We start from the raw sequence: 60,948 nt of genomic DNA on the forward strand, positions 1-60,948 counted from the left end.
ATGAAGCTTCTGACTTCAGAACAGATATCTAACTGGAACCAGAAACATTTGTTATCAAATCAGCTTTATCAGCTGTAATGTGTGAAAAAAAACACATAAACGGCATTGAACTGAAGTCATTTGTTTATAAACAATTTTATTTTGTATTTATTTTATTTTTGAATAATTGTTTACAAGTTCCATTTTGTCATTAAAAATTAAATGTTTAAAATTTAAACACAGTCTTAGTCTAAACTTTTCAAACATATATAAACTTAAACTCTGTTTTAGCAAAGTAAGTCATTTGACTTTAACGTAATCATTTTCGAGTAAAACAAGAAATTTTTTATAACAAAAATTTTAATACTTTTCATTTTAGTGCATTATATTTCGATATTAAAATGTGCATTGATTTTTCGAAAATTGAGGTTAAACAATAACATGCTATAGGTTGAAGAAAACTTTATTTATCATTACTCAAGAGTTTTTTTCTGAGCTTTAATGTTTTTTTATATTCAAATAGAACATTTCTAAACGTTAAGCTTAATTATTGAATAAAGGTGTGGTGTTTTTTATTTGCATATATGAACAGTTTAATTAAATTTTAATGCTGCCAACTTACTAAAATTTATATCGTTAGATATCAATCAATAAAGTTTTAGTGTCTTAAAGTTAAAATAACTTTTTGTTAAGGAACTTGAAAAATTATAATGCTTTACTATTACTTTTATCTATTATAATTATCAGAAATATTTTAGTGTATAAATTTATGTTATGAGTTAAAAAAGTTAAAACATAAAAACAAAACACAGTCACAACATTTCACTATTTTATTATCATTTTTTTCTAAATGTGAGAAAGTTATTTTGCCGCTTCAGAGCTTATTATGCTTGATGTTTTAAGAGATATAGATACTTTTGGTTTGGTGATAGAATTATGTTATTATATAAATTTTATACATAGTTGTTTATAACAGTTTAGTTAGAAGTTTAATAGGGCTAAAACTTAAAAAAAAAAACATTATGATTATTTTGTTAGTATTGAACTTATGAAAGGTTTATTTATCACTACTAACAGATATAGCATGTAATGTACCACTTTAAAATAATTGTGTAAGCAAATTTAATTTCAAACTAAAGCTTTTTGTATAATTTGAAAACGTTGCATCTAAGATTTAGAAAAAAAAAATCGAATTTTATAGTATCTTAGTAAATAGTTTGTACTATTTTGTTTAGCTATATTTTAAAACATTATCATAAACTTAGCAAAACGCATATACACATCACTTGAAGTAAATTCTTTTGTGTGTTTAAATAATTAATAAAAACTATTATTTTAACTCTGTAAAAACCAGTATACTTTTTTTTTTCAATAAAAAAACGTGTATTACATTAAAAAAAAAATGAACACATTTATGACAACCATTTTAAACTTTAAAATCAACGTATTTTTAGTAATATATGTAAGATTTACGTTTACACACAGACTTATATGCCTGGAAGTTAAAACCAGAAATGTGTAATTACAAATTGAAAAACAAAAACAACACAGTAATTTTGTTAATAATGTTTTCTAAATATTTTTAATCAGTAACAATTTATTTTTAAATGTTAACACAACTCTTTTAAAAGTTTTTTTTTAAGTTATATCAAAGCTTAAAACTTTGTAACATGTACTCCTAAACAAATTTGAAAAATTAAAACATAAGTGATGTACTTGAACTTTCAACATTTCAGTACTTTTCACACAGCTAATATAAAGCAGACGATTTTGGTCAAAAGTACAGACTTTAGACAATCAAAAAAATTTTTTTAATTTTAAAAATATAAAAAAACGTTGGTTTATTTAGTCATACAAAGAATCACTAAGCATATCTGTTTTTTTTTTCTTGCAATCAGCAAAGTTAAATGTTAACACTATTTTTTTAAATTATTACGAATTACGTTTTCTTTGTATCCAACATTCATTAAACTTTTAAGCTTCAACGTACTACTATAGATAGTCATCTACAAAATAAATATAAACAAATATTTTCTTGGAATATTGTGTGGTAAGTGTATACAAAAATTTATTGTAATATATTCACTTAAAAAATATAAGTCTTTTTTTGTAACAAATACATAACTTTATAAATAAAACTCTACACTAGAATTTTGAAGAATATATATTAATTGATTAAAAAAAATTAATAATGTAAGGCAGTTTTTAGTATTTGAATATTAAGTAAAATAGTTAATTGATGATAATTGAGTTATTTTCACTAGTTATTTTTTGTTTCCCTTTAAAATAAAAATAAGAAAACTTTTGTTAAGTGTTTAGAAACTTGTTATACTTAGTTTTTTTATATCTAAGTATTTATAGTTTCATAACATGTTTTTTCATTGATTTTACTTAGTTAGTTCATCGGTTTTAAACGTACGTTTTTTTAGACTCAAAAATGTCAAGCACAGTTAAATTTTTATTTCTTTTGTTAAAAGTAAACAGAACATGAAACCTTAAGATACATTTTGAACACGCAAACTAACGAAACTAATATGAACTTGTTTTATTTGTAAAGAACGCTTAACTTGTCAAGTAACTCTTAAAGCTCAAAAAGCTTTTAAGCTCAAAAAAGCTTCAAAAGTGCTTCTAACGTTGCAAGCGAAGCGTTTGATTGATATTGCATTGAAAATGTTCGAAAAAATCTCCTTGCTAAAAGCGAGCGTGTTGAAGAAATACAAAAGTAACAACAAGTCCTGTTGGGCTGAGGTTTATACCAGAATAAGTAGAAGCTGCCAAAAACCTCTTAACATTGACCGCCAGTTTTTACAACATGTTTGTTTTGAATGAAGTAAATGTTTAATAGGTGGTCGGTGTTATAATCTGTAATTTTAGTTTTCAACAACAAAACTTCCAACTTATCATTAATATTTAAAAAAGCTACCTGACAGGTTTTTTAATATTTTAAGGCTTAGTAAAATTTGGCACGCGCTAACTAAGAACAAAAAAGGTATTTAAATATTGTAAATTGTAAATTTTAGTTTAATGTTTCAAAAAATTTTGTTTTCTAATTTTCGTAATTAAAATTATCAAATCTGAAACTATTTTTGTTTTGTGCTACAACTTTTGCACAAAGTCTTTATAAATTAAGTATGATTTACTTATTGCTTTTAATACAAATTAGGGAAGTTTATTTGTTGTTACAACTATTATAAAAATCTGTTTATTTAACTAAATGTTTTGTATTTGATAAAAAAAAAGTTAATAAATCTTATACATAAAGTTCATCTATTTAAATCAAAAAATTTAGTAATAAAACTAAAATTTAAAATCAAAAATTAAAAAAGTTTAGTCACTAATTCAGTATAGTATATTTGTTTTTTGATTAACTACTACACTACCTAAAAATAAGCTGCTAAGTTTAAATTATTTACATACTTATTTTTATAGTTTTTAAAATCCGATTTATATTAACTTAAGTAGTTAAGTCTATATAATATAAATACTTAAAATTGTAAAAGCTAGATTTTTTTTTCTAAAAGCAGTTAACTAAGAATACTTTAAAAGCTGTTAACTTAAACTAGGAGCATAATTATTTGAACTGAGTGCATAATAAAAATATTGTAATAAATTTCTAATATAACTCATATCTTACGAAAATTCTCTGAATACCGGAAAAGTTTATCATTTAAAGTTTGAACATAAAATTTCGCTTAAAGTTAAAAATCAGTAAGTATTATGTTTAAAGAGAATGTGAAACAAAATTTTAGTATAATAACAGGAAGCATTAGTATCTTGATGCAAATCTGTTTAATTTGCATAACAATGATTTATCACCATAAGTTGCTAATTAACTTTAAGGTTATCAATAATACTGTGGGCTTTTCTTTACAAGTATAATTGAGAATTGTTTCAAAGTATCAATCAGAAGAAAAATCATAGAGTTGATATTTAAATTTTTTTGCACGTTAGTTAAAGTTAAAGATAAGTCCGTGGATTAAAAACAATTAAATCATTTATAGTGATACCGATCAAAGAAGTTTATAACAAGTTAGAATTAAAAAAAAAAAGTTAAGCTCAAATAAAACTCAATATAGTTAAATTTTTACAAAAGAAAAGATTTGTTTATTTATTTTATTAAATAAAAAAATCAGGAATCTCTTCTCTAATAAATGTAAATTGAAACAGATTAGATACATTGATGTAAAATTTTCCTTGTTAAATTAATTCTTTTCACAAAAAAACCGTACTATTCTTTAAATTGTACACAATACTTTTAATTGTCATTTTTTTAAATAATAAATGATGCTTTAAATTTTTATTACCTAAAGTTAGGCTAGCGTTTTTGTTTTTAAGTGATTTTTTGTTAAACATTTTTTGTTTGTTATAACTAGTAACTCATAAAAAAACAAAATTATTAGAAACTTTTAAATCTCAAAAAAATTATTTAGAAAATAAAAAGTTAATAAACAACTTAATGGAGCTTTTGCAAAAGTTAGAAATATTTCACTTGTCGTTTATAGTTAATAAAATGAATGTTTGAAGCAGACTAATTGTGATTAATGCAAGTTTTACTAAAGTTAAAGAAATACTGTCAAGTACATTTAAAGTTTTCTTGAAATTTTTTGATAGAAAACTACCTCAAATTAAAATAACATTCGAACCGTTTAGCTAAACAAGAAATCTAGCAAGTTAAGCAATTATAGCAAAGCTCAAAAAAAATCAAATAGCTAGAATTTTATTCAGCAAAAATACAGAAGTTTGCTTTCGCTCGATTATCTTAAACATTGCAATTATCAATATGAAATCGACATAGTTTTCCAACTGTAGTGTATGTAATGTTTTCAAGATGCTCACTTAGACGTTCAATTAGTTTTTAGTGTCAATTTTTACGCCAAATTCTTTCCATTTTAATGCATTTAAATTTAACGATCTCGTAAACTTTAAATTCGGCAGCATCTTGCCACTTGGTCAGTTTTTGTTGCTATAGTAACGAGCTTGCAATTAACTTCCAAGCTTGCCTGCTTACAGTGGGACCCATACATTAAAATATTCTTAAAGGTTATCTATGAATTTATGAACCTAAAAACAACTGATCGCCGATAAATAATAAGATTACCTTAATTGCTATTACTTATGAAGGATTGAGGGTTTTCGTGGCCCTAGAATATTTCAAAATTTGAATAAAATTTTATAATGAATTAAGTAAACTATTTTAAGAAGTTTTCAATACAAAGTTTGACTTCAAACTTGTTTGAATATTTTCATTAAATACTATAAGCTGACAAATTAAGATTATTAGCAGGACAAGTTTCAAATAAAAAGTTTGTTTTTTGGTAATATAATATTCTTTATTCAACTATCGCGCCTTTATTTTTCGTCACTACTAAGATTATGAATGTTTTTATAAAAATAAAGTAGCTTTTTAATGAAACAAGAATTACCACAGTTTGCCTTGGATTCAGTAATTATGAGCCCGCAAAACGCGCAAGCAGGCTACATTAATGCACTTGATTACTTTCGAGTCGTTGTTGTTTGGTGATATGTTGCTAAGCAACCGCGATGCTTGCTAGTTGCCATGCTTACTCGCACTTGCGGCTGTCACCATGAAGTTTTGCTTGCTAATGGAACTATTTTCCATTTTTACAATCTTAATCAAGCTTGGTTCTTTTATTTATCAGCAAAAATTTATTAATTATTATATAGTATCATCCTATTGTATCTTATTATGTACGAATAATGTACGGTTTTAATTTTTCTAGCAAAAACTTGATGTCTGCATAAGTTAATTTTTAAAATAAGCTGTATAACTTTTGTTTTTTTAAATAAAAAACTAATGTAGAACTTTAGCTTCTTTTGTAGGATTATTTCTTTAAGTTTATGCTTTTTTAATGTCTATAATAATATTAGTTTTTGTTAAATGTAAGCTTTTTTCAACTAATTCTTAGTAAAAAAGTAACATAAACAGAAGATAAATTAAGATATTTCTTACATAAAGTATATGATAGTAACACAGCTACAGTAATTTGAGTTATTCTTAAATTTACAGACTTAGACGAATTAATTTTTGTAATGATAAGTTAAAGAAATTTTTATTCAAAGAATGTTTAGAGACAAACTTGTGCTCAGACATCTAATAATCTTTTCAATAAAGTCTTAAGTATAAATGCTCTAAATTATTTTGTTTAGGTTTCAAAACCTTTTGTTTGTACAAATGAAAATTGTCTTACGTATAGATAAAATAAAAGCTTTATATTTTTCTTATTGCTACCTTGTACTTTAACATTATATATTTTTATTGAGTTCTTTAAATTCAAACAAATAAGCGTTTTTTTTTTGATTTACTTGTGTTTAAGATATTAACTTCTTGTTAAAAGATGTGAAAAACTGTAATTAAACTTTTAATGGTTAACAAAATTAAACTAATAGTCATAGTATTACAAATTATTGATTCACAAGTATATTAATAAGTGAAAATACGTTAAACAAACTTTCTTTTAAATATTGTTAAAAATATCGTTTGTAAAAGTTTAACATTTTAAAGCTTCCTGCCTGTGACGTGACGTTGACTTGAAACTTGTGTTGTTTTGTCTTACATTTGTGATTATGGAAATACTTGTTTGTACAGTCGTGTCAAGTGGTAGTTTGTTGGTTTTATTTCACCTCCCTTGTCCTTGGACTAACAACCACGAATGAACTGTCTGAAAGTTTTCTTAACAAAATTCTGTTCATCGTGCAATGAAAATTGTTTACTACACTTTTAAAATATTTACTGAAATGACATTAGTAGACAAGTTTGCTTAAACCTGCTCAACTGATTTATAAATCAAGTTGATACGAGTTTAGTTATCAGTACTTTTCTATCAGCATAATTTAAAATGTTTTTTAGAACTTTAAAAAAGTTGTTTGTTGATTTAACTAACTTATAACAAACTTCGCTTCGAAGTTTAGCTTTATTAAACTCTTGTTATATTGATAGGTTGTAATATACACTTTAAATAGAACTTTGACTTAAAAATTAAAAAAAAACAAATGTAAAACGTTTTTAAAAATGTTTTTTAATCATACTTCTCTGTACTTTACAAAGTACATTAATTGATTAGTAAGTATGTATATATAGTCCTGGACAAGACCTTAAACTGTATCCAAGTAGTGTACGACTCGGTAACAGAAATGTTTTTTAATACACTATGACTAGGTCATTGGACCAAACATTTTTGAGTTGTTTTTTTTTCATTCCAGAAAATATTAATTTCTTTGCATGTTTTTATGTTACAACCATTAAAAGTAATATATATATATAGTTACAGTATACATATATACTTTAAACTTTTGTTTTTTTATTTTGATGTATAACTTTTAATGGGTAAAACAGGTTTTAAATTGTAGTTAAATTTTACTATTCAAACTTAGGTCATAACTTGAAAATATAGTTTTTTAAGTTTAAAACTGTAGTTCACATCTATTATCATTGTTAAAATTCTCAACTTCCTCTAAAATTAATATTTTCATATTTTTTAAAAAAATTTTAGTTTAAAATATTTATTTTAATTTATACTAATGAAAGAACTAAAAAATTATTATTACTCTTAGTTGATATCAAGTAAGTTTATTTATTTTAGCTGTTAACAAAGCTATGTTTGTTTTTCTTAAAATAGAAAAATGTGAAATTCATACTTATTTTAGAAACAAATTTATTTTAATTTTTGATGTAAATTATTGAAAAGTTAAATACTTTCTTGTTTAGTATAGATATATATAAAGAAATATATAACATACTTACGAAATATTAAAAAATATATTTACACATTGTGATATAATTTTGATTTTGTGCAACCGAAGCTAAAAAGTTTTTAAGGACTATTAGTTTGGGTTTTTTGCAGCCTACTTCACAAAATTTTTTATTTATAAACAATTTTTGTTTCCTAAAAAAGTTTTATTTTGTGCTTCTTTCGCAATGGGGCTGCGCTTTTGCTTTAGCCACAAATTTAAAACTTTTAATCAATATTTTCATATCATCTGCTTAATTGAACTTATACTTCAATTGTGGCACATTTGGTCTAAAATATTCTGCCCTCTTGTGAGCAAATTAAATGAAGTTAATAATTAATAGCTATAATATTTGATTTTAGTTTATAATCTAGACTTTTTTTGTACTGTAGCAAACAAATTAAAACTTCTAACAATCAAGTAAACAATTTTTCAAAAGTCTGACACCAAACATAAGTTTTTGTTTCTATAAAAAAATTTAACTATATAATTTACTTCAAGCTAAACCACCACAACATACTTTGTCTTTATTAAAGGTTAATGCTAAATGATAAAATGTTGTTATTTGGATCTGATATATGTTACTCTTGAACAATAAGAACTTGGTAATAAATGTATCATTTTGTAAGTTGATATTTTTGTAATTATTGTTAGTAGTTAATTAATTCAGTTAGATTTCTTATAAATAAGTAATTAAAATAACTTATTAAATTTATTTTCAAAAATAGTCTGTAATAATTATGAAAGATATCTGACAATACTTAAAGTTTTCAGTCAAACAAAACTGTTTTTAGCCCTTCATATAATAAAACTTCTAAAGGCTTATACAATTAAAATTTTGCTAAACAGCAACAAACATTGTAGTTGAGAAGACTGAAACTAGAAGTTTAATAACAGAAACTTATAACTTGAAACATTTGAAACTTAAAGTATTAAAAAACTTTAGGTTAAAAAATTATAATATGAACAGTTTTTAAACACCAAAACAAGTTTGTTAATCGAAAAAAATGTTTCTGATATAACTATGACGTCACAGCCGCATTAGTAGTCTACTTCTAATTATGACGTCTCACACGGGGGCAAAGAAAGTTTGGCGCCAGCGACCGATAACGAATCTTTTTCTTGATCCTTTTTATTCTATCGCACCATCAGTCTTCGGAGCAGCACGGCAGCAGAGTCTTGAGAGACATGAGAGAAATTCTAAAAATTTAAAGTGGGTGCCAAAAGTATTTTAGTAATTTTAGATTCTTTAAAAAAGAACAGTTAATAAATACTAATATTTTAGCATCTAGTCGTTTCAATCAATAGAAGTTTAAAAAAAAATTGTGTTATAATAATAAACATTAAAAAAAATTATTAGATTACATACAATACACGATAAATAACTTCACTACATTGAAGTTGTACAGACATTTTCTTAATATTAAATGTGGCTGTAATAGTCATAACTTAAAATAATTATAACAACACTAGTATAAACAATTAATATTTATGTTGCCTAATAAAAATGTAAGAGCTAATAATTGTTATATTGTATTGAAATCCTCAACTTATAAATAAGATACCAAATATTCTTGATAAAGGTAAGCCAATAAAATTTACGTTTAACAAATTCTTTAAGATCATAGATAAAATGTTTGAATAACTAATTTCTTAAAAAGTGTTTTGTAGTAAGTATTTTAAAATTTAACATTTAACCACTGAAAAAATTTTAATTGAAAATTCAAAAGATTTTACCTTAAATAAAGTTTACTACTTTAAATTCACATCTGCTTTAATTAAAAAACAAATTCACGAAGTTCACTACTATCGATTACGGCGGGAAAAATATACCGAATTCATAAACAAAATTAAGTTTTTTCTTCGCACGATGTTATAAACTTTCGGCTTTATTATTTCCTCGAAAATATTCTAAATCAATTTTATTTTCTATCAGAGTCTATTCTAAATAATATATAATAATATGGTTTACTTTTACTTGTCTCTACGAAAGCTTTCTGCGCTGACAGCAAAGTAATTTTTTTCTAAAATTTCAAAAACATATTAGATATCAATGTCGTTTGTGTAGCGCATTTTACGGCAACCGAATCAAGAGTGTTTTAGCTGGTAGAAAATAAACAAGTTTTAAACAGTTTTAAGCTTAAGATTGACATCTTGCTTTGAACATGAAAAATGTGAAAATATTAAAGTATCAAGTTTCTAATCGAAAATCTCGAGCAACTGTCAACTAAAGCATCTGTTGTGATATCAATCATCAGAGATGAATTTTGTCTTATTTTTCTTTGCTTATTCTATTATCAAAAAATATTAAAATTACCAGCTGTCACTTCAAAGGTAATTTTTTAAAACGTATTTATACGCAATTTTTTCTATCATTCCTTCTTTTTTTGGTTTTTAAAGTACAAATGGTTTATTTATTTCGCAATTACAGCAAATCGTAAATCACGTTTTATGTTTAACCTGTTCATTAAATTTCCGTTTGTGAAGTTGTAACTTTTCTTTTTTTTATTCTAGTTGATATTTAAACCTTCAACCATTTTTTAGGTAGCTCCAATTTCAAAGTGCCGTACACAAACACATCAACAAATAATTTTACGAAAGTCTTTCACGTTCACAGTTTATCTTATCACTTGCTGATCGCTCAACTTTCTGACGAAGCACGATCAGCAGGCACGAAGTTTTGACGATCAACTGTGAAGAAAAGACAGCTACTGAAGAAGCTGAAATAAGCTGCTATGTGGCTGTCAGCGAAATTTTTTGAAAATTAAACCGAAAATAAGCGATATAAACGTGGCTTGCTGTCAGCAACTGTGAAGTATTAAAATTGCATTTTAAGTTTCAGTTACTTATATAAATTTCGTAAGATTGTTTTTTATGCAACAGTGAAATGTTTTTAAGTTTTAAAAGTCTTTTAGGAATATAAAGACAAAATTTTACGAAATCCAAAGTGCTTTAGTCAGTAAAGCAAAATTGTTAAAGAAGTTTCATTAGGAAATTAACGATCTACTGTAGATTTTGAAGATTTAAATTAAGTATAAAAAGCGATAAAAAAAAGTTTTTCAACTTAATATTAAAGTTTTAAAACGTTTTAGCTGTTATACTAAATAATTTCAAGTCTTTAGCTAACAATTTTCTATTCTACATTTTTAAGCATAGATTAGCTTAAGCATCGTTCGATTTCTTACTTTTGTTTTATATATTTAGTATTTTATTATGTTAAATGTAGCTGTATTATAGAAAACAATTTACATATGTATTACAATAAATGCATACTATTTTCAATTCTGTTAACTAAAAAAAATATAACAGTTTTTTTTTGTTTAAATGTTCAGGAAATCAATTTAATAAGTATGAAATTTTTATTTTGTTTGTGTTATTAAGTTAAGATAACGTCTTTATTAAATTTTACTCAATAAAATATAATTTTGATTAAGTCATATTTTTAAAATAAAGTTTATTCAAACAGCAATTATAAAAAAATACTAAAATATTGTACAAAATGTTTTAACAGACAATGCTTTACAAAACACAACGTTTTTTTCTGTCTTACAAATAAAACATGTTTACTTTAAAGAATTTTCTATTTTTGTTTTATTCATAAACTGCAGGGTGTATCAAACATTTATAGTTTTAATTGTTTATCTTTGACGTAAATTGTTATTCTGCACAAAAATTTACTAAACACTTAAAATTATCGTTAATATTTCTCAATCTTAGTTTATTAGACAAACAGGTTTATACGTAAACCAGGGTCATACAACTGTTAGTTAATTTATTATAATATTTTTAAGCACTATTCTCTAACAGAGCAAGGTTAAATAAGATGAATAAAAAACATATTTTTCATAGACGCTATTCATTAGCCGATTAGTAAAAACAAGTAAAACAGAGCTTATTGTTTTAAAAAAAAAGTTAGTTCTTGACACAGCAAGTTTGTAAAGCAAAAGTATAGTTAGTTAAATTATTTTCAGAAAACTATTTAGTATTATAACTAATCTTAAAGTGTATATAATCAGCAGTACATATTAACAGCTTTAGAGGACGTATAATAATTTTTCAGCACTATATATTAAGAAGCTGAATAGTGAAATATATTTATTTAGTAAAAAAATCATGAACTTAGCTCTGTATAAAGATTTTTTTAAATGTATTTTCAACACTTAATATTCAATTATATACTAATAACTTTCAGTTTATAGGTTCTCAAGTATAGAAGTTTTATAAACTCAATAATATATCTAAATCAATATAAACTTATTTTGAAAAAAAGAGCTACAAATTAAACAGTGTAAAAATAGTTTTCCATTACCTTAATATTTTGAAAAATTACTATAATTAGAAATATTATCAACACTTTAATGACAAACTTTTGTCAAAATCAATGCAAGTTTATCTAGATTAAATCAAGTTTGACAATTTTTGTCAAAATTTAAAAATTAATGATTTTTAATTAGTAGTATTTGATCTTTTTGTCAAGTTTTAAAGAAAAAAGCAGATTAGTTTAACTTATTGTATAAAGACAATGATTTTGTTTTTCATGATTTTTTTTTCACAAGTTTATAATTTTTTATGAATATTAATTATATAAGTATAAAGAAACTGTTTTTTTATTTAGTTTTTTTTGATATAAACTTACGTTATATTTTAAATAAATAAAATTAAAAATACATAACTTTTTTTTTGAAGTTAACTTAAACATTATTTTGGAAAAAAAAACGTTATGGAATCAAAACTTCTGTATTTATATTATACTATTATACTAATATGAGGAACAAACAAAACTTTTTTTTTGCAAGTTTTTTAAAAACAAACTTAAAAAACTTTCTAAAAACTCAGTATCACAATCAACTTGAAAACTGTTTACGATTATCAAACTTCTTGTAAAGCTAATGCATTTAAAACACTGTATAAATATTACACTACGTATTTATATTTTTCTACGCAGACAAGTAATGTCGCCATCAACTTAAATATTGATTCAAAATAGATAAGATCCATGCAGACGCCATCACAACCACATCAGATTATTTACGACCCCAACTTTCTTCCCTTTTACACTTATTTTCGCCAACAACCTCCTAAAAACGTCGTCTTTTACAATGATTAATTCCGAATTCATCCCTTTTCTTATAAAAACGGAAGTTGTTATTGTGATTTGGTACCTGCGTTAGTATATGCAGCTATAAAAAAAAATCTTTTATTAAAAAGTTTGCAGAAAATTATTTAAAGATAAGTATTTTTTGTTGTGTCTGATGCTTATTAATAAAAGTGAGTCAAATGAAAACTTATAGTTTTTTATTATAAAAATACTACTTAAAATTAATTTCTTAACTACGATTTTCTCTAGAGGTAATTTATACATACTTCATAAGATTTGTCGGCAAACTACAACTAAATACTTCAGCCCGTGATGCGGTTTTAACCTAAAATCATACATGTTAAAAAGTTATAGAAAGCTTTTGTTCTATGTTTTAATTTGTATGTATTTTAATGAAAATACGAACTTTAAATGTATTTAGGCTTGTACACTGCATTTTTTTAAATACGACAATGTTTAGCAAATATAAACTAAGCTAAAATTTTTTCTCTTAAAACTTTGTTTATGTAAAAAAAATATTTCTTTATAAATGAAAATATAATAAAAGTTTAAATCAAAACAATCATACTTTTAAGACCAACAATTTTATACACGTATTTATTTTTTAAAAGTTATATATATAAACAGTTGTTAATTAATTTAACTTTGTAGTATTGTGTTTTAAAACGGTATAGTGTCATTTAGAAAATATACGATTTGTAAATTTAGTTTTTTAAAGAATAAAACTTTGATTTTACTTTCTTAAAATTAATTTTAAATACGATACAGACACTATTTTAACTACCAGAAATAAGAAAAGTGTGAAGTTAAGTGTTTTATAACAAAAACAAGTTTACACAGCACTAAAGTGAAAGTGTTTTTATTCAGTCCAGCTGTTAAAATCGTTGTTTGCAGTGAACCAGTAGAAAAACTTATGCCAACAAAAATCTATTAAAAAATCAAAGTACGTTGTATTTGCAGAATGTACCTTTTTGGTTACTAGGACAAACTTAATATTTATACTCCAAGTAATTTAAAGATTAATTTCTTGATAAAACACTTTTAGTATGTTAATATTTAGTTGCACCAAATCTTTTTTTTTTCGTAACTATGAAAAGTATTATGAATTTTGTATTTATTATGTATAAAAACATTTGATATCAATCAAGAAAAAATTTGATAAAAGCAAAGATTAAATTCATGTGTTTTTAGCTTAAGTTTGTAACAAAAGATTAAGTAGTCAAATTTCGTTTCGTATTTTTTTTTTCATAACATAACTGTTATATAAAGTTGAAATGGATCTATTTTGTATATAAGGATATGAAATAACAGCTAATATTATAAATAAAAATAATAATCAATGTCAAACTTAAAATAACTATAATCTAAATTTGTCAATACCAAAAAAAAATAAAAATTTTATAAAAAAAAAGATTTTTTTCATTAACTTTTTTATCGTTTGCTAAACGTATTTTTCAATGTAAGTTTTTGTAAAACCTAAACTTTATTAACATTACAACAAAAAAGATAACTTTTTTATTTATTGTTCTAAACATGACAAAAGATAATGTTGTTTTTATCTATTTAACTTTTTTGTTTTAATATTAACTGAAAAATGCTGCAACATAACAAATATATACAAAGTATATACCAAAAAAGGTTAGTTTTAAGCTTCTGTAACTTTTAAAGAGATATTCGCATTTTCTTCTAAACTGTTAAAAAGCCGATTTTAATTTAATCAATGTTTTATTTTTAAAGTGAAACTTTGATATTAATCTTTTTAAGCACTATCTTAAATGCCTTATTTGAACACTATCGTTTTAATAAAATTTTAAAGTATTTATACACATTTTGATTGTAACATTTTATTTGTTACAAAGAAAACGTAACAAAATTTGGTAATTTGTTTTTTAAACACACACACACTTTTATATATTTATGTTTTTGTATCATTAATTTCACTAGAAATTTTATTAAGAAAAATTAGGAAAAAATGGACTTATACTAGTTAGTAATATTTTGTAACAAAAACTCAAGTTTTGTACAAAGTTTTAGAATCAAATTAAAAAGTATTTTTAAGGGCTTGCTACAAGTTTTAAAGTTGATTTGACTTATTACTTTTGTGAAAAGATTCTTGATGACTGATTTTTGTTTATGTTAACGTTTTTTTGATACTGAACAGAAGTATTATTACGTGCAATTTTGTTTCTACTAATAATGCTCGATTTGTCAACAAATAAAAGATAAAAAATGTTGAAACTACTTATTTATGATGTGACTTATGTTAAATAAACAGTCGTTTAAACGTTTTGTGTGATAGTTTTTAAAATGTTAATATAAATGAACCAATTACATTTAAAAAACCTAAAGTTATTTACAATAATTTTTTTCATAATTTATATACTGAAATAATAGTTACAAATAACCTAAGTTATTATCAATAAATTTAAACCAAAACTAATAACTTTTAGTTTTAAATTTGAATCATAGTAAAAAAAAAAAAAAATTCTTATTAGTAAAAAAACATAAGTTGTAGTACTTTCAAACAAACTAAAAATAAATGAGAAATTTTAAAACTATCAAAAAAAAATTTAATTTTAAATTTGATTGAATCGTAAAAAAGTAAAAAAAAATAAATGCTTCAATTTTAAAAACTGGCTTGAATATTAGAAATAAGAATAAAAGTGATTCTGGTTTAAATCCTATTTATTGGCAAAGCAATGAATAATTTGCGATGTTAAATTGGTTTTAAAGTAGTCTGTCATGAATTTCTGTAAAAGATAAATTAATCACAATTACTATTTTCATCTTTTAAACCAGTAAAATATTCAACATAAAGCTACTTTCAATAGCAACAAGCTTTTTTTAATGACAATTCAAGTTTACATAGCGCTTAAGATAAAGTATAGATGTATTTTAGCATTAATTAAATTAAATTTTTATACAAAATTAAAAAAGGTTTGTCTGAGCAGAAGTTATTACTTGTAAGATTACTATTTATTATTTTTTATAACTTAGAAACCAAAAATAAAATTATTAAAATTGTTGTGAATAATTAAGTTGTTTTAAGTTCTTAAACTGTAATTTTCCATAGTATGTTTCAATATTCTGTATTTAGTTGATTGATAAAAATTATCAGAAAATTTGTGTAAGACTATTATTCAGTTTAAAGACTTACTTTAAGTTTTAGTGACCTTGTGGGCTACTACAAATTAAAACTTATAAAAAACAGAGCTACTCTATCGTACAAACTTTTTTGAAACTTTTACAAACATATAACTGTTCAGTGTTCATTTGAGTAAGAAAATATTGAAAAACAGCGACTACGGATTCCCACCTCGATACATACGCTAGTTGCAAAGATGAGTAATAAACGTCACAGTGGAGTCATGAAACATTCATGTCATGCTACAAGCGAGCAAGAGAAAACTCAATACACCGAAAAGACTCATTTTTGTCACATTTTTATTATTCCACCTAGCACGCAGGTTTTTGGAAAGCGATATAGATTTGGGCTTTACACCGTATTTTTTTGTGTTTAAGTTCTGAAAAGATGTTGTTTATACGTAGTTTTTGTTCTTTTTAAACACTTTATTATAGACAAACTTTAGGTAATTTTAAAGTTCCTACAAATATAAAATGTTATAGTCTTTGACTTTAAAACTTGTGCTTGTTTTTAATACTTTTAACTTTGTACTGTTTTATGTTTTTGAAACCCACTTTCTACTATCTTTAACCAATTTTAGGTAACTTATAATTTTTTTGATTACTTTGAACGAATAAAAGGGTTAGGCGTTACACCTCTGCATCCATTGTTTAAATGCAGCTTAAGCTGTCAACAAAGGGACTCGAGCAATAGTTGAAATATCATAGGAATATAAAAAAAGGAGTCAAGCTTTTTTTTTCATCAGTATCAATGAAAAAATAAAACCCTGCACAGCTGGTTTAAGGTTCATCTTTCAATTTTATTAAGTATTCACATAATGCTTTCGCAGCTGTGGTTTAGTTCAACGCGTTACAGTACAGAAAAAAAAAATTTAGGCGTATTGATTTCATTGATTTCCACACAAATGGATTGACAACAAGACTCTTGCTGTACGCTGCTGTTTTTTAATTTTTTGCAATACGTGCTAAATTGATATCTGTCAGCATTAAAAACATAAGTTGATTAAACACTTTCAATACATGCAGGTGATAATTGCAAACAAAAAAGTGAGGCTGCCAAAAACTTGCTTTTATTTTTATGTTTATTAGTAAATTAAAACAAGTTAGTTTTTAAAGTACTTTATTTTCGGATGAAGTTGTAGTTTTTCAACAAAAAAGTTGACATATAAAAACATACATTAAAACAAGTTAAAAAAAATAGGCAAAAACCTAATGTAAATTATCAAACCACTCATTAGTTTCAACAGAGTTTCTGCAAATATTATATATTGCACGAATTATGTGTTTTAATGTAGCTTGTACCGAACACCCACATTAAATTGTTAGTATGAGCTAACGTAAATAAAATAAATAACCTTAACAAATATTGTTAGGGTTTTATTTAAAAAAAAGCTGAAAATAAATTGAAAAATGCTTTGCTAGCAGACGAAAAAATTGTTGTGCAAATAAAAGAGCGTTTAGTTAACTATACTATTCAGATGTTTGTAAAAAAGAAGTATTAAGTTAAATTAGAACATGTTAGAACAATTAATCTTTATAAAGCAAATACTTCAACGTCCATTAAAATCGTTAAAATTCGATTCAAATCTCTGTTGACTCGAGGCTCTCCTGTAGTGTTCAAATCAGAAACTATCGACAAAGTTGAAGTGAAACTAATGAGAAACGATCACGTAGTTGTTAGTTTGTAAAGTTTCTGTTTTGTCCAGAAAACGTACAGTTTTCATGATTTGTTTAAAAAAACTGGTGGTTTTATACGTGAAAACTGCATGTTTTTATATAACACGGTAGCAAAAATTTCACAATTTTCACCTGAAAGAAGCAAATTCCACATTCCTGCGGGACTTTTTTATTGTGGCATCCTGCGGGAACTTCAACATTGCGCGCGATCGTAATATTCTGCTCGGTAGCGAGATTTTATCACCACTAAACAGACGGCTGCATTGTGAGCGCGTGCGTATGCGGCTGATAAGAGATAAGAAAATTATTTTTGAATCCCAGTCAACACTTTTGTGTTTGAAATAGTGTGAGCTGGTTGAAGTTTACTAATTCAGCTTGTAGTGGTGAACTACTATGATTGTTTTTGTTAATACTGTTTTATAAAGCTCAGTTTAGAAAGAAAAATTAAAAGACCTGAGAAACTAAAAACTGAGCCGTAATATTGTGGTACGTTGAATTCAATAAAGGTTATACCATTTTGGTTGGAATATATAGAAGGTATTAAATAAGTTACTTGAAAACTATTTAGCAACTTCTTAGAAACAAATTAATACCTTTAAAACTTTAGAATTACATTTACAATATCGGTCTATATAATTAAACATAATTAGCTTACAATAAGTTTTATTAAGCTACTGTTAAATTTTAAAGTACGTATCTACTTTTAATCAAAACCTCATGTTTTAAAAACTTAGACGCAGTCGCACTGTTTTGGAATCTGCAATGCGAATACTTATAAATAATTTAAAAAAACTTTTAGCTATTTTATAATATTTGTATAAAATGTAATCTAGTGTTGAAGCTAAAAGTTGATATATAACTGTTCTTATACTTCATTATTTTATAACGAAGTTCAAAATGTATACACACTATTGAGTACGCTATAATTTTTTTGTAAAACTTTGTTATCATATTAAATTCTAACTTTTTTAGTAGTTGTCGTAACAAAATATTATGTATAAAAATTATTTAGTATGCAATATATTTGTTTATTTTTTTTCAGATATGATAGTATTGCAAATAAGTTTTTAGATTGAAAAAAAAGCGTCATACTAAGTCACATTGAAAACATGTGATGAAATGTTTGCTCTTTTTTTTGTTTTTAGATAAAAGCTCTGTAACAAAATTTTTCGAGTTAAAACAAAAAGTTAGCTTTGATGATGAGTTGGCAGGTTCACGTGCAAATCGGACATTTTAGTCACTTTTTACGCGTGTTTTCACCTGAATATCACTCAACATTCGAAATGACCAAAAACCATCAGTCAGTATGTGACATCAGAGCAACCAAAAATGCAACGCGGCATTGTTACGTCATAGAGAGCGCGGTACATCCGTTTTGGAACTTGCACGCGCTGAGTTTTATTTCCGTCTGAAAACTTTAGCTACTTTTTCCATTGATTCTTTTTGTTTTGTCGTGCGGTGATTTCATAGACATTCTGGAAGCACTGTTAGCATTCGTGTCTAGAAACAAGACACCTGTCTGGATTTAAATTGTATTATTTCTACGCTGCTTTGATTAAGGAGTACGTCATTTAGTCATAGAAAATAATATAGTGTGATATTGTATAAACAATTCAATAATAAAATGAAATATATTAAATAGTTTTATTCTATAAAGTAAGCTTAATACAATGTTAAGCAAAAACAAATTTATAACAAAGTTTAATTTAATTTAGGGTTTGTGTTTTTGAGGCTATAATTTGATAGCAAAAATTGCTTTTGTAAATTTTGGTTTATGAATATTTTTTTAAATAATGATTTTAAGTTATTTATTGAATAAATGATATAAACAATGAACTTCACCGCACGATCTACAACAACAGCATCCGAGACAATCCTACGACCGGTTTCGTCCTTATTAGGACTCATCAGGCAGGAATAGTCGCGTGAAACCGCTGTTGTGATCTAACCAAGCGGGCTTAAGTACCAAGTACTGAAGCGTCCGTTTGTGGGTAAAGTCCGAAAAATTGACGCAGGCAAATCTTCACAGCTCAACGTCTTAGACATTGTCAGCCTAATGTGCGATTTTACTCTCTACGCTCGTTTTGATCAGTTTTAGCCAGTATTTATTTCGGCCATCGTCAACAAGTTGAGATGTTTTTCGCCATCGAATATAAACAATGAACTTCACCGCACGATCTACAACAACAGCATCCGAGACAATCCTACGACCGGTTTCGTCCTTATTAGGATATTATTAAATATTATTGAATAAATGAATAATGAAACGGAAGCAAATTAAACGACATTTACGATATTTATTATAAGAAAGCGAATATTTGCACACAATAAAATTAATTTATTAAAAAATAATTTTTTTTTGACTTGTTAATATTAAAGATTAGTATATAGAGATAAGAATATATGTTAAGATAAAAAGACATTTAAGAAAATTTTATTAGGTTTTTTGCAACCATCCCTAACCAGTTTTTTTTTGTTATTATAATCTAAATTGCATCGGAATCTGATTTACGAATAGTTGCAAGACTTTTTTTTCATAAATAATTGTAATCTATGATCAGTAATAGGTGCTAAACTATATTTTTTAGATCTAGATCAAGTCTAACAATAAATGTTCAACTCATCATATTAATCTTAAAGCATAAAACCTTTTTTTCTAATTTTAAAGTTAATGTTTCCACCATAAGTTTACATATAGTTTCTATACAAGCGTGTTTTCGTTCAACGTATAATCCCTTTGAAACTTTACAAGTGCTTTTTTACTTAAAGTTCTTTTTCATCTACAAAAAAATTATAAAACCACCCACTAAAAAACCACATTAAAAATTGTACAGCAAGTTTTAAATGAATGTTTTAAATATTTTATTGGGGATATATATTTTTTATTCTGCAATCAGTAAACAAAACACGTAATTACGCGATACAGTACTTATTTCCGCGCCCCAAGATTTCACTGCAACTTGCTGTCAAGCAAACGGTTGCTAACAGAAACGCGTTTCTATGCAACATTCACGCGTGAGCGATCACAGTAAGGCGCTACTGTTAAGCTTGAATCAAACTTCGAAAGTATTTTATTTTACCGTGTGATGTTCCACAAAAATTACTATTTTTGCATTAAATTGTTTAGATTAAAAGTAAATCCTCTGTCTTGTTTTCCCACGACTTAGTTTTGCCTCATTCTCGCATCATGAATGAACCATAGTAAACAAATAACACAAGCTAACATTCATATCGAGCAAATTACACTTACTTTTTATCAATCAAACGTGATATATTGGCTGTGTTTCACGGTTAAATTAAAATAGTATTTATGGATTTTAATTCTATTGGTGCGACGGGAAAGGAGTAATTAATTACAATTAATAAACTCAACTAAAGATTAGCAGAGTTGTAGAAACTATCAATCTCTAGTATGTGAAGGTAAAGTTGCATTAATGCGCTTTTGTTGTAAACTTAATTGGTTATGTTGTGTTAATTCGCGTGTGAGTCATTTTGGATTTGTTGTACTTGATTAGATGAAATTGTTACTTAATGCATACTGAGTAGTTTAGATATATTTTTATTTAAAAGGATGTTTTACTACGTTTTATTTTTATCATAAATTTGAGTGATGAAAGTACATAAAAAGTGGTATACATGCAAAGGGATTTTTTCTACGTACTATGTGCAACGAAAAGTTTAAAACAAAATTTAACTGAAAAGTATAATAAGAATAACAATAAAATATCAGGAAATACTGCAAAAAGAAGCCACATCATACGAAAACTTAATCGCTAGATATTTTCGACATTTGTGTGTATTCTAAAACTTATTCTTTTGTTATTAGAAAGTAAAAGAAGAAAGTTTGACACTAAAACAGTGTACAAGATTAAAATAAAAAACAAGGAGTTTAGAACATGCTTTTGATAAAACGGTTTTTTAACTTTTGTGCTAGATTTTAATTTATTTTCTTTCAATTAAGAAGGTAAGCTCACATTTTTGAAAAACTTAACATGCTTTATTTGACATGTCTTTTGTTTCGTGTCAATTGTTGACAATGTGTTTGGTTCTAAAGGCTATTCCTTTCGTGAGAAACACACTAAATATACAAAAAACATACAAAAACAGCTAAAATAATAAAAATCGTTTTTATGTACGGTCAATAACGACATAAAACTCATTTTTACAACTTCTTACAAATTCACTTACAAATTCGCGGCAGATTTTAACAAATGTTAGTTTAACCATTAAGGTGGCAATAAAATTGGATGATGTTTACGCAGAAGCAACTTTTCCACAACTTGTCTTAAAACGACAGTTACAATTTGAAAACTTGCTTAATAGCAGTTCAAACAAAACACTTTTGCGCGCCCCTCGTCAAATCAAAAGTTTTCTTTTGCTTGTTTTGCATTCTGTCCTGATTAATCTTCAAACATTTTAGTGGCGTATTATATCTGCTATTTGGTAAAATATTGTGCATTAAGACGGAAAAAGGAGAAACAAAAAGCTTTCAAAGCTTCAATATTTTATTTTGGTTGTATAATTAATAACAGTTGTTCTGGAAAAACACAGGTAGCTTTGACATTGATGAGCAATAAAGATAATGGAAAACAAACGAGATCCTTTTTTTGTTAGTTTATATGAATAACGTAGAATTTTTTGTGTATTTTGATGCTTGGGTGTTAATGATATGACAAAATTACAAACCTTAAAAGCTTCTTTTGCAAGTTCATTTTATCAAAAATATTACGTCATAATAATTGACGTTAAAAGCATGTCGCACGTGAAGGGTGGTAAGCATTCTGTTACAAGTTAGCATTTTTAATAACTAGTAAATTATTGATTTTTATTCAACAATTTATTAAACAGTTTAATAGAACAAAAAATTGTTTAAACTGGTTAAAATAATAAAGTCGAAATAAAAACAAATTATACATTAAACTTCCTTTATTGTACCAATATATGTTTCTGTGTGTTAACGAATTAACACACTTCAACTGGATTTTTAATAGAAAGTGTTATTCTTTTCATTAAAAACCAATATATGTGTGTTAATTCGTTAACACACAAAAACATATGGTTGTACAATAAAAGAAGATTACTGTATAAGTTGTTTTTATTTATATTCCGGTGAACTTGTTTCACTAGGATCTTTTGTTAACAAACACTTAAATCTATATTTTGAATAGTTAAAGTTGAAATAGTCACAAGTCGCATCAAGTATTTTTACTTTTATTTGCTCAATATAGTTGTAATGACAATGTTTAACCGCCCAATGTTTAAACTGTCTCATGTTCAGGTTACAATTTTGTTATAAAACATGTCAAGTCTTTTATCTCTTCACATTATTTACCCTTCTCAAAACTTTTTGTTGTTTCTAAACCGTGGCGCCGGCTACAAATCCCATTACAAGAAAAAAATACTTCCCTTGAACATTGAGAAAATGGTGGGTGATATGAGAAGTTTCGAGGGCTCACAAAGGCACCGAGATTTTAAAATTGTTAAGACGCATGCGAATAAAAGTACTTGAGAATAAAACTTTATGCTCAGAAATGTTTGGGTTGTGTTAAATATTCTGTTTACATCATTGTGTTTTCTTTTACAAATTTAAAGCTTAAATAAAAATGTTCGTAAAACTGCAAGATTAAACTTTATACCTGTATTTAGTAAGTTAAGCTAGTTTTAATTCTTATTTGAAGTAGACTTATAAGTGTTTATGGATAACTCAGAGATATTATAGTATAAACAATCTTAACTAAATTACTCATAACGGGTTTATAAAAACATTGGTATTTAATTATGTAACCGTAGGTTTATGTTCAATTCTTAAAAATAATAAAAGTAGTTTAGATTTAACTAAGTTTTTCATAACTACACAAAAAGTACTGATTACATTTTATTCCTCTTCCTTGAAAAAAAAAACTTTACAAACTTTTAAATTTAAAATTTTAAATCATTAATTTTATTTGTTTGCATACAAACACTAAGCTGGAAGTGTAAAACGTGCATTTTTTCATACTATAAAATACAGATAAATTAAATTAACTCAATTTGCTCTTTATTGAACTTTAGACTGCTAACACAAAAGTGACAATTCCAAAAAGCGTATATATTACACATAATGGTTTTAGTTTTAAGATATCGGGTAAAAACAGTTATTTAGAAAAAGCAGTAAGTAGTACAATACTTAATTTAAAAGCTGAAGTTTGAAAAACTACAGACGGATACAATTTTGCAGCATGCATCAGTAAAATTACTGCAAAAAACTTGAACTTTTCTTTTATTTTGCTTAAGAAGTAAACTCTTGGCTGCTTAACAAAGAAGTTTGAGCTAATGATTGAAGGATGACTTGTAAAACTAGAGAAAATCGAATTTTACCGAAAGCCAACTTGAATTTGTAGCGTGTAGATTAACGTGAATTAACTCATTTATTGTGTACAAATATAAACCTCAGTAAAATATTGTGTACGACATCTTAGATTTTAAATAACTGTTTTAAGCTGAAATACGTACCATTTTCAAGCCTATGATTTTTGAAATTTTTTAAACTTTACTCTGTTTAAAAGCTTCCTTAAAATGCCTACTAAAAAATAAAATCTCTATGTAAAATCTGTTCGAGCATATTATTTTACTTCTTAAACTGACAAAAGCTTGAGCTTCTGACCATAAAGCTAACAAATCTGTTGGGTTGTTTTGATAGCTCAGGGCCCGGAATTTTTTTGTTTCTTTGAAGGTTACGTGTTACTCTCGTTACACATTTAAAAGCTTCTGTCGGCAGGAAACCATCGAGATTTTCAGATTATAGAAGTTTCGTCGGCGGCAGATGTGCAAGTAAAACGTTGAAATAAGCAACGTATCATTATCGGCTGGCTACTGAATTTTAACAAAAAACGCAGGCGGTTCACCTCATTATAAAGAAACACAGAGCAAAAATTCAGCACATTTTTTATTTGAAGCGTTCTTGTTTGCACAATACAACTTTGCGTTTGAAATTTTGTTTACAGGTAGCAACTCAAACTTTAAAGTTTGTTGAAATAGAATATACAGGGTTAAACAAACAAAATCATTATCGTAGTCCGTTTATTAAATATTTATAATTTATATTTGATATACCGAGTAATTTTAGAACAGACTTGTTTATGAAAGCTTATACAAATTAAAAAAAAAAATTAAGTCATAATTGCAAAGATCAAGTAAAAAAAATATTTTTTTATGTACAATATTTAATTAACTTTAGTCTAAAATGTCTTCTTGCAAATTAATATTTTTATATTGTGTTCATCAAACAAGTATAACTTACTCAAAAAGTAAACAAATTTAGTTAAACATCAATTTTACCAGTTTAAGTTATGTGTATTGTACTGATTTTTTTTACTTCGCTATATAGACGTTGGTTTTTTTACAAATTAACTTTTTTTTTTCTACGTACTGTATATGTACATAACTTAAATAGAGCTATGTAAACTCAAAACTAAACAACTAACAATAGATAGAACTTTTACCAACAAGCAACCTTTTTTTTCCCTTGTCTCATTTTTAGAGATATGATTAAATAAAAAAAAGTTCATTTGCTATACACAGCGCATATGTAGCCAGCACGCTTCATTTTGAATTTTTTTTCAGCTTTTAGCAACATCAAGTAGGCTCTTAAAACAGTTTTGCAAACTCAAACCAATCTGATAATTGGCCAATCAGGACATCAGATGAAAACCTCGCAGGTCGCTCATTTGACAGGAGATTTCAACGTTCCGCCTAAAAGTGGGGAGAACAACTTTGACTACTTTCAACTGGACGATACGACGCCACCTTACGGCTGCTACTCAGTGGACAGCACCCAAGAACTCTTCTTACCTGGGTACAACTATCAACCAAGGGGAAGTACCGGAAGCGAAATGGACTTTCACTCGAACCAGGGACAAGTTTCGATCCAGGGGATGACCCCAATGTCGAGCGGGTCAAGTCAGATAATGGTGTCTGAAAATGTAGATAACACGCAACAAATTAATAGAGGTAAATATTTAGCTAACTATTTTAATCAACACAATTTATTTAATTATAACACAAATGATGTCTAAAAATTTAAACAAAAAATTCCAACTTTGAAAACTATTTAGATTAGCTGATACTAAAATATAAAAGGTCAAGAAAATAAATGTAACATTTTTTTTACCATAGCTACTTCGATTTAATTAAAAAATTGATGTTACAATTTTGTTTATTTAAGTTGTTTTTGTACACAAAAATATAAGAGACTAGCGCAGTACTTAAGATTCTAAGAGAACAAATTTAAACTTTGTTTCAATAATCTACCTTGTATATCTACTACTAAATGTTATAGAAAATTTTGTTCCCTAGTACAAAAAGTCAAAAGTCTGATGCTTATTTGAAATATTAAGTTACACGACACAATGAAAATGGCGTTTCATCATTTCGTTATTACAAATATAAAAAGCTAATTTTTCATATCTTAGTGACCAACATCATTTTGATATATAAATAAAATTCGTTATGTACATAATAAATTTTTCAAACTTGACATTTTTTTATAATTTACTAGAAATATTACAACTATACTTAATTAAAGAGTTTTAAAGTACAGATAATACTTTTTTTTAGCTATTTATTAAAAATGCTTTCAGTCTAGTCGCAGCGAAATTTCTAGCAGATTTGACCGAAACATGGGTAGCATTCGATGAGAAAAGGAATGTTTTTAGGTGTTTGATTAATAAATTACAAGTTTTGTAGACGCCGGTAAAGCTCATTGTGAAATTTCAGGTAAAATTGCAGCGATTTAAGCGGCTATTATCCCGGCGAACCAATGTAGCTACCGGACGATAAACTGTTGAGATTTGTTGTTTTTTATTAAGAAAACGTAGTATTTAACTCACTTAATCTTCTATTTAAGCCGTAATGAGTTGAGTTTAATGATTCTTTTCCGGTGGTCGGTCTCACGTTTAGAAAACATAACAAAAATATTATAACTTATATATCTTTTTTATTTCTTTCAACTTCTAATTTGACTATTTTACAAAACAATAAAGTAATACTTCTGCAGGTTTTAGAAGGATATGCATGGGGTGCGGGCACCATATTCACGGCCCCTACATCAGCACATCACAAGGGGTCGACTGGCACTCGCAGTGTCTCAAGTGCGCCGCATGCGGATGTAACCTGGGAGACATGAAAACCTGTTACATCAGGGACGACAAACCTTACTGCAAAAACGACTATTCCAAGTTTGTTTAAAATTATATATGATACTTTTATAATATGCTTGTTTTTATTTTAGTAATCAAATACTTTATGTATGTACGGAATCAGAACTTACAAAACTTAATTAGTAATTTGTTAAGTTTGTTTTAGAATACTATTAAAACTGAAGCAATAAGTATCTATATACATACATAGTAGGTATTAAATAAAAAAAAAATTCGGAAAATAATACTTTAAAAACTTTTAATTTTTTTGTCTAAATAACTAGTAAATTACGGATATATTAAGTGTATATTTTCATAATTTTTAAATGTTTTAATTAAACCTTATAAAGTGCTTTTTGTTTATGATTTTTGATAAGAAATCAAGCTGTTTAATCATTGATACACAAATATAATTACAGCTTTTCAAAAACTATTTATACTACAATAAACAGTAGTACTACAAATTACGTTAGAAACTTAGTTTGTGAACTACAATTTACAAAAGCTAATTTTCTGTAACACTATCCTAAAACAAAGTGTTTACTTCGTCATAAACTGATATAGAATTATTTTACAAGTAAAAAAGAATACCTTGAGTAAGACCTTAATGCGCTGCAAAAACGTATTCTAAATCTTCGATGCTCTTAATGCGATGATTTCAACTTTAAGTTATAAGTGACGCGAAATCGATTAAAGAATATTCAACTGAAGCTCAGAACCTTTTAATCCTAACGGAGTTAATAAAAAAAACCTGTTGTGTTTAAAAACATCTGGAAAGTTTGGCGAATATTTTGAAATTTACAAAAACATTTTCGGGTGTATGAAATTGGTTTTGCACATTAACTTAAAAGCAAAACTGTTTTTTAAATAAATCACACAAAATGTTTTCTTCATACTTGCTTAGTGCATTAGTTTGTTCAGTTGATGTTTGAAGATAAACATTTAAAAAAACAAAAATAGAATAAAAGAGTAGAAGCTAATGTTTAATTGGAATGTGTACTTAGCACAATGCATGTCATTTTAGAATATATAATGTGACAATTTATTTAAATTTAAACATCATGAGTACCAGATTAATGTTTGAAAAGGAGTTTCATTTTTTCTAAAACAATAACTTAGTTTTACTTGTTCAATAAATAGAATTCCAGTTTGAAAATATTAATAGACAAATATATTTGATATTGAAAATTTATTTTCTAAGCTTATGCATGAATATAAATAACTCAATATACAATGCAAGTAATCACACTTTAAACTGTGTAATCGAAAAACCTTGTATCTAATACTTTGCTTATTTAATCATTTAAAAAATAGTTTGGATTTTTTAGCTCTTAAGTGTTTTTCTAAATTATTTTTTGGTAATTAAATCTATACTCAGAAATTTTGTTTATTCACATTTATATAATTTTTTAAATCTTAAAATTTGCTATTTATACAGTATCAATTTTGTCTTAAATCACAAAAATGGTTTTTAAGTAAATCACTATTCAACTATAGAACTTTTTTGTGCTAATAAAAAAAAGTTAAACTTAAATATGTACAACAATTTTGGCTTTTATTATTCGACTTTCAAAAGCTTTTTTGAAAAAAAAAATTGGCGTTTTATTCGATTTTCGGTAAATAAATCAGCTGCAACATTTTAAAAGTCTTAAAAGCCGACAACGGAATGTTTTAATTGTTCAGTTATTGACAATTATCAGTATTATTTTCACTAGTTGACTGCCAGTGTTAATTGCAAATACTAATTATTTTGCCAAAATCGAGCTGATTTTAAAGTTCCGCGCAACGAAGCTCATTTTGTTTGGTAAACAAAAATTCAAGACACAAAATAAAACATTAAAAGTCGTTCGTTAAGTATTTTCAAAGCCGGAGATTTTTAAGTGTATATTTTTACTTAGCTATTCTTTGTCTGACAGAAGCTAAAAATTAATTATTAAAAAAAACATGTAAACAGGCTCAGCATTTTTAAATTAAAGAATTTTTTAACTAAAATGTTGTAAAATTTTACTTTTTTTTTTTTTGAAAGAGTATAATAACATCAGCAACCAAATCACTCAAATACTCTGAAATACTTAAATATTTCTAGAACTTAAAACTGCCGATAAATATATCATTTAACTTTTGGACTGGTTGACGCTTATTTTAATAAGCAGATTGTGTCATTAGAATTCGAAATTAAACATGTTCGACAAAAAGGTTTCCTAGTAGGCAGCTAACACATTAAGCAAATTTAACAACTTTGAAAGTTTCTAAAACCATATCATAATTCACACTTCTGACAAGTAAAACGGTCGTGTGACAGAAAAGTGTCTGTTTTGTTTTGTTCCATTGTCAGCAGCCTTATGAATATTTCACAAGTTTAAACTAGCAAGATTTCATCTTATTCTTATCTCACTCATTTTTAAACTGGTCATCCAAACTCTGTTCAAAGCTTTAAACCAAAAAGAATTCCTTGTTTTTTTAATCCGTTTCCTTAAACAAGCGACATTTAAGCTTTTCAGTTATTAAATACAAAAAATCAAATTCAAACTTTTAGTTACACACGCAAAACTCATAAAGAAAGTTTACAATCAAATCTTTGTTTAATCTTTGCGCCTCTTCCTTACATTTGAGCCCCACAACTTGATTAATCTCGTCTTTGTTCGTTACTGCTTCTGAAGTTTCGTTAAGTTTGTATTTCAGCTCAGTTTAATGTCACTCATTTCATTTATGCTCACCCGGGCATGACGTGTAAACAATGATGTGAGATAAAATAATTTCCCGGTTAAAAAAAAAACATCACCATTCAGTGATGTTACGCCTCAAGCCGCTATTGTTACGTGGACAACAGAACCGGAAACTTGAGTAAGGAGCAGAATGCGTCAATCACACAAGTAAGAAAAAAAGATGAAATTAAACTAAGTCGTTTGTTGCTGGTCTAGATTGCTACAACGAAAACAGAAATCGGTCAAACGGCTTCTGACTTGCAGCTCGGTTTTAAAATTTCAAGCCGAACGTCGCTTGATTGCGACAAACAGCATGCATTGCTTCTTTGACTCTTGATCGAGTAAACTTTACAAAGTCATGTGCCTTCTAAAAAAAAAAAACTCGGAATTTAGTTGTACTGAAATTATTTTAAATTGGCAACAAAGCTAACATTGATTTTTTTAGTTCTAAAATATTTTTTTGCGTGTAAACTACGTCATCGAAATATTACTTGCCTCATCGCAAAGTTAGTGACGTCATAGTCAACGCCGACAACGGCTCGGCAGCAACAGCAGTGAAGTTTCACCACGTGACAGGTTAAAAATAAATTTACAATCTTTCATGATACTTAAGTAACTTAACTCTCACTTTCCCTATTGCAACTAGCTTGAAGCAAATTATTAACTCGCGATAATAGGATATTGTTACACTGTCGTTGTCTTTGTTGGTAAGAAACCAATAAATAAATACTGTAAATATATATATATAATGGTCAAGAAATGTATAAAAATAAATAATAAATTCTTTTATTCGTTTAGATTTTGCTCAACTATAATGTCAAGACGTTTATAATGTTTCATTTGTAAAGGTTCTCACTTCTTAGGTTAAGATTTACAGATGAAAGATTGTAAACTTGGTGAAATTATAATTAAATAAATTTTAACTGTTTAACCCCCTTTGTATTATATTAAGCACCATAGTTCATATAATTTTTAATAAAGTTCGATCCATAACTCGAGATAGCTACAATTTAACAATTAAAGCGTTTTTAGTTGTTTATGAACGCTTATTTTCCTAATATCATATTAATTAATATATACTTATAACTTAGCATAAAACATAAGTTATATTATATGTACTAGTGTAAAAACAAAATATAACTTGTGAATTGATAGCACATTTTTTGTATCTTACAGCGTTTGTAAACAGGCAGTTAAGTCGATTTTGATTTATACTATATCAAATCTCAGCTGCAGTCAAAATTCTTATGACGTCACTTCGAAAAAACTTCATGTTTTCAAGGCTGTAAATTTGCAAAGTTTTTTGAGATGCTCGTCTTGCAATTGCGTAATCAATACAGCAATATCTACATAAAAAAATTACTCAATAACTTTTAATAAAACTTTATGACGTCTATTTTTTTAAATTTATTGTTTACCTGCGGTTTATTGAAGCTTTATGTCGATATTATCTTATTATAAATAACGATAATGTTCAGCTAATTTTTAATGAAGTTTATTAGCTTTACATAAATTTCTACAACTAGTTAATGTAACTTTATTAAAACTTTATCTATATGTATATTTAAAGCTAAATGATAAAAAAAACTTTATTAAGCGTCTATCAATAATTCAATCACTACTTATTTGGTCATTTAAAAGCACAAAAAAGACGAAAATGGCAATCAAGATTACTACGTATTTTGCACACAAACACATAAAACACACTTCAAATTGTTTAAACAAACACCATTAATTACCAGTCGGCTGTGTTTAAACACACAAGCTCAACCCAAAACGCTAAACTTCGTTTATTTTCACCAAACACAATAAATTGAACAGCCATCAAACAGATTAGTTGAAAAATTGTCGAGTTTCCGTAACTTGATCGTGCCTTGATACGACCTTTATTTGCAAAACAAGTAAAAGTTTAAATCTGCAAAAAGAGCGATCTGCTCACGAATTATTAATAAGTTTTTTGATAAATTAGCTTCAAAAATATTAGCTGGCACCAAGTTATTTATGTTATACCTCCGTGATAGTTATTTTAAAATCGAATAAACTCTATAAATTTAATGAAGATGAATAAAAAAAAACAGTCTTTGTAGACTGTATCGTTGTTATTTTTATGTATTACATTGTAGATTTTAAAAGTACAAATTCTTGTTCTATCAACTACTTATAAAAAATCACACTTAAAAGTGTTTTAGTTTAAATAAAGTATAAACCCGACAACATAAAAAACCATAGAAGTTGAACAATTTTTTTTGTTTGGATATCAGAAATATTTTCTTTATAAAAGGTATGCAAGTAAAAACCAAGCTCAAACCGCAAAGTAACAGGGTTTTAAAAGCAACAAAGATCACAAAATTTAGTGGTCTTACAGTCTGTCTGATTCGTGACAGTCGACATATGTTATCGACTACAATAAAACTCTCCACTTACTTATGACTGATTAAACGTGCCTTTGTCAACTGAACTTTATTTAATACCTACTTTTCAAAACTCTTTTGAACTAATACTTTTGAAAAAATAGCATGTTTTGTTTGATTTTTGTTTTAAAGTAAAAAAAATTAAACATGTCTTTGGTTGCTAAAAGGATCGATTCATAGCCAAAAATAAGCTTTATTTAAAAAGGTATTTTTCCCGTCCATAGCTAATGGCGTTTTTTGATTAATTTTCTAATAACATCTGAGAAAACAGCATTAACAGTCTGAATTAAACCTTAATATGACGTCATAACATTTAAAGTCAGCTGCCAAGTTTAAATGCAGCTCGGGTGGCTTAGTAAGATTAATTGAGAAAAAACTCAATCTGGACTGTCGACTAGAGTTTAGGAACAGACACACAAGCAGACACGACAAACAGAAAAAGTTGATGAATAAATATGTCGTCGCCGAACAGAGAAAATCCTACGGGAGCGAATCTCATTTTTAGGAAAGCACCGACATATTTTTACGTCATATTGGCTTGTTAACGCACACACAGCCTTCATTCCAGCCGGAAGTCTTTTTATCAGCATTATTTTAACCATAGAAGTTCAGTAATTTGAACTTTATTCGTAATTTTTGAAAATATTTAAACATTCATTTCAGAAAGTTTTTTGAATGAAAAGTAAAGTGCGAGTAAAAGTCTAATGAAAAACTTTTTTATATTTAGAACTTCTTTATTAAACGATAAAACTTAAAAGGCTAAGACTGTGCAATAAAATCACTTTAAAGCTAATAAAAAATCTAATTAAATGCTTAGGAAACGCTTATTACTTTATTAGTTTAATAATTTAATCTTTTTTCAGACATACTTTGAATTGCTTTTATAGAGCACACCATTTAAGATTTACAACTTTCCATTTTAGCCTTTAAAGTAGTAACTTAAGTATCATTTTAAAATACACTTTGTAAATTCAGTCAACTAAAAATAATATTTTTTTATATTTTATCTATTTTCAGACCGTTTTAACTATACAAAAATCCAATTAAGTTGTTACTTAAAAGCATTATTTAAAAACAACTAAAGCAATTAAATCAATTAAAAACGTTATTAAATCGTAATTAAAAATTGCTTTACTTTTAGCTTGTTTGCTCCAAAATGTGCAAAGTGCAAACTTGGACTGGTCAAAGGGGAACTGATGATGTCTAGCAGAGATAAAAAGTACCATGTTCAGTGTTTTAGGTTACAAGAAAATAATACAAAATATTATTTATATAACTATTATCTTACTAAATTCTCAACAGCTTCTTGTACATGAACACTATTACGAGAAATTTTAGTTTTTTTAAAATTTAGAACGTTGTTAAGTACGTTTTTATAGTTAAAAACTAAATCATGAATGACTTGTTATAAACTGATTTATTTTACAGATTTTTTAAAGGTTTAGTGCGTGCATAGTTTATAAAGAGTATATAATAAAATGTTTTTCATAACTACATGCTTGGTTATTAACGAATGACTTTTTATCAACTTATTTGTATTACAGATGTTACGCATGCAACAATCAGCTGATACCTGGAGATTCTTTTGTATGTAACGATGATGGAAGCATCTACTGTTTGCAAGATTACGAAAGACTATTCAAAAAATCAGCAGATGACAACAGAGTTATTGGTGAGTCGTCTAAAACATAGAACTTTGTTTTCAAATTTTATAATTAAAAAAAACGTTGTATTTTGAACAATTATTTAAATGTTTTTTTTTTGAATTCAAAACAATATTTTTGGTTCTGCTTAAAAGTTAAATTTACCATTAGAAAATATAAACTTATTATATGTAAGCCTAAATTAAAACTTAATGGAAGTTATTCACTAAGTAATCAAATTTAAAATGGTTTATGACAATACGTTCATTATAATAAAGTTTAACCAAGGTGATTTATGCATAAAAAAATGTTTTCAATCTTTTAGACTTCTATTTCTTTTGTTTGAATAGAAAGTTATTTTTTAAAGTTACTTGGATTAAGAATATAAATTTGTTTTTACTAAAGGAGGATGATATTTTCCTACAATTTATTTAAAAAAAAAAATTTTATGTTTTTTAATTAGTTTAAAATATCAAGTATAACCTAATTTACCAAGAATTTATATAACATTGAAAACAAAACTGCTGAAAAAAGGCTTAACGGTAAACATACAAACTGCAACTTAAACACCCAAATTACCGTTTTAACCACTCATTAACCTCTAACTTACTCGAGGTGATAAAAGCGCAAACAAAAATTGCTCATACGTAACAAAAAGATACCCCTTTGCCGCTGGCTACTAGTGCAATTTAACTCGATAATCCTTGCAAGCTAACCTCGTATAGCTCGACCTTCGTACTTTGTAATCTGATCAGATTTTCTGCGGCAAAACTTGCAGCACAATGAAGGTCGTTGTGAAGTGAAGAGGGAATTACCCTTTATCAAAACTCCTTTGATTGTTGAGATTGAGAAGTGTTAAAGCTCTTTGATATTTTGGCTTCTGCTGTTTGTTTGTTTATTTGTTATCGGTTTTAATTCGCGCTAAATTGTTATTGAGTTTTCGGTTCCAGTTTGTCTCCGGTGCTGTCTGAAAAAATCGGTTTTTGTTAAATTTAAAGGTCAAAGGTACCCGTGATACAGTTAAAGAACGTTTAGCAGTAAAGAATATTTTTGTTTGTTAGATAACTTTTTATATTGCTCTTACCTTCTTCGTTTAAAATAAGTTCGATATTGAAGATGTTCGAAAAATCAGAAGTATATATTAAATAACACTGTTTCCTTAGATTTTAAAGTATTGTACTGTTTTTAATCTTACTTTTTGTAACATTTTTTAAAGTCCTTTAGGTCGGCTCAATGAAAATTGATTTAGTTTATTTAATACTTTTAGCTTTTATGTATAATATAGCTGATAAAGTTTTCAAGAAACTTTAATTATCCATTCGAAATGATATTAACTACAAATAAATTTCGAACAAACTACTAAAAAAGTTTGAAAAGTAATAATTGTGTAAAAGAAAAACAAAGCTTACACTATACTGTTTATAAAACCTTATAAAATCAATTGTGTGTAAAGTTGAAAAAAAAAGAATGTCTAAAATACACTTTTTGTAAAATACTCATTTTAAAATAAACATTCCTATCGTTTATAGTCAAATAAAAGAAAATTAGAATCTAGATTTTTCAGTTTTTTATTAATCAAAGTGAGTATTCAAAGTATCAATGCTGAAGAATCTAAAAAAACAAATAAACATTAATTTTTTTTTTTTTTAATTAACAGCAAACTAATTATTCGGAAACAATGACTTCATATAAACGCAGTGGGACCAAATTAATATTGTTCTTCTTCAATTATTTAAAAAAGACAAATATCTTTCGAAGCGACAGTCACTTTGAAGTCGTCACATGAAAGCAAATTGCCACAATTAAGGTATTAATACAACGATAACGACAAGTCGCCTCAAGCTTTAAACAAAGTCAACATCAAAATAGTTGAAAATGAGCGTTTCAAATAATAAACTGCTGCAGTTGATATAATTGGCTTTATCGGAATTTTCCATCAGCTTTGAGCTGTGTGAACGTTTGAAGTTTTCTTTTTGTTGTAAAAATAAGTAACTGCTTTATAACAATATTTGTTTTGACTAAAAATTATTTCAAAATTTTCTAAAACAATAAAAAGTCAATATCAAGACTTTATTAGACCTCTCGTTATTATTGTTTTAAAGAGACTATAAAAGTTATTCTTCTTTGACGACATACTTTAGCTGCCGAACGCCATTTTCTACAACACATATATTGAAAACAAACAATGAATATTATAAAAAAAGTCTACCAGTTTTCAAAATCATGTAAATTCAACGAACAGACGCATACACGGGTCAAATAGTTCCAGGACAGAACGTGGACCACGGTCGCAGGGGAGGACACAATTCATCGGGGGAGCGCGGCAAGGATCAAGGGGCAAGCAGCAAGAGGAGAGGCAAGACGACGAGACAGAGGACGGTGCTGAACGAGAAGCAGCTGACGGTGCTGCACACCTTCTACGACAACAACTGCAGGCCCGACGCCATCATGAAGGAGCAGCTGACCGCCATGACCGGCCTCCCTCAACGAGTCATCAGGGTGTGGTTCCAGAACAAGCGGTGCAAGGACAAGAAGAGATCGATCGCGCTCAAGCAGCAGCAACAGCAGAAGATGGAGCAGCAGCAGATGAGGAACGGCGAGGGAGGGGAGCAGCAGAATTCCAGGCAGCAAAAGCAGCAGGTTGGCTGGTTTGATATTAAATAAAAAAAAGTTAAGAACTTGCTTTTGAAAAAAATAATTTAAGTACTGTAGATTTAGAAGAACTTTTTTTTTTGTTATGCTTTTAGTTTGCTAAAATTAATAAGAATATGCTTTTACTTTTGCTAAAGTAATTTTATTACGCGTGAATGAAAACGTGTGTCAGAAAAAAAATTATTCATTGCCCTGATTTATTTTTTTGCTTAAAATTCCAAGTTTTTTTTTGTAGATATTTTAAGACTTTAAAAATGTAGCTAGATACTCAGAAAATTTTTTTAATTCTAAGGTTGTCTTTTATTATACAGTCTTAACATGTTTAACCTTTACAAACCATAAAAATCTCTTTAATTTTATTTAGTCTTTCTCTTTAGTCATATAAGTTATTTAATTTGTAGCATTAAACAAGTAATAGCATTTTTTTTTAATTTATTTTTTCTACTAGAATTAATAGTTTCAGATATTGTTTTTTACTAGTAAAACAAAAGGTTGATTGATATTGAAAATTTTAAAAAATACACCTGTTATAATTAACTAAAAAAGTATTTAAATACCATGCTTTTTTATGAAAAATTAAGAAATTGAATACTTACAATAAGAGCAGACGCAAATTATTTGTTATCGGATTTATTACTGTTTAGTATCAAATATATTTAAAAAAAAAGTGTACAAATGTTAAAAAATCTTATTTATAAAACAAATAAAACAAGATTAAGTTAAGAAATAAATAATTATTGAATTTTTAGTAAATGGCATTTAAAAATAATTAATTAAATACTTGATTTTAAAACATTGTAAAGCATGTTTTGTTACATAATTTTAACAAAAAACATCGGCGAAAGTCTGCAGAAAAAAAGTCCGGACTTTCGTTTGCCGTGAGACAAGCTCAAATTTAACAAAAGGGTTGATCATGCCAATTCGATCATCAGACCACAAGTTTCGGTAGACTGAGACCGGTTACGTCCTTATTAGGACTCATCAGTCAGTCACAACCGAAAAACCTGTAGTCGTCAATCTACAAACGGTTTATCATGCTTTCACATGAAGCAACCATTTGCTGGCAATGGTGCTGACTGACTGATGAGTCCTAATAAGGACGAAACCGGTCTCAGTCTACCGAAACTTGTGGTCTGATGATCGAATTGGCATGATCAACCCTTTTATTACATAATTTTATTTACATATTTTATCTGATACATACACGTTGCACCACTGTTGCTTTTTTAATGTAGTATTTGAGACACAGTCAATTAACATTTTAATATTAATGCAGTACATGCTTTCAAAATAGCCTTCAAATATTCATTTCACACACTTATTTCTGTAATTAATGTTTATTTAGTTCCCAGTCACTCATAAAACCTTATTTTAAATTTGTCGGTCAATACATTCAATAGCTTATATTGAACTTTTACACCGATTAATGCCGACTCTTGTCCCTTTACCAACTAAAATCTTCTCGCTTGTATTTGAGCTACAGCATGTTGCTTTCGAAAGTTCTTGCCAAATTTCACGCCTATATAGCCACCCATTAATCCTCAACACCAGAGTCTTATGACGTCATAATCCAATGCATTTCGCACAGCTGCAGTTTGTAAGAGCTTGCCTTTTATTGTTTTTATTTTAAAGTTGCTGACCGTCTACGCTTACTTGGTTAATAAAAAATTGCTCTTTCAACAGATTGAGGTTAAGTGTTATAAGAAGGTTTAAAACTAATAACTACTTGACAAATATTTATAAAAACTTTCCACTAAAACCAAATACATCGAAAGAGCTTCAAACACAAAACTAAAACTGATTTAAGTATGTCTTATTTAAAACATAAGTATAAAACTGCATCCTTTAGTAATTTATTTTATCGGATTGATCTACTTTTTAAAGTTAAAGCTTAAAAAAATAAATTTTAGTTTCTTTTCTCAGTAAAATTTTAGATTTTTAAAAACTGTTTTTATTACATGATTTATAGGTTTAACAAAAAAGCTTGTTTTGTTACTTAAAAGAATGATGCAAGTAATCAATTTAAACGTACTATTGTTAGTAATTTTTCTCTTTTTCCGTTTAAAAATAATAAAAATACAGTATTTTTTTTAATAAAACCATACAAATTTTTCAATTTTTTAAAAAACTTATACATTTAAACTTTATTACCTTTAAACTTACTAACGACGGTTTTGATAATCAATTCTATAATTCGAAGATAATAAAATTTACTAGGTTGACAAAATAAAAAAAACAAATAATACTCTAGTTGGCGTAACCGACAATTTCGCACTTTTACATCTTAGCACTGGTTAAAGACGTGATTATGATAAACGACACCCATTTGCGTTGCCCTGACAATGGTTGCCATATGTTTAAAACGCTCATTTAGGAAGTAGTTACCATAGAAGCGTTTGACCATAGAAGCGTTTTAATTTATCGCCCATAATGTTGGTTTTATGTTTGTGAAAAAAATACAACCATTTTTTTATTCCTTATATTCTAAATGTGATATACTACTGATAAGTTTTTTTTAATACAAAATACGCAAATATAACCAATATAGATTTAAAATTTTTGCTATTTATAGAGATAATGATAGTAAAAAAACACATGTACTTGATTTTACTAGTTTTAGGCTAAAAAATTATCCGAATTATTTTACCCCTGTTGTCTAAAGTTATGATTTAGATTTTAGGTAAACCTTCCTGAACATTAAAACTTGACTTTGTTGTGATAAGTGTGTAGCATATTTTAAATGGTGAATAAACAGTTTGAAATTAGAAGTGACTGTAACAGGAAAAAAAATGCAACTAAGCCTATTTCAAGTTTAAGTAAGGCTGTAATTTAAGTAGCTTCTCTGCTAATCTGACTTAGATAATAATCTTTTCTTTCTTTACACCTGCCTAAAAATAAGCTGCTAAGCAAAAAAAAAAAAAAAACTAAAAAAAATAGATCTACGAAGCAACTCATTTATTTTTAATCATCTTGGGTTTGGAAGCGCGTGGCAACTTTTTTAAAAATACACGTTGTTACGTCACAAAGTTCAGAAAAAGGTCAAAGAAGCCAAACCGCTCTTTTTTGTTGTTGGCGCCACGATGCAGGGACAAAGTATCTAAATATTCATGAGCTCATCGATCAGTGTGATCAGAGATGATGAATGTCTTCGTCTTATTCGTTTTTATCTAAAAAAGCTGTGAATGACAAGAGTTGACTCTTACATCTTTCTTAACAATGAATCACAATCCAGTTTTTCGGTAAATAAAAAATGTGGTTTTGAGTAAAACTGTAAATAAATATGAACAAATTTTTTTATGCAAGCATTTTAGCAAGTGATCAATTATTAACTTGATCTCATCACACGCAATTTCGTTATCTACTTGTGCTTCCAAAGTTTCGATAAAATAAAGTTTATTGACACAAAAATAGAAACATAAACAAATGAAGTATCGAAGTTTTTAATGAAAATCACTTGTAAAATACGAATAACTATGAATACTTTTAACCCTTTTACGAGTAATAGTAAGACGACTGTACTAATCTTAAGTGACTTTTCAGATAAAGGTTCTCTTAACCTTAATTTTTTACGAAAACCACTTTTACAAGTTTGATTTAGATTTAGTTTGATCAGTTATGACATTATTTTGACATTGTTAATGTAATTTGAGTGCTTGAAGTAAGAAGTTTAAAAGTTCTAAACTCAGATTAAAAAATAACGTTTGTAACAAATGAATTTGTATGAGGAAACTAAGATAATAAAACTTTTTAAAACATACGTTTATAAAACTTCTAAAGATATGCTAAATATCTAAATCATTTCAAAACATACGTTTATAAAATTTCTAAAGATATGCTAAATATCTAAATCATTTTCGAATTTCAAATCATGTAAGTTTTTTGGTTTTTAATACTTAATATAAAAACTTTGTGTAAGGAGGGGGTTTTAGAACAAAAAATTATGTTAAAGAACATTTTTGTATTAAACGTCTATTTTTTCAATCGGGTTTAAAAAGGTAATTAATGCTCTAAAACAGCTCAAGAAATTAAAACTAGTCTTATTTTAGGTTTATGTAAACAATTGACAGCTTATAATTTTTTTAATAAATTAACATCATCAGAAATGCATAAAATATTCATTGAAAACTTTCATGACTGTAGTCTTAGTAGTACAACATGCATTTAATTATTTTATTATAAAATCCAATTTTGCCAATTGCATTTCGCTATTGCAAGATTATGGCGTAGTTTGCTTGGTATAAAAATTGAAATTTTTTTAACTTGGTTCGCAATTTGAATTTTTTTGTGGAAATATAAATAAATTTCATGATGATTTAACTGCTTTTTTTTAGTATACGTTCTTAATTAAATCATAATTCAAAAAAGATTACGACAAATTTGTCTTATTATTATTATTTTATACATTGCTACGATAATATTTCTATTTATAATTTTTAGTCGAACTAGCATTCTATTCTAAAATAAGTACTTAAAACAGTCAAACTAATCTGAAGAAAAAAAAGCATTGCAAATAAATGATAGACTAGCTGTGCATAAGTTAAAAAAACCCTCAAACCAAGCCTGCACGCAAAAAACCCTCAAATCCCCACCAAGCCTGCATTCTACAGCCACAGTGACGTCATAATCACAAGTAGCGCGCAAGTGTGCTGAGTGTCTCTCATCAGAAAATCAGTAAAACCATCTTTAGAATAAAAGAAGATAGTTTTTCTTGTATTGATTTGAAAAGTCCTTCATCGATTATTTATTGTGGCAGTGTAATTGTAATAGACAGTTTTAAGCTTGCTTAATTTTTGATTGGGATTGTTGTTAGTTGTTTTAAATATTAAATACTTTCTTGCTCACCTTTTTCAAAGAACTTTAAGATGTTGTAATTTAAATTAGTTGTAAAAAAGTAGCCTTATTTTTTTTTAAACGCTGTACTTATTTAAGAACAAAGCATCCAGCTCAAATAATGGACCTAACCAGTCAGACCAGCCGGTCAGCATTCCAGGACAAAATTCAAACCAGTCCATTGACCAGTCGAGGGGTTACCACCATCATCAGAAGCAGCAGCAGCCGGCTTGGAAGGCGCTGAGTGATTTTGCACTGCAGAGCGAAATAGAAAAACCCCCGTTTCAGCAGCTGGTTTGTTTGTATTTTGTTTTGTAAAGAGTATAGTATGATTGTTTTTGATAGAAATATTGTCGTTAAAACAACGTTTTTATATTGTCATATAATCAACTGTATTTATATGGAAAATAAATTATTCTGCACATTGAAAAAGCATTTTTTTTAAGTTTGATCAATTAGTTTAAAAAAAAAAAAATAAATGGCTGCCTCTCTTTGATAAAAAACTGATTTTCATTTAGAAACTTTTTCGCATACATGTAAGATAAAAATGAAGATTTTAGTTATCTTTTAATTGTTGTACTTGGCGTTTTATTTCAAAATCTGAAGAATTAAAGTTACTCTTCAAACTTTTAAGTTTTTTATAACTTTTTTAATTATTATTTTTTTTTTATTACAGCAAGTTTGAATTATCTGATATCAAAATTTTACTAAAATCTTTAACTTTTATCTATTTTGTACGCAATAAGTCACACATAACGTTGTGTACTTTTTAATTTTAAAGTTCAAACTAACCTTGCTAAATATTTGATAGTTTTTCGTTAGACCTATTTGTTTTGAAAGCTAGGAAAATATCATAAAAATGTTGTGAAATAAACTAAAACGTTTACTGACGGTATTATATCGGGCATTATCTACTTATTTAGTTGTTGAAGTGACTTTGTAAAAATACTGGTATGAAATAGTTTTTAAAAACTTTTGTTTCTTAAAAATACTTTTATTTTAAAGTTTATATTTAACTTTTACAATCGTAGTTTAAAAGCCAAGTTCGAAAAAAGCAATTGAAAGACAAACTTAAGCATACTTGTTAATTTTGTTAAAATTTTTAATACAAAATCTGATGTTTATTCATTGTAATTTTTATCAAGAAGATCTTAAACTAAATTTTAAAGAAAACAAAAAGTACAAAGTGTGTAAATATTACATTAAATATAACATTGGTACCAGATATGCATAGGTTTAGACTGTTACATAAGTATTTAATAAAAATAACATTTATTAAATTAAACAAACAAATTCAATTCAAGACATAAGTTAATTATAGAAGTTACTGATTCAGGATTACATCTGAAAAAACTTTTTAAACTAATATTCAACCAATGTTTTTTTTTAATCAGTGTATTTTCAGTAACCTGGCATTTCATTAGGATAGTAATTTGACTACTTAGTGACTACTAATTACAAGTTAAGTTTGAACGCATAATCATTTAAAGACAAATTTTAAATTTATCAAAATATTAAAAGCGAAAAACACTAAATGGTTTTTCAGGTGAGCAACTTCTCAGATCAGGCTCCCTCTTCAATGTCTGATTGTTCGGAGGTTTGCAGCATCCCCTCCGTATCCTCCCAAAGTTACTCAACTAACTCTTGCGCTACTCCACCACATCTTGTCACAGAAAGTAAATAATTATAAAACATTTATATGAACGTCGCAGTATGCTCCTTTTTGTTAAGATATTTTACTTAACTACGTATACAGAGTCAAAGATCGTATTTACTGGCTGAACAAAGACATCGAAAGAAAGCTGCAATCGAACAATTCGATGAAGACGAGACTCAATCAGTTCAATAAGCTGAAGGCGCATGTTCAGATGTTTTCACACTAAAAATTTACCAAGCTGAAGCAGGTGGTCAAAAGGGAAAACACCAAAACCAAAACATTTTCTAACTTCATTCCGGTTAATAAAGTAAGCAATTTTTTCCAAACGTAAATATTTTTTTTTAAAACTAAGTACAGTTTACATCAATAAAGATTTTAAACAATGAACATCAATTTTGTTCTTCAAATTTTAAAAGAGTTGCAATATAATTTAAGGTAAGAGTTCAAACGGCTGAACTAATCCTGCTTAAATGATCCAAGTATTTACCATTTCTTAATTAATTTTATAAAAAATCTCGACTGTTTAAAATCAACAGATTTCTCAAACTATTTCACAAAGAAATCACAAGAGATCGGTTTGTTCGACCCTAAGTGCAGAAAACTACTGCTGACTTTCATGAAGCCTTTGATATCAGAAGAGAAGTAATAATGTCACCAGAAAAATCAGAAGAAAAAACAAACTGTTTTTTTAATAAAACAAACAGAAAAGACAAACTGCATTCAAATTAAAGCTACTTTGTTAACAAAAAGATTATTTGAAATTATAGCTTGTTTGTAGGCTCTTTTTTTTTCAAGTTCCGCATTTTTATCAAACATCTAAGAAAAAAAAAACTAAAACACGCACTTTATCTAAAAATAAAAACAAATTATATACTTAAGCTTCATTCAATATATTAAAGTTGTGTGCTTTTAAATGTCATCAGCTTCAAATAAAACTGTCAACTTCTACTTTTATAATGTTATATTACTATTTAGTTATTATAAACTAAATATCATTTAATTTAGTACATAACATTTTGATGCTTAAGTGTTCATCGTTATATGAAATAATTGTGTCAAAAAACTAATTGCCTTCAAAACAGTAAAATTCTTTTATGAAACAAATAATTCTTGTATGAAAATCAGTTTATAACTCTAAATATTACACTTAAAAACTTATAGCTTAAATATAAAAGATCTTTTTTTTTATATATTTGCTCATAATAAAGTTTAATTGAAACCCATTATAGCCAATGATATTAAATTAGTAAGACAGCAGTTAATGAAGTTTAAATATTTTAAAATAAAAGTACTGATTAAAAACTTAGTAAAAATAACAATGTTTAGGTATTGATTATTTCCCTGTTTGATTAAATTTTACGGACAATTATGATAAACAAAACCAGTTTAGCTTGAAGAAATTTGTTTGCTGTTTTAAGTTAACAACTTAATGAAATTACATACATCAAATATTATTTTAAAATAACTTATTAAACGAGCTACTATTGCAAATAATTAATGATAAATTAATTATAAATACAAAAACTTTAATCTTGTATCCTTGCAAGAAAAAGCATTTTAAATTTAAGAAAGATTCTTTTTATCGAAAACAAGCTGAATTCAAGTGAGTACTTCTCTTTTTTAAGGTTTAAATTTTTAAGCTTAAGCTAGAACTATATTCAAATAGTTTTTAATTCAAAACTAGAATGTAAAAACGAATAAATTAAGTTGCCACAAAATTATTTTATACGTAATGATAAAATTTTAGGTAGGTTTTATTGTATAATTTTTTTTTTAGTATAACTTCTAAGTTAAACATTTAAACTAAAAAAAAAAAAAATTAAAGTAATAAAACTTTAAATAATAGAAAACTTTATTATTGTTTATTATGCAACGTTGGGCTCATGTATCAAAACCTGAGCCATTAAAACAGAACATAAACGAAGGACAAAATACAAAAGTTTAATAATAAATTGGCACGTAACTATATCGTTTAAATTTAAAATAGTGATAAAAAATTGAGAAACATAGGTTTTTTTTTTGCTTTAAAGCAAATACGAAAACTATCATACAAAAGAGCACAAGCTTTACAGTATATAGATATTTATAAGAAGTACGACTAAAAATGATAATATAATTAAACAAAACAACTTAAAAGTAAATTACTAAAAACATAACTTTTAAGAAAGTTTATAGAATGTTCAGAAGTTTTAATGGAATTTTTTTTTTAATACTATTAAAAAATCTCAAAATACAATATATAATATAAATTTTTAAGAAAGTTTATAGAATGTTCAGAAGTTTTAATGGAATTTTTTTTTTAATACTATTAAAAAATCTCAAAATACAATATATAATATAAATAATTAATATAATTATAAATGGTATTTTTATTAGTTTAGTTATAATTTGATAGCCGTTGAAATTTCAACTGTAAGCTTATTATAATAATCTAAGAAATAAATTATCTTGTTTACTTAAGCTTTTGTAAAAGTTTCAACTTTTATCATTAAAGATAACAATAAAAGGTTTCAACTTATTAATAAGGAGAATAAAATAGCTTCCAATACTTTAAGATTTCAATAAAAAAAGTTATCTTCAATTATTAATGAAATCACTTTTTTGAGTTAAACATTGTTTTGATTTTTTTTTTGAAAGTTAATAACTTTTTAAATATTGATAGTTTAAAAATGTATATAACTTCAAGCTATTTGTGCGAGCAAAATTATTTCTCAATTCAAAGTATACTAAATAAATCTATAAGGTTACATAAAAACATTTAGAAATATTTATTAATTTTGTATGTTAGCAAAATATTTTAATCAGCTTTTCTTAGAAACATAACTATAGCAAAAAGATAGATATGTACTAAAAGTACTAATAAAACAATTTATTATATTTAGTTTTATTTAAAAAGTACTATTTTATTTGTCAAGAACAATAAACTATCTCAATGATTGATTATAAAATGACGTTTATAATACAGAAATTTCTTTAACAGAATTATGTTAACTCTTATAAACTTTTAAATCAGCTTAACTTAAGTATTATACAGAAGGCTTAAATACAAATACTGACTTTTATGTTTGCAAGTAATAACTAAACCAGAAACAAAATTTTAAGTAAAACGCAGCAAGTCTTTATTTAAAAAACGTATCAGTAGTTATAATTTAAAAGAAAATATTTTAATTTGTTTAAAACAAAGCTGTTATTTAATTATTATGAAAAACATTAAAAAGAACTTTAAAAGTTCATGTTTGTAAATTCTAAATAAACAAAAATAATTTTTCACTCAAAGCCAACACATAAGTGACAAAAAGTGACAAAAACTTTTAAAATTTTTAGAAGCAAGTTTTAACTTAAGTTTATAAAGATTTTTTAGCAGGTACGCATGAAATTGACGGTTTTGGTAAAAAGTAGAGGTTTCTGCAGCTAAAAACAATATAAAAAATCTTTAACTCAATAAATATAAACCATAAGTGTTTAGATTACATACGGAATATCGAAAATGTCAGCTTACTTTTTCTTGCAATCCACAAAGTTATAACTACTAACATTAGTATAGAGATTGTTATCCATTACAGTTTGTTTGTAAATTTAAATTTTTTGTTTAAATTTTTTTTCATTATAAAAAATAATTGTTTAAATAAAAGTCAAGAATATAACCTTATATCACTTATAATATAACTGATTGTCTTTTTTGAACTAAAATAATAAAAGTGGAAGTTCTATTTGCACATTATAATAAATTTTACACTGAAACTGTAATTAGTAGCTGTTCCAAAAGTTGGGTTTCACGACTATACATACTTAATAAAACAAAAAAAAACTCAAGATGCTTTTTAATATTTAACACTATAGTAGTTTAACTGATTTAACATTAATAGCTTGCTGTATTTTTTATCATGCAAACTAATAGAAATACTCTAATAATTCAACATTATAAAACAATTATTAGTATAAACCATACTTTATTTTTTTAAGTTGCTTGTTTTTTAATTTTAAAGTCTTATAATAAAAAAAGCTATAAAGTATAGTTCCAACGTTTTAAAATTGAACTAATTATGTTTTCTCGAGGGGTAATAAATCGAATTGTTATGGCTTCAGCACGCATCAGACTAATAATTTTTTCAGAACTTATTATGTTTGACTTTTGGATGATATAACATTAGCGTATTTAGTTTTGATGTCACAAAATACCGCACTATTTATTATATGTATACTTTTTGAAAATTTTTATAAAATGTAAATCTAGATTGATAAAAAATATTTTTTAAGAAGTAATAAACTAAAATAAATTCTTTCAAACAATATAAATAAGACTCAATTTTTCAGAACAAAATATATTTCATGCTTCTTTCGTCAGTTGTATACTAAGCAATAAAAATAAAAATTCAAATCTAACTTATATAGTGAAGTGCAATCAACGTAATTAATAATAATAAAACAAAGAGTAATCAACAATACATAAGTACTTCTAATTACAATGCAACTAAGAAAATAATAAAACAGAGCAACAACTTATAAAACAATTTATAAAAATTTATTTATTAAAGAAAACAATTAGTATACAACTGAAGAAAGAAGCATGAAACATATTTTGTTCTGAAAAAAAAAATTGAGTCTTATTTATATTGTTTGAAAGAAGTAATAAACTAACTGTTTTGAAATTATTAGTATTAACCTTTTTAAGATGCAAAATAATTTAAAGTATATTAAAACATAAACATTTATAACCCATTTGGAGTATTGTACTACTTTATAAAGTTCTATAATTGCACTTAAATATTTCAAAAACTCATTTAGTATAAATAGGTCTTTTAATGTGTATATATTAAAAAAAAAACGCTAAATAATAAAGTATAACCAAATAAAAACATGTCTAATATCAGACTATTAGCACACCTATGTTCTTTAGTTTAGTTATTAAATAGTTTTAGGATAAAACGTTTTTTAGTTTTTTTTCAGTAAAATATACTTTCTTTCAGTTAACTGCGCAGTCGTTTCCTCGTTAAAGTTAGAAAACAGTACATCTTAGAAATGGAGAAAAAATTTACGTCTTTTTTTCTCCATTTCTAACGCTTTTAAAGATTTTCTAAACAAAAGTATTATTAAAATGTTTTCAAAGTGCTTTGCATAGTTTAAAGCCTAGTAAAATATAAAATGTCTTTTAACGTAAATACTTATAAAATATCAATGATTATTTGAAATACAATTTATATTTTTATTCTTAATCTAAAAGCAATAAAAGTTTCTTTAAGTAAACAGTAATAATCAAAAAAAATTAAATGATTACATAAGTACTTTTCTACATTAGACACTTTACAGCTATTTAATAAAAGTTTACTACTAAAATTAGTCTTTTTTAAAGTAATACCTTTCAGTAACGCTTACAATTATATAATGTATAAGATATAAAAAAAACTTTTAAAGTTTTTTTGGACAGAAACTATACCTTACAGAGTAATGAAATAATGTTTTTAAAACGATTAAGGTACAACAACTTAGTCGTGTTTTTTTTTTTAGGAAAAACTTCCAAAAATTGAGCTTTATTAAGTATTGATATTCTTTATTCTGAAGATAAATTTTTAAGATAGCTTTTTGACCACGCAAAATTACAAAACTTTAACGAATTTTGTTTTTAAATTAAATTTGATTTGTTTTTAACGTTGCAAGCGAAGCGTTTGATTGATATTTCATTGAAAATGTTCGAAATAATCGCCTTGCTAAAAGCGAGCGTGTTGAAGCAATACAAAAGTAACAACAAATCCTGTTGGGCTGAAGTTTACACAGAAGAAGCAGAAGCTGCCAAAAACCTCTTAACATTGACCGCCAGTTTTTACAACAAGTTTGTTTTCAATGAAGAAAATGTTTAATAGGCGGTCGTTGTTTGTAATCTGTTAATTTTGTTTTGAACAACAAAGCTAACAACTTATGATTAATATTTGAAGAAGCTTTTTGACATGTTGTTAATAATTTAAGACTTTAATAAAAGTCTGCACGCGCTAACTAAGATAAAAAAAAAAGTATTTCTAATATTGTAAACTGTACATTATAATTTAATGTTTCTAAAAATAGTGTTTATTAATCTAGCGCATAGTGTTACAAACTTTGCGCACAGTTTTTAAAATTACTAAATGCTTTTACCAAACATAATAAAAATAGCTTTTGTTATTAATAGTATTATAATCTTTTAGATGAAGCAGTTTTGCTTGTACAAAAAAATATTTGTTGTACTATCTATTATCGTTCTCGTGGTGAAATTTTATATGTTTAAAATAATCAATCAGTTAAATTTATATTTAAAATTTATATCAAAAAAACAAATTCTTATAAGCTTTTACTTAAAAAAAACTTAAACTAGTTGGGTCACCAGTTTATCAAAAATTATAAATGTTTTTTTTTGTATACAACACATGACTTATAAAATAGCTACGTAACTGTTTACATATATCATTTTACGATTTTTAAAAACTTATTTTTGTTAAATTAAGTATTTAAATTGAGATATTATAAATTTTTTAACTTTTACTAAACTAAACCTTTTTTTCTTTGGTTAGTTTTTAAAAACAGTCAACTAAGAATACTTTAAAAGCTTTTGAAAAAACTTAAACCGAGAGTTAACTTATGTTTAAATATTGTAATAAGCTTTTAAATAAACTTAAATCTTACCAGAGACCTAAAAAGTTAGCTTTTAAAAGTTTTAACTGGTAATATTTGCCTAAAGTTGAAAAAATCAGTTGATATTATAACCAAAAAAAAGGTGAGATAACAATAAATTTTGATGGAAATCGGAAGCAACAGTATCTTGCTGCAAATTATTTTATTTTGCATAATAATGATTTATCATCTTAGCTACTAGTTTCCTTCAATTTTGCCAGTACTTTTGTGCGCTATTCATTACATGCACTGTGATTATATAATTGGAAAGCAGTTTTGATATCTTAATCAGGAATTTAAAGTCATAGAGTTGATTTTTATGTTTTTGGCATGCTGGTTAAAGTAAAATTGTTAAGTCTAAATCTAAGTTAAATATAGGTACGTAAAGTGAAACAATAATTAAATTGATGCTAGTTATACCGTTAAAAAAAATAACAAGCTAGTTTTGAAAAAGCATTTAGATTTAACAAAGCTTCTACTTAAATCTTTACAAAAATAAAGATTGTTCTCATTAATATCTCATAATAGTTTAGCAGTTTCTAAAAAATGCATTTACTGTAAAAATTATTATTGATTAAGCCAAATTTATTTTAAAGATACGTATGAGTAAACGTTTTAACAGTTTTTCAAACTTAAAATATCTACCTACACTCAGACTTTTGGGAGCCTCTAACACCATCTTTAAGTCTTTCAAACAAAGTTTTTTTATGAATACATGATAAAGTATACAAAAAGTCATAAACTGATAACATATCTTTTGTTAACCGAAGACTCTTCCCTTTAGTGATTGTCCTTAGTGATGACCAATGAAACTAGGTTTGTTCTTTTTAAAATTAATATTTGTAGAAGGATGTTAGTGTTCATAAGATTTGATCGTTTTAGGGTTTGCGATAAATAACACATCAATCAAATTGGGTTTTGTTTTAGTTTTCTTGTAGTCCGAAAACAAAGAATAAGACTACTTAATTTTTCAGTGATTTTAGTGGCCTATAACATTTTAGTTTTATAAGTACTTTATCATAAAATATTTTAAAGTGTTATTTATTTCTTAAATAATTTTTTTTCAATATTTTTAAAGCATTTCTGACAAAAATGCATTGTTTTCTTGCTTAGACAATTTTAACGTTGAAAATAAGTATTAGTTATGTAAAGCATTTTAAATCATGTAGCATTTAATTGTATTTATAAATATGCTCTACATTTCCGCATTAAATTTGCTTATTTTATCAAACGGTACTTAAATTTTATTATAAACTTAAGGATATAGACAGTTTTATTTAAATATAAACTCTACATTATCATTTGTACTTTTAACACAGCTAATATTTGATTAGAGATATTGATGTAAAACAATTCTTATTAGATTTAATACTTTAGCTCTTAGAAAAATATATGAATTTAAAATGTAAAATATACTTTTAACTTAAATCCTTTAGAAAATAAAATCATACTTTAAGTTTAAATACTCTAAAGTAAGACTAACACTTTCGATTTTAATTTGCTTTTTTGTTGGATAGTTTTACTTTATTATAACCAATTACACAAATAAACTTAAAATATTGCATAACTTTTATCTATAAAAAAGTTTATGCATCCATAAAATGTTAAGGTACAACTTAATAGAGCGTTTGCAAAGTAACAAAATACTTTACTTGTCTTTTAAAGTTAGTAAAACAAATGTTTGAAGCAGACTGATCGTGAGTAATGCAAGTTTTGGTGAAAACAAAAAAATACTCTCAAGTACATTTACATTTAAAGTTTAATTGAAAAACTTTGAAAAAAGGTACATCGAATTGAAATAACTTTCGAACCGTTGTGCTAAACAAGAAATCTAGCAAGTTAAGCAATTATAGCAAAACTCAAAAAAAAACAAAGCAAATAGCTAGAAATTTATTCAGCAAAAATGCGTAAAATTACTTCCACTTAATGTTGTTTAACATTGTAATTATCCACCAAATACCGACATAAATTTTATTTTAGCATAATTCGATGTTGTCCTGCTACTCAAGATGCTCATTTAGATGCTCAATTACTTTTTAGTGTCGCTTTTTACGCCAATAACTTCACATTTTGATACATATGAGTGGAAGCGATTTGGTAAATTTTAAATTTGGCCGCATTTACTGCTTGGCCAGTAAGTTTTTGTTTCCATAGTAACGACCTTGTAATCAACTGCCAAACATACTCGCATACAGTGGCACATTAAAATATTTCCAAAAAATATTTACGTACAATTTAAATTTAAAAACAACTACTCGCCGATAAATAATAAGATTACTATAATTGCTAGTAAAAACTGGAAAATATTTATCAGGCTTCTAAAAATGTTGAACAACAAGCTTAAAAATTTAAACGATATTTCATAATGAATAAGGCTTTCTGTCAAAAAAATAATTAGTTAGATTGTTTAACTCTAAATTAAATTAATATTTTTATTTATAGCTTAACTGACAAATTAAGATTATTAGTAACACAAACTAAAAGTATATATAATTTGTTTTTTTGTAATTTAATATTTTTGTAAAACTATAGCGTCATTTTTTTTCACTACTGAGACTGTGAATATTTTTTATATAAAATTAAATAAGCTTTTACAAGGTTGCATATGAAACCAGAAATACCTAAACTTGCCTTGGATTCAGTAGTTATCAGCCCGCAAAACGCGCAAGCAGGCTACATTAATGCAATTTCTTACTTTCGAGTCGTTTTTGCTTGGTGATACGTTGCTAAGCAACCGCGATGCTAGCTAGTTGCCATGCTTACTCGCACTTGCGGCTGTTACCATGAAATTTTTCTTGCCTAGTCGAGCACTAATGGAACTATTTTTCAAGTCATGCTTGGTTGTTTTATTATTTGGATTGATTCATCCTATTGCTTTTTGTTATATATGCATCAATATGGTTATATATATGTTTTTAAAAAGTCAATTCTGCATTCTTTAGTCTTTAAATAAGCTGTACAACTTTTGTACATTTTTGAAAGTAAAATTTTGGCTTTTTTAATATTGCCTTTAGTTTTGTGCAAATGTTTCAAATGTCTACAAAAATATTCATTTCTTTATATAATATGTTTTTTCCCAACTAGTTTTTAATGAATAGTTAGCCAATAGGTAAACTAAAGTTAATTTAAGAAGAACAACAATAGTAACATAGCTACGGACATTTCAAGCTTTTTCGAAGACACAAAATCAAAACTTTTGAAAATTCTTTATTAATACTTAAATTAAAAAAAAAAGTTTACTTTTAGTTATAGAAGAATGAGTTTTTATTTGGATATGTATTTATTAAAAAAAAATTTAATATATAAATAATCTAAAGTTATTTTTAATTAGATTTTAAAGAACTTGTGTTTGTAGCAGTTCTTTTACACATAGCTAAGATAAATAACATACCTTTTTCTTAAAACTAACTTCTTTAAAAATACTTATTATATTTTATTATTTTATAAAGTTAGTTATGTACATTTTTTAGAATATAAAATTTAAGTTTTTTCTTTTGTTTTTGTATATCTACATACTTATAAAATAATCCAACTATTATGACTTGTTAAAAACGAAATATAAAAAGGTAATGTGAAAAAATGTATAAACTTTAAATTAACTAATATAAATTTTAAATTTAAACTTTAAATTAATTTTTTTTAATTGTTTTTTTGAACTATTAGCAATATTCATTAAATATTTAAACTTTAGAGCTTTTACTTTAATATACAACTATCATCAAATGCTAATGCACTAACACATTATTATTTTCACTCCTTACACAATTTTCATAAAGATTTGCTAAAATATTGTTTCTTGCATCTGGTGCAGCTTCCGGCTTGTGACGTCACATTGACCAGAAAGTTGTGATCTTTAGTCTTACATTTGTGATTATGAAAATACTTGTTTGTACAATCGTGTCAAGTGGTAGTTTGTTGATTTTGTTTTCCCCTCCCTTGTCCTTGGACCTTCAACCACGAATGAACCGTCTGAAAGTTTTCTTAGCAAAATTATGTTCATTGTGCAAAGTAAATTGTGTACTAAACTGTGAAAATACGTGTAAAAACTACAAAAAAAGTTCTCACAGATATTTTTCTATTGTATAAATATATTTTTTTATTACAACTATCAAGTTTTGCAAACATTTTAAGCCTCCTTATAGTTATTATAAGTTTAACTTTTAACTATAAAACTGTTTTAAAAAATTGTGTTACAATACTTGGTAAAGTTTTATCTTTTTAATCTTATTAATTTTGTACTTTAATTTACTAAACTGTTGTTATATAGATGTATAATGATATACACCTTAAATAAAACTTTGATTGACATTTTTTTAATTGAAATACTTTTTTGATGATATTGTACTGTGTTAAAAAATTGTTATCAATATCAAAAAATAATACTAGAAGTAACAAAGCATAAAACAAATCTCAATATAAAAAGTCATTAACCACCTAAATATCATTTTAAAACCAAATTATAACGTCAAAACCGTCATAAGTTTTCTCTTCTCATTATGACGTTACAAAAATGGGGGTAAAGAAAATGTGGCGTTAGCGGTTGACAACGACACTCTTCTTCTTTGTCATCTTGATCCTTTTTATTCTACTTCAGACATCCATCTTCGGAGCACCACAGCGGCAGGGTCTAGAGAGCTGATAATAATTTCTAAAACACCCAATGTGGGTGGCAATAATATGTAAGGATGAGTTTTATTGACTTTAAGATTTTTATTTGATCTTTATCTCAACAAGAAGCAAAATTGCAGACAGAAATTATGATTGATGTCTTTTTATATATTTGCTAATAACAACTTATGCGTACTTGAAAAAAACGAATGATTCTTTTATACGAGCATAATTCACATACACTTATATCTTTTGCTTCTGAAATTCTTTACGTAAGGTAAAAATGAAAAGAACTTTTAAAAATATTTTATAAAACTCATAACTTCGAAGAATAAACTTAAGAGGTTACATACAACAAACGACTTTATCCCAATGAAGTGGTGCAGACATTTTATCAACGTTAAATTTAGCTGTAGTAGAAATTATTTAACAATTTAAAACAACATTAAAATTAACTATTAAAATTTAGACTGCTTAATAATGCAGTAATAGTAATACTTTAATAAATTGTTTTTAAAAGCTCGTCTTATTTATGAATAACCAACTGCAATTGATGAAGATTAGTCAATAAACTAAAGTTTTTAACAAAAAGTTTTAACATCATTATCGAATAAAAACGGCTGTTCATGTTTACTTATGTAATTTATTTTTTTATTTAGAACAGTTTTTAAATTTAACATTTAAGCACTGAAAAAGTGTTGAACAAAAGTTAAAAACATTATAATTTAAATAAAGATTACTATTTTAAAAATGTTTCTACTTTATTTTAAAAATATACTCATAAAGTGCACCACTATCAGATAAAGCAATAAAAGTAAACTTAGTCATGAACAAAATATAGTTTTTTTTTCGTCGCGCGAAGCTAAAAACATTCGGCAGAATTATATCCTAGAAAAAACTTAAAGTCTTATTTCTTTTCTATCACGATGTTCAATTAAATGAGGGTTTTTTTTTCAATTCGTTTCTACGAAAGCTTTCTACGCTGACAGCAAAATAAAGTATTACTTTTAGGCTGAAAAAATAAATCAGATCTCAACGCCATCTGTGTAGCGCGTTTGATTGCAGCCAAATTGAAAACATTTTTGCTAAAATGTGATAAAAAAGACTTAGAAAAGTTATTAGTTTGAGATTGCCATCTAGCTTCGATATAAGTTTATCGTTAAAACAAGTACAGTATCAAGTTTCTAAACGACAATCTGAAGCAACTTTCAACTAAACCATTTGTTGTGATGTGATATCAATCGTCAGAGATGAGATTTTTTGCTTATTGTATCATTATAAAACATTAAATTTACCAGCTGTCACTTCAAAGGTAAACTTTTAAAACGTATTTATCCGCATTTTCTTTATCGCTGTTTTTTTTTAATGTAAAATGGCTTATTTATTGGGCATTTGAAGCCAATCGTAAATAACGTTTTACCAGAAACGTGTTCATTGAATTTCCATTTTGAACTTCTCACTTTTCATAATACTTTTTCAAGCACAAGATAGATCATCAATCATTTTTTTCAGTAGCTCAATTACAATCTCTTAGTCTCATACACAAACACATCAACAAATAGTTTGACGAAAGTCTTTCACGTTCGCGGCTTATCTTATCGCTTACTGATCGCACAGCTTTTCTGACGAGGCACGATCAGCAGTCACGAAGTTTTTACAATCGACTGTGAAGAAGTGACAGCTACTTAAGAAGCTGAAGTAAACTGCTATGTGGCTGTCAGCGAAATTTTTTGAAAACTAAACTGAAAATAAATGATATAAACGCGGCTTGCTGTCAGCAACTGTGAAGTATTAAAATTGCAAAAAAGTGTCAGTTACTCAATAAAAATTTTGTAAGATAGTTTTTATATAACAGTAGAACGTTTTTTGGTTTAAAAATAACCTTAAACTCAATGGACTACAAACGTTTACGAATCCAAAAGGTTTTAGTTAATGGAGCAAAACTGTTATAGTTATTTTACTAAGAAATTAAATATCTACTGTAATTTTTATAGATTTAAAGTAAGTTCAAATAGAAATGACCTTAAATTTTTTAAATTTAAACTCAAAGTTTTTAAATGTTGTAGCTGTTATACTAGCTAAATAATAACAAGACTGAAGCTAGCAACTAAGCATAAATTGAAGTTTTAGAAGTGTTCGATTTAATAAAAAATTTTAACAATGGAGTATTTTATTATGTTAAAAATATTTATTATATTTAAAATTTTACACATGTGTTACAATAAACGCACACTCTTTTTAAGTTATGTTAACTTAAACAAAGTGACAAACTCTTTTTTTATGAAACTCAAGTAAACAAATGTATAACTATTAAGATTGAAACTTCGATAATGTTTGTAAAACTAAGTTTAAATTAAATTGTTTATTAAATGTTGGTCTATTAAATGTAAAGCCTTTTCTATGAAATTAAAATTTTCTTTTGCTATACTTTTATTAAAAATAAAAGTTATTTAAACCGCCATTAGAAAAAAATTACTAAAACAGTGTACAAAAGGTTTTTCAAAGATTATGCTTGACAAAATACTTTTTTTTTGTCTAGCAAACAAAGCATATTTATTTAAACTAAAACTAAGCATTAGTAAAACAAACTTTTAAATTCTAAATAAAAACAAAATAATTCATCTTTTTTTAGTTGTTTAAAATGCTGGTATATTTTCAACTGAAAAGTGAGGCAGCCAGCAAGACTCTTTTGTACAAACACGAACCAACATTTCTATTGATGGTATCTCACGTGGAATGTACCATCTTTATAGCGCGGCTACTGATACAACCACACTGCTTATCTTTTGTTTGATTGAAATAATTCCTTTTGTAAAACTTATGTGTTCTATTATTTGTTTTGCAGATTTAGAAGAAGTGTTTAGTTTAAAAAGGTGTTTTATTTTTGTTTACTTTAAAACTGCAGAGTGTATCAGAAATTTTCGATTTTTTTATATTATTCATTAATCTTTAACGTAAGCTCATTTTTTAAAACAAAACATTACTTCAAGTATATTCAATTCAATTCAATTTATATTAAGCATAATTTGTTAGACAAACACGTTTAAACGTAAATCAGGTTCATACAAATATTATTTAAATATTTAATTTCTTTTAAAAAAGTAGTGTTTAACGAAACAAGGTTGAATTAAAAATTAATGCTTTTAGGGGCACTTATTTAGCCATTTAGTAAATCCAAGCAAACCAAGCATAATGTTTTAAAAAAAGTGAGTTTTTGAAATGAAAAGTTTTAAAATCAGCATATTTTTAAGCTATGTGATTTGTTAAAACCATAAAGTTGTACATTTTGCACTTGTTAAGCAAAAGCTAGTTAATTTATTTTGCTCATGGACTATTTAGTATTATAGTTAATCTTAAAGTAAATTTTTTCAGCAGATTAGATTATATAAAACGTTTTCAGCATTGTATATTAAAAAGATGAAAAGCCAAATATATATTATTTAGTATTAAGAAAGAACTACTTAAATTTAGCTCTTTTTAAATGACTATTATTGTTTAACATATTCGTACAAAAATTAATATTCCATTATATACTAACAACTTTAAGTTTATAAAATCTCAAAGATATATTCTTTTTAACTTAATAATTTATAGTTTTCTATTACAAAATGTATTTTGAGCTAATCTAACTCAAATACTATTTCCAAGTAAATATAAGTGTAAATAAAAACATAAGTTATCCATGCTACTATAAAGTATTCTTTATACCTAAATATAGTGACTTTTGCTACTTTAATTTATTAACAACTATTACAAGTGTGTTATTTTTGCTAAACGTAAAAAAGTTTAACTAAAGCAAATAAGTAGAAGTAAAGCTTTTAAAAACATGAAGTTGTGTTCTACGACAAATTTTGATATATAATATATCCGTAAACATAACTATATGTTTTTTTTTAATCAATTACGACAGTATAAAAATAATTTACTCTAAAATAAGCGAGAAAAAAACATCAATAAAATATTTAAATTAATAAAAGTTTATTTTGAAAACAATAGAGCGTAACACAGCATTGATTAAAACTGTGTTAGAGTATCTAGCCATCATATTTAGTATACTGAAAAGTTACTACAATAAAAAAAAAAGTACCAACAATATGAAAACATTTTTGACAAACTTTTGCCAAATTCAATACAAGTTTTCCTAGTTTAAATCAACTTTGACAACTTTTGTCAAAAATTTAAAATTAATGATTTTTAATTAGTAGTATTTTATCTTTTTGTCGAGTTTAATGTACAAAAGCAAAATATTTTAATTTATTGGTAGAATATGTTAAATCTTGTTTTTTTACTGATTTGAATTTATAAATTTGTAAATCATTTTAATATAAAATATTTCTGTTTAAAAAATATGTTTTAGAAATTAATATTTTATAATATAAACTTATTTTAGATATCAAAAGGAAAATTGAAAATACGTAAAAGTATATTTTAAAAAGTTGACTTAAATATTTAAAAAAAAACGTTATGAAATCAATAAAAATAAGTTTGTACAAATATTACATTATGTATTTGTATTATCATACGCAGACAAGTAATGTTGCCATCAACTTAAATGTTGATAAACAAATAGATAAGATTCTTGAGAGGATTCACAACCCTATATTTACAGCCCCATCATATTATTTACGACTCTAACTTTCTACCTCTATTCACTTATTTTCTCACATAATGCTCGAAAAAAGTTATGTTATATAGTGATTAATGTTAAATTTAACGATTTTTCCTATTTTAACAGAAAACTTTGATTTTTATTAGATTCTAAAGTAAACATTTTCAGCAAAAAATGGGTCGTAATTATACTTATATTAAGTTAAGTATTATATTATGAAATGCCAAGTTTCGTTTTAAAAGAAGCATTTCTTTGAATGTAAGTTTTTGAAAATAATAAAGGCGTATATTACTTATACAAAGTTATTCATTGCATACTAAAAATGCCAGAAGTTGTAAAAGTATGAAGTAAAACAAAACAAATTTACACAGCACTAGAGTGAAAGTGTTTTTATTCAATCCAGCTGTTAAAATCGTTGTTATTAGCGAGCCAGTGAAAACAGAAAACTTTTGCATACAAAAAATCTATCAAAAAAATCATAGTATGTTGTATTTGCAAAACCATTATGTAAAAAATATTTGTCTTAATAATAATCTTTAGACAACTAGAACTTTAAAGTTTTAAGTTGAAAAACAAAATTATTTACTAATTAAAATTTATTTATCATTTTTTAGAAATATTTGTACAAAAAACATTATGACTGACTTCACCCTGATTTTTGATATTGAACAGAAGTTTTATGAGGTGCAATTAGAATTAAATTTAACATTAAAAAAATATTAGTATGCATGATTTGATGTTACACATTCGAACATAAACAAGGTTAAATTTATTATTCTTTTTTTTGTGAATTACGTTTAAAAAATTATATAAAGTTCTTCAATGCTTTGTTTGAGATTTTTTAACGTTAAAATAAAAAAGGTTTAAAAATCAAAATAACTTATTACAATGTTTTACCAAAGTTAAAGTTATATCTACTTATTTTTACAATAATTTAAAACACTTAAGTTGATTTTAATTTACCTTTTTTACAATTTTAGATAAGAGATTTAAGTTTAAAATGTGGAAAAAAGAGAAAAAACAAAGATAACTTAAGATCAATATTAAATTCAAAACATAATGAAGACTTAAGTTTTTTGAATTAAAATATTTGTCTGAATATTCTTAAAAGTGAATCTTGTTTGAAAACTTTTTTTATGTAAAGTAATGACTAGTTTACGATGTTAAATTGGATTTAAATTTTTTTTAGGATTTTTAAAATAAATAATAATCCTTATTGCACTGATGGACAAGACGTTAAAAGGTATCCGTTGTTTTCTACTTAATAACCGAAAGGTTCTTCGTACACCTGGCTCTAGGATCAATTATTCTGAGCGTCTTTTTTTTTTCGTTCAATAAACTATAAATTTGATTTGACAGTTGAAAAATATAATTTTACATTTAATATTGTATAATAAGTAATAATGTGCATGCTTAAATGCTTCAAAAGTACAAAAATATGTACAACTATTAAAATGTAAGTGCTTACTTAGTGCTTATAACAAGGGTCGGCATCCTATTGTAACTCGCTAACCAATTTTCTCAGAAAAAAATTCTCGAGGGTCGCAGTTATTTAAAAACAATTATACTAATCAGTAGAAAAATACTATTACAAATCAAAAGTACAATAACAAATCAGTAAAATGGCACCTTTAAACAGTATTTATTAAACTAAAAGCCGAATTGTAAGCTTTTATTGCAAAGCTTATTATTTTTAAGTTTTTTTCAAAAGTATGCTTTCAGCTAAAAAGTACCTTGCGGGCCGCAGATTTTGGCTTTGAGGGCCGAATTTGGTCCGCAGGCCGCAGTTTGCCGACCCCTGGCTTAAAATAATCTTTGCATGTATTTTATACTACATTAAAGCATTTATTTAAAGGTTAGTCTTCGTTCAATAATAAATTTGGTCTTTGTATAAACTGAGCTTTCTATTTGTGAAAATTTTTTATAGTGAAAAATAAAATATTTGTGAAAATGTTATCTTAAAAAAATTATGAGTAATTAAGTGTAACAAAAAATTGCTATGTATCGTTTTAAGTTCTTAAATTGTGAACCAGTATAAAAACGTTTAAATACAATATCTAGTTAGTTTATGAATTTTATTAAACAAAAGCTTGTTTTAAAGTATGATTCAAAATTCATTTGTTACTAAAATTAGATATTTACAAAAAAAAATCATGACTTTAAAACTTATCATAACCGAAAAGTTCTTTGTACACCAGGTCCTAAAGCAAAATATTTTGTACATCTTTTTTGTCGTTTAATATCCTATTACAATATCTGACACATTAAAAAAAAAACTTAATTTTTACTTTGTATAAGAAAAAAAAAACAAAATCGAAAAATATCGACTACGGATTCCTACCTCGATATATATGCACGTTGCAAAGATGAG

General features: G+C 26.1%; 1 protein-coding gene across 1 annotated transcript; it reads left to right on the forward strand.

Moving 5' to 3' along the window:
- Positions 1–29,679: 29,679 nt before the first annotated feature.
- Positions 29,680–42,854, forward strand: LOC145832232 (insulin gene enhancer protein isl-1-like). Its single transcript, XM_082939553.1, has 7 exons — positions 29,680–29,696; positions 33,081–33,179; positions 33,484–33,611; positions 35,825–36,222; positions 41,164–41,358; positions 42,611–42,740; positions 42,821–42,854. The coding sequence occupies exons 1-7, from the start codon at positions 29,680–29,682 to the stop codon at positions 42,844–42,846; spliced, it is 993 nt and encodes a 330-aa protein (XP_082795679.1). The 3' UTR covers positions 42,847–42,854.
- The last annotated feature ends 18,094 nt before the right edge of the window (positions 42,855–60,948 follow it).

This window comes from Thalia democratica, chromosome 3 (genome assembly GCF_965202585.1).
Source record: "Thalia democratica chromosome 3, ktThaDemo2.hap1.1, whole genome shotgun sequence".
Taxonomy (NCBI): domain Eukaryota; kingdom Metazoa; phylum Chordata; class Thaliacea; order Salpida; family Salpidae; genus Thalia; species Thalia democratica.

What these genes read in the sequence shown, in the direction of transcription:
- LOC145832232 (XM_082939553.1), top strand. An exon ending in CCAGGCAGCAAAAGCAGCAG is followed by an intron (nt 36,223 to 41,163) that starts GTTGGCTGGTTT and finishes TACTTATTTAAG; the next exon opens with AACAAAGCATCCAGCTCAAA. An exon ending in AACCCCCGTTTCAGCAGCTG is followed by an intron (nt 41,359 to 42,610) that starts GTTTGTTTGTAT and finishes ATGGTTTTTCAG; the next exon opens with GTGAGCAACTTCTCAGATCA.